We start from the raw sequence: 72,089 nt of genomic DNA on the forward strand, positions 1-72,089 counted from the left end.
ATCATTCATAAGAAACAAATAGGACAATGGCCAAAGTCGTTTATCATATAAATAAAGCTAGAGTCACTGTTGCCATTGCAGATAACTGAAATTTGGGCTGTGGTCTAACATTTAGAGCTTATTTTCCAGGAAAACTCATCAATAACATCATTTTTTCCATGGCCTGTTGTGTCTCTAGATCCAGATCAGATAGCTTTCCATTCTCAAGTTCTACCTTTCAAGTATTTGTTTTTGGCTCACCCTTTAAAACACAATTCTACCACTCCATTTTATTTTGTTTTGTCAAAAGAATTGACAGGACCTTCCCATCCTCTTTTTTCCATCATCAATAACCATCCATCAATGATATAAAGAATAACAGATACACAACAAATGTAGAAATTCCCATTGTAGATCAACAAATTATGCAATATACTAAAGCAAAATACAAGATCTACTTCTACAACAAACTTTACAGAAGCTTAATCGAATATGAGCAAGATCAATTAGAACACATATAACTGAGAATGAGAAATCAATCACACATAACACAGAAGAATAACCCAAGGAAAGCCTTAGCCTAAAACCCCAATCTCTGTATTATCATACAAGTGGAAATATGTCCGAGATTAGAAAAAGAATCAGCTCACAAGCTATCCTACTCTCTCTACAATCCCTTTGCTGCTCATAGGCAATCAAAGGCTTCTCAGAAACCTTTTCCTCTATCCTCCAAGCCTCCTATTTCCTTGCACAGTTTTTCCTGGGGTCCAGTGCTTCCACTTGTGTGAATTCCCACCTCACATTGCTCACTTGGCTCAGAAATAACTACACAAACCTGAAGGAGATAATTCCTTCTGCATGGATGAGTTTCCTATATAGGAAAAATCCTCCAACTGATAGTACATTGTCCCTTCCTCTGATCTCAACTGGCTCTTTGATTGAACTGACATGCATGCGTTATTTATGAGAGAATATTCAGTTATCTGGAGAGTAGCAGTTACATGCATGCAAGCATTAACTAACTGAACTCAATTATTTCTACAAACTGTTAGAATTAATCTAACTGGACTTAACTCAGATAAATGAGCTAACTAATTACAACTCAAATTACAACTCATCCTTATCTCTTTAAATAAGGGATAAATTCCTCAATTAATGGGATAACTGTAGCATGTCCTCACATAGACTTCATGTTTGATTTTCTACAACTAATTAACTCAAGATGGATTAATTAATTATTTTTCAAACAACTGCTAAGATCAAATTCAAATTTTACTTCTCTATTTTAGTTCAGGGACTAACTAAAATTGGAATCCATCTCAAAATGCTATTTATAGCAATGCTATTTTTTGCACTTCCATTTTTCATTCCTTGTTGCTATGTCCAACACTGGTACTCGAATTGCTATTTATAGCAGTGCTATTTTTAGCATTTCTTGTTGCCATTTTCAACAACAAAGGCCAAAGATGTGCTTGTTGTATACATATGTTCTAGGAATCATCTGACCTTACTGGTGCAAAGAGCTCCTTGAAAAAATAACATCCACCTGGAATTTACAAAACTTTTTTAAATCAAGCTCCAATTAAAGCAATCAAAATACGAACATCCTTTTAATCAATAAAATATCTGACTTAAAATAAAAGTGGCCTAGAATTGAATGTTATATCAACCATGTCAGGTAACTAACATCAGGGGAGAAATACAAGCCATGTATATTGGATTAGTGAATTAATTGATTTTATAAAGCTAAAAAACAAATGACTTACAGCTAAGAAATGCAAATAAATGACTTAGAACTAAGACATGGGGTTTCCCTTTCAACCTTGTCATTAAATAACTCTTCTTTATGTCACTTACCATTAAAAAAAATTTCTGATACTAGGTGGAAGTGGTATTGTAACATTAAACTCTGATAGTCTATGTCCATGACTACTTCCCAAGATTCGCTCCATTACCAACATTTGGGGCTAGATAAGATACATGCAAAAACCATCAACATGAAAATGAAATCTATATCCTTGTAAAAGAATGGGAGGAAAGAAATATCCATAAATTGAAACATACTGTAGGATACCTCATTCCCGCAACATGATTATCTTGTCATAAACAATAAAAAAATAAAACAGGAGAAACGTAATTTTTGCCACACTTTGACAATGAAATTTTTTGCATATTTTATGAACAATTGGTGAAAAAAGTCAGCTAAAGCTTGTCAACATCAGTATTATAGTAAAACATAAAGGAACCGCTCCAACACATATAATCCTAAACATAAGTATCTATACATATGACTATTTATTGAGGACATTGTATTTTGTGAAAATATGGAAGTCAAATCTTTGAAATAACACAATCTATGGTACCACTGCCTTACGAAGTCCATTAGTTCAAGTATTTACGAAGTTCATTAAGGAATTTATTTGAAGTTCAAACAATTAATATGTAGCCTAAAAAGATCAGATTTGAAAAGGAGATAACCCAAAGATGTAGAGTATATATCTCACATTTATATATCCTAATTTCCAGACATTGAAATGACACTTTTTAGCATAATATTGTGAATTCAGCCCAAAATGCTAGAATGTCTTTCAAACATCCAAACAAAGGTCTAGCAGAAAATAGTAAACCACCCCCAATGTCCAAGAACATCATGGAAGAGCATGGTCCAACCATACACCATGAACCCCACATCTTTCATTTCTTCTTTATATATGAAGTTTTCGGGTGAATGCTCCAAGAAACACTAGCACCTTAAGACAAAAACACATAAAGAAAAAAGAAGATTGAACAAGAGAGAGAGAGAGATAAAGTAGCATTGCTCCTACATCTCTAACCCAAGTATGAAAAGGAATATGCATAAATGCATGATCGACTATAATAACAATTGACTCCTTCCTCTATTTATATGAGAGGTAAAGGGGCTTTATAATAACAAGTGGACCTATTCCACTACAAGCAAACTTGCAAGACACAAGTAGGTCCACCCATGTGAAGCAATCTACTCTAAGTGACATGTGTGAGGCTCAAAGGTGAAATGATTAACAAGCAAGGCCTCCATGGCATGAGCACTACTCCCCAAGGTCTAATAATCCTCCAAATGTCCAAAGCTCCAAGGCATCTCCATGGTTGTGTGTCTCCTTAAGGAAAATGCATATCTAGGGTCATGTGTCTCCTTAAGGACTCCCACACCTATATATCCACTCCCTCAACCCAAGAATCCACGTGTCAAGTGTAAACCTCGATGCAAGCAACCAAGCAACCTTGTGCTATCTAGGGCTCAATAACCTCCTCTGAAATACCCAACTCTACTCCAAGCACATAAACTACCTTCATGCATCAACAACATAAAGTCACCAAGCTCCATACTTATCCAACACTTCGAGGAAGAATGTCTTTCAAACATCCAAACAAGGTCTAGCAGAAAATAGTAAACCACCTCGAATGTCGAAGTCCATCATGGAAGAGCATGGTCCAACCATACACCATGCACCCCACATATTTCATTTCTTCTTTATATATATGAAGTTTTCGAGTGAATGCTCCAAGAAACACTAGCACCTTAAGAAAAAAACACATAATGAACAAAGGAGATTGAAAAAGAGAGAGAGAGATATAAAGTAGCACTTATCTTACATCTCTAACCCAAGTATGAAAAGGAATATGCACAAGTGCATGACCGACTATAATAAAAACTCACTCCTTCCTCTATTTATATGAGAGGTAAAGGGGCTTTACAATAACAAGTGGACCTAGTCCACTACAAGCAAACTTGCAAGACACAAGTAGGTCCACCCATGTGAAGTACTCTACTCTAAGTGTCATGTGTGAGGCTCAAAGGTGCCAATGATTAACAAGCAAGGCCTCAATGGCATGAGCACTACTCCCCAAGGTCCAACAATCCTCCAAAGGTTCAAAGCTCCAATGCATCTCCATGGTCATGTGTCTCCTTAAGGACAATGCATATCCAAGGTCATGTGTCACCTTAAGGACTCCCACACCTACATATCCACTCCCTCAACCCAAGAATCCACATGTCAAGTGTAAACCTCCATGCAAGAAACCAAGAAACCCCGTGCTATCTAGGGCTCAATAACCTCCTCTGAAATACCCAACTCTACTCCAAGCACATAAACTGCCTTCATGCATCAACAACATGAAGTCACCAAGCTCCATACTTATGCAACACTTCCAGGAAGAATGTCTTTCAAACATCCAAACAAGGTCTAGCAATAAATAGTAAACCAGCTCCAATGTCTAAGTCCATCATGGAAGATCATGGTTCAACCATACACCATGCACCCCACATCTCACAATGCACCCCCAAGGCCCAAACATGGTGTAAACATTTTCAAAGTACCTCAAAAAGCTAAAAATTATGTCCCTCTCATCATAAAATCATTTATAATTCCATGCATATTCGGTTACAACTTTCACTCATAAGTGTCACTAATCAAAGTTTGCAACTCCTCTTTTCTACAAAAAGTGGGAAGACTAACTATAAAATTACCATTAGACATTGGAGTAGAGGATTTTTATGAAGGCGGTTTGAAAGAGACCATTTGGGGCAAGGGCAGTATCCATACTACCTTGGTCCTCAGTTGGCATCCATACCTTGATGAAGTTGTTTGTGAAGTGCGCTATTGAATGGATTTTTGAAGAGACTATTTGGGGTAGGCAACATCCATACTGTTGTTGATTTGACCTGAGTTGGCTTCCATACCTTCTCAAAAGAATTCCTGTGTATCATATAGGTTACTCAGCTACAAACTACTTCCTGCTAGCATTTACATTTTTTCTTCAAAGTTAGTATCCAGTTCTGGCTGAAACCACTAGTATTTTTGTCGTTGCTTGTCTTCATATCTTTGCTATTATTTTGTAATTATTCAAGTTTTTTCTATAGTTAGGGTCTTCTTAATTTCTGATTTTTGGTTTGCTTTATTTTTTAGATTTCAGATCTAGTTCTGGAATTTTTGGATTTCAAATTTCAGTTATAATAGAAGAATTTTGGGTTGGCTCAAATCATTGGTATTAGAACCCCAATTAATAGAAGATTCATATCAGATTTTTTGTTACAGTTCAAATTATTTACTTATGTTCACCAATTTATTTATCTTTCAAGGAATCCATGTAAGCAAGACAGGGAAAAGCACAACTCAAAGATATATTGTCACCAACATACACATCAACACAACAACACTCATAGATGCATTCATAAATGCTATATCATACATTCGTATATAGTTTTATCAGCAATCTAAGTGTCATCAAGATGTGATCATTCTTGCACCTTAATATCTGTCTCACGCAGTCATTTCCTCCCCCTATTTACATATTTTACAATATCCTCAATGTAGATTGTTTTGAAAAAGTATTAAATGATTATCTAATTTCTAACCTTTACAATTTGGCAAATCCAAAGTTTATTTCTCCTATCTTGGCTTGTCTTGTCTTCTGTATTTATGTTGAATTTTCTCTCATTAGTTACTGTCATAAGTTAATAATTGATGTGATTGCTAATGGATTGATGGAGTTAATTATGGGATAATGAAGTAACTGACCTAAGCAAAGAACATGTTAACTAAAAATTAACATGGAATCAAAGCTCAGGTGAGGAAAAGCCCAAGCTGGAGTAAAAGATAAAGCAATCACCAAGGGAAGTTCATTGACAAGTTCTCATGATTTTTATAATGGCATATGGGAAATTTCTTAAGTTTCATGTTTCTAGGCAAGGATGCTGAAATTGAAGATTTGGGATCAAGTTTTTTTTTTAATTTATTTCCTTATGGGTTCACGTTGGCCATTTATTGTCCTTTGCAAGTGACGAAATATTTTTTTTTGTGAATACTCCAAGTTATATCTGGCTGGTCATGATATTTAACAATTTTTTATCAGAAGCTAAAATTTTGAGTAGGAAGGAGTATTTCTAGGCTATAATTAGCATTACTGGGCACTCACACATGTCTAGAGTTATTGTTTTCTGTGGCTCGACCCTTTTGTTAGGGCACATGTAAATTGAGCAAGTTCAGCCTTATCTAAGGCATGTTTTAAGTTGCAGGCAACATGACTCCATTTGTGGATCGAACTACCTTCTACTTATGGTTTCTTCAATACCTGCAGCTTGAGATTATTACAATCATTTCCGTATACATCCAAGACTCCAATGGACAGTTCAAAAACTTTCATGTTACATTTCTGAAGTATTTTGATGATTGAAGCTGTTTTACTCCTTCCAAAGCGTATTAGAATTCTTGAACGTTTGAAGTTGTGTGAAAGGATATTGTTCCAGCATGATTCAGCCCCAACTTTAATAACTTCACTGTGTAATTCTCACAAAATGTATCTCCTTGCAAAGTAATTTGACTTTAAAAATTATTGACACTAAATTTTATTACAAACCTAAGACATCTTGTGGAGGCAATTTAGTCTTGTATCAGGACAAAGCTGTAGCAACATTTGAGGCATGTTTTAATATAGATCTGAGCATCAGTGACCAGTGCTGAGGCCTAAATAGACATATATAACAGTACTCAAATCAACAATATGAATACCATTCCATGGGAAAATCTGTGGTATTCCAACCATGATTTGTCAGTATACTCAACAACACTTTAAATCTTATAGCAGAATTGATGAAGGTCGAAGATTGACAATCTATCCTAAATTGAGGCAATAGGAATTGGATAATCCTTTTTCTATGAAGTGTCATCTTAAGGGTGAAATTCTTGAACTGATACTCCAGTAGTTACTACATCCACATCAATCCTTGAGATTGTATCAGTGTCACATTTTCTCCATGAAGATTTAGTTGCCAAATAAGCAAGGGTTGTAGAGGACAGATGTATTGCTGGCTAAAATAGTAATCAAACTTTGCTTGGAGTCAAAATGACCAAGTGTGGCAGAGTGTAAGAATTAAGAACATTTGGTTTTCAGTGTATTCTTATAGTGCCCATTTTAAATGACTCTTTGCGAGCCTAAACTTCTCATGATGAGCCTATTGGACAGTTCTGAGAAGTTCAGGCCTGGATTCTAACAAGCATTCCGTACACATCCAAGACTCCATTGGCAGAACGCATGGATCAACTAGAGGGAACTACAAAAAATAGAGTACCTGAACTATCAATACTCCCTATTTATTCTCAACTGCCTTCAGATCTTCAAGCCAAAATATTTTAGAAAGCAGAAAATGGTGCTCGCAAGTGTGTTGTAGCCACCAATATTGCTGAGACATCGCTTACTGTCAATGGCATCTTATATGTGATTCATACTGGATATGGAAAGTTGGAAGTTTACAATCCAAGAATGGGTATGGATGCTCTTCAGGTTTTTCCTACAAGCAAAGCTGCAACAAATCGACGTGCTAGTAGAGCAGGTAGGACAGGTCCTGGGACATGCTATCATTTGTACAATGAGACAACATATCAGAATGTAATGCTACCAAATATGGTTCCTGAAATCCAACGTACCAACCTTGGAAATGGTTTTTTACTACTCAAGTCATTGAACATTGAAAACCTTTTGGATTTTGATTTTATGGATCTTCCTCCACAAGACAATATTCTCAATTCAATGCATCAGCTTTGGGTACTTGGTGCACTTGATAATGTGGGCAGATTGAGTTTCCTCTTGATCCTCCCCTTTTAAAAATGCTATTAATTGGGGAACAACTTGGTTGTGTCAATGAAGTCTTGACAATTTTTTCTATGCTTTCTGTTCCTTTTGTTTTTTTTGTCCTAAAAACAGGGCTGAAGAAAGTGATGCAGCAAAGGAAAAGTTTTTGTGCTTGAGAGTGAGGAGTATCTATTCAACCAAAAATGCATTGGGCTTACACTTGTGAACATTCCATTAAGTTTATAAGTTCATGCCATACAAGTGGGGCATACATGTTAATGGTGGATGGCTCGCCAACAACGAAATCTGAGAGCATGAAGTCTGCTATCACAAGAGGTACTATGCTCTGAGGCGCAAATCCTCTAGGAGTCATTTGGCAGGTTCTGCCTTTTTATTATTGCAAATGAGGATGATAAAGTTTGCAAGCACAAAAAGTATGTTGTTGTCAAACTGTGGCTGCTTAGGAAGGACATATTAAATGGTAGTGGTTCCAACCATGCGAGGCAGCCCGGGATAGACATATTAAACCCCAGTGGCTCTAACCTGGATCCCCAAGCTGGTAGATTTATGATCATTGTATTGGCAAGAGGACGGCCTAGCAAAAAAATACCAAAATAGAAGAAAAAGTGAGAAAGAAAAATAGAAACGAAATGGAATTATATTAATGACATTCATGGCCAAAACATGTCAATGTAATGAGTAGATTCAGGGGTGAAGATTTTTCACCAAGAATTCTCCAAAGTATCACCCCCCGTTTCAGTCAATGTATGCTTGTGATGTGGATTTCAATACTCCTCAATCTTCTGAAGACAAGATTGAGAATGTTTTGGTATTTTCTTATCATGTCATGACTGCATTTAGGAAATCAATGAATCTTCTAGAAATACAAGTGTGTAAAATTTGTTCTAAATCTGCTCTACTTCATATGGATGCTAGAAATGGTGAACCAAAATAAATGTTGGAAATGTCTCCCACACTTGTAATATTTTCTTACTGTCTCTCTCTCCCACTCCCACTCATTTCCCAGAAAATATTTTCTCACTCTCTTCCCCTCACCCCACCCTCATTTCCTAGATAATATTTGATTTACACTCTCCCCCCACCAACACCCTTAATAAGATTTCCTCACTCTCTCCATCCATGAGGGTGGGGAATAGAGATGAGGGTTGGGCAGCCAGGGGAGACGACACAAAAAATATGATAAATAATATCTGCTCACTCTCTCTCTCTCCATCAGATTGACCAATTAGACAGGATTGTCTAGCAATGCCATTTCCTAGAGATTGAGATTGAGGAGCACTTCATCTTCCATTACCTGGTTTAATATGAGGTCTGAGGATGCTTCTGTGATACTTTTAGAGAGATACAAATGCTTGGTAGTTTCTTTAAGTACCCTAAACAGATATGCTTGCCCTTATACATGTAGGAGGCCCTTTATCTCTGCTCATCTAACCTCCAGCCACATCAACATCCTTGACCAGCTGCCACCCAACGGATCACTTCCTTTATTATGGTGCTCCTGACTAGGGGCACTGAGTGGCAGATGGATAGAGATGACCCCTTATCATTGAGGACTTGGGGTACTATTTTTAGTATTTATTTTATAAGTCTGAGCAAGAATCTAAGATAAAGGTTGGCAACAATATCGCAAATAGTGATGGCATGATGACAGTAATATGGAAAAGGCAGATATATCAGTGAGCAGTGACTACATTCTTGACATAAATACAATGACTTTGGGGCATAGCAAGGTAGTGACACGTTAACCTTTTGACTATGTTCACTAAGGTATAGTGACCAGTATGACAATAGGGCTTTGACAATATTATGTGGTAGAATAACCTTCAGAAAGGAAATCACCTTGTTTGGAATAATTTCCTTGACCTTGATAGCAACAATGAGATAGCATGGCAACAATCTACAGAACTTGGTTATATTGTGGCTGAGAAATACTTTGATTTTCATTGCTTGGATTTTCTCTAGTTTATCTAAAGTATAACAAAAGATATTCGGAACAATGTCAATAAGGACTATGAATCAGTATTAAGATACCCGTGGCTCAGTCATATTTTTAGTTGTAAGTTCAAAAGGAACAGAGAAGCCCTCTCCAAGTTAAAATCCAAATCAAGTCTCTTTATATCTTCATTTAGTTAGAAATATTTGTGATATAAAGGTATGATTCTACAAAGTTGAATTTATTATTGAATGGTTAGCGCATGTGAAAAAGATTGTCCGGGCATGTTTGCTGATGGAGTTGCAGCAAGATGAGGGCAGATTGATGAAGACTGAACTGAAGTAAGACTTCAGAGGGAGCTATAGACTCTCTAGCAAAATAACTTGATGATAAAGACAAGTCATGTCCACTGATTATGATGACTCTGATGATGCCTTTTGCTGCATTGATGAACTTTGCATATGGGCCTAAGGGTCTATAGTAGAAAAAGGACAGGTTGCAGGTGGCTCATTGATTATGTTTAGAGGAAATTATGAACTAGCCACGTTGATTGAATTATAAAGACACCATTAACGATGATGCCTAATTAATGACCCTCTCATTTATTAATATAAAAGGGAGTTGACTTTTAAAGTCAAGTTAGAAATACCTAGCCTTGTTTTTTTTCTACACTTAAGGTCCGATGAGAAGGAGAAGCGACAGGTCTAAACATGTATATCTTGTGGAATCCCTGGTGTTCTTGATAAACACCTTATCAGCCATATGTTCTTGGTATTCCAGTTCTATAAAGGGGCATGATCTTTTCAGCTTTGTTCTTGTTTCTTTAGTTCTCTCATTTCCGGTGGTGCAATGTACCATTATTTTCTCCAACTACATCATGAGCTAGTGTAAAAAATTAGATATCCTTTGCATTATCAATTATATCCTTAAGAAATTGGTAGCTGTAAACCTAGCGTGTAGAGACTGTTTGTGGAATATTAGTGTTGTGGATAATTTTGATCCCATTTTGAAAAGGATTTCCCAACATGGAATATATTACTATGGATGTTGTTTCAAGAAGTAATGCTTGAAGGAAGCCACTAAACCATTGATGGAAGTTATAGGTTCAGTTTGTGGGAAAGAACGAAATGGTGTAATTAATATCAAGTCATAATTGGAAATTATTCTGAGGCAACTACCATTCTATATGCTAAAAGTCATCTTATAGAACAGATCTTTTTAAAATGTCTCAGTTTGGATGAAGAATGCTCTGCTTGTGGTGGTTTATTGCATTGAACTACAAAAAACTGGGAATTTTTTGTGAATATGGGAGAAGTTCAACAATGCAGGTTCATCCATCAATCATCTAGCATGATAACTATGAGAACATCTACCAACAATAGGCTCCTAGACTATATGAAGGTCAAGATTGTTGTTCATAATATTTCTTATTGGACTATCTTCAAATACAATGGTGCATATATCTATATAATTTCCATCTTCTGTGGATCCAGATATCAAGGGATTAGGAAGCAACTTTAGAACAAGGCAACAGTGATTGTGGTAGGGAGACTTTGAAGTAATACTCAAAGAAACTTACAACCACAATTTTGACAAAATTCCATATTTCTACAATTTGGATATTCAGATTCATTTAGGAAGCCAAATAATAAACGTGCAATGGGTGAGGATTCCCTCCCAAATGGGGATGAATTCACCCCTTAATAAACACACGATACAAAGAGGCCTATGATGAGCTACACTTCAAGAGTGCTAGCTACTATTCATATCTACTAGTCATGTTATATTCTTTCCCAAATACATTACTTACGAATGGCCAGTCTTCTCAGAACTTTTTTTATTGGTGCAAGGCAAAAGCAGAAAAGTATGTTATTAGTTGCTTGATTCAAGAGATGGATACAAAAAGGGAGGGTTTGGCATGATTCATACACATTACATAATACAAATCTTAGCACGTGGTTGGTTAGAAATAGAGTTTCAATGAATCTGGAAATTGGAAAAGACCTCTAAGAGATAGAATTTCACAAGCTATGAGAGAAGGGACCAATACATGCTCCATATTAGGTTATAAAAAATATCTCATTCCTAGGGAAAAATATATTAAAGGCTTGTTTTCAATGGTCCAATTTGAAAAAAATCTCAAAACGATACCAAAAAAATGTCCAAGTGGAAAAATCTACCATGGTTGTTCGTTCTCAAATTCGTTTTTTTTATGGTACCCACAATGTCATGCATAATGAAAAGTGTTTTGGTAGTATTAATAAGTCTATGTTGTCTAGGCTAGCAACGAAACACATCAGAAAGCTACATTAGCTTTAACCTTACCAAACTTGAAGTAGGAAAACAACTCTGTCATCAAATATCAAATTAAAATAGGATGGAACAAGCTAGGCATCAACAAAGCATCAAGGGACACTTTAATTTGCGTGACATCATACTTCATAGTAATGTCAATGTAGAAATATTGCTTGTAGAAAGATGTTGAGTACTATATGGATCATGACAACTCTCTTTATTTAAATAATTTCTAAATATCAAGCTAGTTACAGTAGCAATTCTTCTGTAGAATCCCAAGATCTTGCAGGTTTCTATACATGTCAACTAGAAACTAGTAAAGGGCAGAAACAATGTGCCAATTGAGAATCCAACAATGTTGAACTAAATCCCTTGAGGAATTTCCTTCCAGGTAAGGTAAAATGTTAGACTTTTTAGTGCTAAATGTTACAACCTAGGCTCTATTTTAGTTTATTGGAAACAATGATTAAATTTTGAAGAGTGCAGATGACATTGGAAAACTTAGTTGCATGGTTGAAGAAATATAATGAAAAAACAAAATATGAGTAGGGTTATCAAAGAACAGAGTGTGCATCTTAAATCTGTGACATAACATTCTAGGAAGTGAGCTAAGAACAACATGTTTAGAATTACAACATTCCTATAAGCCCAATTCGACCTCTGATTCAATAATGCACACCAAGGCTCTTCTTTGACATGCGAATTACAATAGTTGTAGTGGAGATATAACCTTGAGTTGGCCCATATTCTTAGTATATTGATTCGATGATAAATTGATAATACATTTTCTATATTTGATGGCAAGTTTAAATAAGACTGAAATGTAATATGATCTATTTGCTACCTTGATTGATGGACAAGAAAGGATCCAATCTAGGACTACTAGATGGAAAATCAATGGAAGAAGATTAAAAATCAATATTTTTCCACAATGCTTAGTGTTCATGCATGTATTTTGTTTACGGAAGATCATGTCATACTAGAGGGATGCCTTGATTTATAAGAAAGTTCAATGGTTTTTTGGATTTGTTCAAAGAAGGGGAAATGTGGCTCTATATTGCAAGGATAGACTTCAAATGACCATGGTAAATAAATCTCTTTTAAATGAGACTATCCAGTGAGAGAATATCATGTCCATTGGCACTCTACTAAAACCAAGCTCAAATTATTGAAGGTGTTCAAAGCTCAAGGACAAGAGAGATATTTCTTTTTGCAGCTTTAGAGAGTAATCTAATGCTGTCAATATTTGGATAGGCTCCAAACACCAGGTATGTAATTTAACCTAAAACCAACCAACCCTAATAACTTGAGTTTGATATTTCTTCTAAGCTTTGTATTCTACTCTCCAAATCTTGATAATACTCCTAGGGGTTGTCCTCTACTTTGATAAGAAATTAATATAACAAGCTCTATGGTATAACGTGGCAAGGATAAATGGAATTCACATGATCTATAAGTAGAGTTTGAGGATTTCATATCTTATATTATGAGATAAGTGTAATATACCCTATAGAAACAAAGATAAATGCAAATAACATCCATATATTTAGCATAAAGTAATAGCAATACTCAATGTAATTGTAATGGTAACCAAAATAAGATACCTTGATTATTGGGAGCACAATGTTCACTTGACTCTTCTAGGAGGGAACCTATAGTAGAGTAAATCTTAGGTACAATAGTAAAGCAAGGCATCTTTTATAATGTTTTTACCTCTATATATACTAGTTTCTAACCTTCTAGAACATTCTAGAGGAGGAAAACCTTCTAGCAAGTCCTCTCATAATAGTTGCAGTCACACTACTACCATCATTGTCTAATAATGGTGGCCATTCTTACATAACCATATATTAATCTATTTGGTAAGGGTTAGGGAGGCTAGGACCCTAACATGTCCTCCCCCTTAGAGAACAACCTTATCCTCAAGAGTTGAGATGTGGAAATTGGTGTAGAATGTTAGTAGGCTAGAAGGTGCCACCTCAAGTGGTCTTTCCTTCCATTGTATTAAAACTTATTGAATGGTGTGGTGGTAGAGATGTCTCTCATAGTGCTTGAGGACTACTTCTAGCTGCAACCAAATGGAGCCTTATACATCCAATTCTGATAGACTAGTTCTAACAATGCAATTGGATCCAAACACTTTCTATTTGGGGCTTGTTTCACTTGACTACTGTACGTGTGGCTTGAACAATGCATAATTTATGTGTTTTGGATTGGTTAATGGTAGAGAACTGTGTTTTACATCTCCATTGGTTAGATTAGTAGAATTTCCTTAAAATATTAGTTAAACATCTCTTTATAAATAGAGATGCATTTCCTAATTGGTACTCATGGTTAGAGTGTGGGAGAAATACCTAAGCATTCTGATATTTTGGAGATTTATATATTTAGAAAAAAAATAGACCCCATTCTTTTAATTGCACCTAGGGAGTCAGGTCAACCTAATAACCACCTCCTTTGGGTCAGGATGTAAGGGGGTGTGTTACAATATTTTGGCTATTATTAATTGTTGGGCAGTGTATCCAAGCTCTAGTTTGTTTGGTCAATGGAAGATAGGGAAGAAGAAGTCATCCTTGAGGTTACAAACCCTAACCAAGATAGCAAGGCACTTAATCATTAATAAGAATTTGGTTTGTGAATCTTCTAAGGTTTGTTTGAGAACAACAAAGGTACAATTGAGGCTCATTCCAAGCACAATAAGCAGACAACAAAGGACTGAAGTTAGTTTGTGTTAAAATTGGCAACTAGGGCCAAATTCCACTTTGGACATCTAATTTGATGAATATGATTATTGCATTAAATTCCTCTTTTTGAGAGGACCAAATTCGACATAAATATCATCAAATTTGGACAAGGAAAAATATGTTTTTGAATTTAATCCCTCACATATGCAAATTGTTAAGGTCGGCTTGGGGTAAATTATTCAAGTGGAACCCTTCTCCAAATCCTATAAATAGAAGTGTCCTCCAAACATATTGGACACATCCAATCACCTATTTTCTCTCTCTGAAATGACCGCAGAAGGAAGGATAGCTCTAGAGAAGAAGGAAGGGATAGATTGATGTCTTGGTTGGGCTGTCTAAAGGACCAAGTTCCTCAGGAAGGAGGCCAAGCCTGTTAAAGGCTTGTTTGAATTTGTTTGGACTATTTTGTGGGTGGTTCTGCATCTACAACAGGTCAGAATTGCAGCAGAAAGGAAGCCGCATTCATGAGGGACATTTGTATGTTGTTTGGGCTTATCTTTGGTTGGGCTTTCTCTCCTATAGCATGCCGCAGCACTAGTTGTGTGCTTCAGGTGGGCCACATGCCTAGATCACCTTGGACAAGGGACTAAAGGAATGATAGGAGGCCGTATGACTTGGAGTTCTTGAACAAGAGGTTGTGTCACTTGTTTTGGGGCTGGTTACTAGCCCATATCAACAACGAATTGGAGAAAAAGTGTTTGGAAGGAGGTTGCAGTCAAGGAAGAGGTTTTGGATGGTGAGGAAAGGGTGTTGTAGCAACTTGCCAACAAACCTTACCAGTGACCAGACTTGTACGAGCATGTGAGGCTAATGGTATGTAGGTAGATCAACTAGAAGGAAGACAATCTAGGAGGAGTGAAAGACGGTTGTAGTAGCTTTCCATCAAACCCTAACCAGAACACCAGAATAAAAAATCTTTTATAGCTATATGACTTAAGCCTAAGAGGGCACAAATTGTCTTCTCCAGAATTGCATTGCTGAGTTAGCTATGTATCTAAGGATAGTGATATTGAATCTCTGAATTGGAAAGTCAATCTTTCCCTTAAATTATTGTACTCTCTATGCTGAACATTTGATATTAATAGTAAGAAGAATTGATCAAGGGTTTTCCCCATCTTGGGGTTTTTCCCTAGCTTGAACCATATCCTTGTGTTCTCTTGTATTTCTTGTCTTCTGGATCTATTGTTTATGTTCTTTCTTCAGTTACTATCAATAATGATTCATATGATTGCTAATGGAAATGATATGGCCTGATAAATGGTCTAACATTGAATATTGAAGAAACTGACCTAAGTAAAGAACATGCTAACCTACAAATTAACATGGTATCAGAGCTCAGGTGAGGACAAGCCTGAGAAAGATAGAAATAAATGACTAAGAACTTCGTTTCAGACCCTAGTAGGGAAGGATAATCTATAAAGATTAAGGCCTCATTCTGGGCATGATTTCTAGTCATAGTATCTATGACTAGGCTTAAATCTTATCTAAAGAAAACAAATATTTTCAAGGGCATATATTCCTTGATCTCGAGGACTGAGGGTCTAATCTAATAGCCCACACCAAGCCAAGTTATCTTTCAAACATATCACAATTTTGGGGGATTAAATTAACAGTGTTTTCTCAGAGGCTCGAATTTCTGTTTGGAAATATTTTTGAAGTTGTCCTTTGATTCGTACAGAAAGAAACTATTCAACAATTAATCTTGTGATTATTCTCTAAGCTCTCGGCCCAAGTGAAGAAAGTATAATACTTAAGGATTTCTACGTCTTCATCCTTGATTGAGAAGGAATCCTTACCTCTGTAAATTGAAGGACAGACAAGAAGCCAACAAAAAAAGGGTTTCCTCAGACCAAGTATCAATTTTTGAAGTCCTAAAACTTCAACATTATTTGATCTATTTAATTAGTTTGAACAAAGGTCTTAATCCGTGAAGAAGGATGTTCCGAGCTTGGTCAGTCTGATCATATACCAGACATCATCCATCCTCAATATTTGGCATTTAAGTATTGTTTTCTGAACTATGGAATCTAAGCACACTTATTGATGCTTTGTAAAAGTCCGGTACATCTTGTAACCCTTCATATTTTGGAAGGCATCTTGAAAATCTACAGACTTCAAGTAGTATATCGCAGACAACATCTTTGGTATGACTGAATCATATGTAAGACATGGAAATCAGGTTCATATTTTTGTATTATCATCATCTCAAACGAGTAAGTTGATGCACATTGTATAGTTATAAGAAGCCTTCAGTATGTGTGACTTCTTGTCCCTCTACAATAAAGAACACTATTTTGGCATCTCACTTGCAGGAAGGTTAACATTGGCATCATCACACATACATACTTACAGTCAACATTAGGAGAAGTATTGGTATGGCATACTTGCAGTCCGAGACAGTTATGATATTTTGATAAATTATTGATGACAATATCATATTGAAATTCTGATGTCAAGGCTTCACAATTAAAATTGGGAACAAGTCATGGGCATAGGTAGTTTGAACTTCTCTTTCCTCATCATTCAAATAAAGACTAGAAAAGAAGGAGCAATGTTCCATTATTCTAATCACAATGACATTCAAACCTGTATCATAAAGAAAAGGGAGCTGAGTCTCCTATACGAAAAGAAGACCTACGACGATGGATATCCAGTTAAAACTCATCACCTTTCTCTATAGTTTTGGACAGTAGCATAAAATTATAATTTGAGAACGAGAGGATAGTCATGGTGAAAGGAAGAACACCTTGTATCTGTGCATTAATCTGCAACAAATCTATAATCTGATCAAATCCTGTAGCCTAGAGGTGATTTACGTCCAGCATAAAGCTTCTAAGCATTTTATTTAAATTTTGTTACAGGGCATCATGGTTGTGAATATGTTGTTTCGATCATACTCAAGACAGAACGAAGTCTGATATGACCTCTTCTGTCAGAATTTTATTCTTCAACAAGTATAGCCATAAGTCCCCACAGATTGTTGATGTTGTACAAAGAGGTGTGTTACAGGCACATATGCTACCAAAATAATGCCTTAAGGAGTCAAAGATCAGAAATGATATTTGTAGCCATACTCCTCTTTGGGACTTGCCAGTGCTCGAAAGGTCAGATGCATACACATAAGGTGCCTTGCAACGAATGAAGGAGTGTAAATCCTCTGGAGTAAAGGAACAGATCTGAGGGTGCTCTATGATTGTGTCATCTTCCACAATTTTGTTTCTAATCAGTCCGGTTCTCTTGAACTATTGTAATTGAGATAGAAGAAATGAAAACTGTTGAAGGATAATACAATGAGTACCTCTAGAAACGATCTTTCTCAGTGAATTCTACAGCTCTAATCTAAGTTTTCTTCAGATCAAAGTCTGAGGTTCTAATCAAATATAAAAGACCAAAGACTGTTAAAAGGGATAGTATGAAGAAGACTAGCACCTGATGAAACCGTGTTGGTAGTAGTCATCTTGGCACCTTTGGGTACCCTTGGAAGTCTAGCCGTTAAGAGAAGAAGTGCATAGCACTTTGAAGCAGTTTCTTGTAATGACCCTTATGTGCAAGGAAACAAAGGTACCTTGAAGAGAGATATGGATGCTTGAATAAGAAATCATGAATTAAGTAATTTGATGATTCAAGGCTAGGCAAACAACTGAAGCAAGGCTTTAAAGGGAGCGAAAAAATCCCTGATGACTTTTCCTACCCAATAAATTTTGATAAATGTAAGTTATGTCAGTTGGGTATGATGACTCCGATGATCTCTGTCACCTTAGAAGGATAGGTTGCAGATATCTTGATGTTTATGTATGGACGAGATATGTTGATTAGAGTATAAATATATAGTAACTAATGATGATGATCCTCATGTTTATCAATATAAGAAGAAGTTGACTCTTAAAGTCAAGGTGGAAGACCTTACCATGTTGCATTGTTCCCTGCCCTTAAAAGCTGTTGGTCTGCATTCATATATCTTGTGGATCCCTGTTTATTTCTATGGATAAGCCTCATATATTAGACAACTGCTTACTGAGGTATGCCTGTGACTCTATTATCTATGATTTGAAGTGCACTATCGAACATTTCTATATTGATAGTATGTGATGTATCTCCTGAGATCCACCTTTATTGCATGTATGAATTAAAGATTGAAGTTTGTGGCTCTAGGAACTCCATTGGCGCTGAATGAATAAAGTAGCAAGCATGTCTTATTATGAAGACTTTTGAGAAAGCTCTTCAGTAAGTCATTTGAGCACATATTTGAAACCACCGCTTGGCATCAGGTACCACTTTATTTGAGATATGATCAAGCTCTAACAATATAGGATGGATGTACGAGATTACCACCATCCCTCTCAAAGCCTCCTAGAAATATTCTTTCAAAGAGAGGCGGGAAGTCATGGGTAAACCTTACTATGAGGGTCTCGGTTGAACATTAAGCTTTGGGAGCTCCTAGGGGATTGGGGTACTTCTTTAGCTATAAGAAACCATAGTGTGAGTGGTTAACCTTCTCCTAAAGGTGTGCTATGTATAGGGTGAGTGGTTCACCTTCCCCTGTGATACTCCATGATGATTGACATGTGTGTAGGGTGAGTGGTTCACCTTCCCCTACGATTGATGACACATGTGTGTAGGGTCAATGGTTGACCTTGCCATATGATTGATGAGATATGCATAGGATGAGTGGTTCACCTTATCTTATGGCATATAAGCAGGATGAGTGGTTCACCTTCTTGTGCAGACACCCCAATGAAATATGCATATAGGCATCTGCTGGTTGTCACATGTGGACATGTCGGTGGGATGTGGTTCATCCCTTGCCCACATGTAGGATGCTCATTCCCTATGATCGATTGTTGACATGTCAGTGGGATGTGGTTCATCCTTTCCCCACGTGTAGGATCCTTCCAACCATTGATGATTGGCATGCATGTAGGATGAAATTCATCCTTTCCCTACTCTCAGTGTTTTGCGTGTGCGTAGGATGTGGTTTACCATTTCCCTACAATGGTTGTGACATGTGACTGTAGGATGTGGTTTATCCTTTCCCTATGTGTGGTTGTGACATATGTTTGTAGGATGTGGTTTCTCCTTTCCATACGTGTGGTTGTGAGCAGGATGTGATATATTCTTTCCCAGTTGGTGTTCCAGCATCATCCTACCCATGTAGTCTTGAACGCATGGGAAGTACCTCTCATTTGGCCAAGGAGTTGGGAAAAGTGGTTAGGGAAGGTAGCACTACCGATGGATGCATCATGTACTACCATACTCCCTATGAGTAAGATGCATGATGTTCAACAACTTGATCACTTGCGATCAAGTCCAATTAGGGTTCAGGCCAGGATCGGGAATACATACTCATTCTTCCTTGATAAAGCCACCCTAAAATGTCAAGGTCATTTGATCTAATAAATTTCCTATATTATAACCAAAACAATGTGTATCATTAAGATTTATTAAAACTCCATTTAGTCTAGCTTCGAGCTAGCTAGATCTGAACTTCATGTAGAAGACTCTAGCTAATTGGCAAGATACCAGTAATACAAAAAAATGGAATTTAAATAAAGGAATAACACATTTATCCTAGGTCCCAAAATTCTTCGAATCTAGGATGTCTAGAACTATAAAAGAGAAGAGGGTCAAACTAATAATTGTATTGACATCAAATCCCAAGAAAAAATTACAAGTAGAAAGGAGAATGAAGCCTCGTGATCAAACCTATTTATCCATCTCTAAAGACTAATTAAATAGATGTACCGTCCTTTTAAGTAATGTCCTGTCACCACTCAAATACTCACTACATTGAAAATTCTAAAGATGCCATAATCATATGATCCTCGAGGCAACTACTAGGCAAGCCACTTGCTTTGATCTTAGAAGCCTCACCTAGAATTTTCCTCTATGCTCTTACATTTATGGTTTAGACTTCTAAACATGGTGAGAGTTTGAGCAATAACAAAGCCCCACTCTTCACCAACAATAGGCATGCATGCTCACTCTAACTGAACCTTGAACATAATTTCTTAAGCAAGACATAATAATCTATGTGTAAGTGGATAACACTATATGCAAGGCACACTTAATTGTAACTAGATAGATAAGATTAAGTTTGAAATAAACTACATGTATCCACCTTGACCAGTGTACTATCTTGGGCATGAGAATTCCTTTACCATAAATAATTTCCAACCAACTATAACCCTACAAGTATGATGCCATGTAACACCTATTTTATTTATAACTTATTGTACATTTAGATTTTGCACCAATAAATGTAAATTCCAAGTTTCTCATGAGCAATTTTGTTCCCACAAGGAGGTTGGACTTGGTACAATTGAACATTGTTAAAATTGGCAACTAGGGCCAAACTCCATGTGGGTCATATTATTTATGGCAGCTGACATTTTTCTTGGATTCCTCTCATCGAGAGGTGTAGGATTGATCTAAAGATCATTTGATTCTGATAAGTATTCACTGAGATATGAATTTATTTGTCTTATGGGACAATTTGTCAAGGTCAGCCAACAACTAAACTACCCCTACTTGTGCTCCACATTTTAGTATAAATACAAGTGCCTTGCAAGTCATTTGTACACACAATTCTCTTGAGATTTATTCTTCTCCACCTCTTTTGGGTTTTATTGGAAAGAAGAATCTCTAAGGGAAAAACGCAGATCTAGAAGGAGACCCTATACGCAACAAAAGAAGGATGCCCTAGCCATTGTCATAATGAAGCCTAGACACAGGTCTTGTGAAGGTTTGGCCACACTTGAAAGGGAGATCTATGTTGGGTTGTGTTATATTATTTCCATGACTATCCCACATAGTTAACCGGGGCGTTAGTCCACCCCCCCTTCGTTGTGTCGATTGCGTAGCGGGGGGGGGGGTCACAGGGGGTTTGAGGGGTGCAGGTAACCACCCTCTATGGGGTCAATTTTGTTTTTTGGACCCTATATTAGGTTGGGCGGACCTACTTATGGTTTTGTGCATGATTTTAGCACATGGTTTTGGACACGATGGTTTTCGGTCCATGGTATTGGATGCTTCTACATGTATACATATGTATTGTAACATTGAAAGGAACATAATGAAAAATCAATCTGGTAGTCCCACGTTTTGGATCCAGGGGAAAATCTTTGTGCATATGTGTTTTATGTGTTATGCTCTCGCATTGTTTATTTTCTGTGTTTTAGAATTCGTATGCAAGTAATTTATGTACGTGGTTAAAACCTACATTTGGTATCAGACCTGTTTTGGCTTCAAGGGGATGCCTTTGTTGCTAAGGGGTTTCACTCAGGCCTGTGGTAGATCCTTTTCAGTGGGAGATCTCCGGGATCGATTCTGGTGGTGTAATAAGATGGCGAGAAGTGGAAAGAGAGAGATCAAGAAATTTAATGGTTAGAGTTTTGAGTTGTGGAAACTCAAGATGGAGGATCTATTGGTGGATAAAGATCAGTGGATCGTGGTAGATCCAGGTACTAAACCAACGGGAGTGTCCGATGAAGAATGGAAGAAGTTGGATTGGAAGGCAAAGAACACAATACAATTGTGTGTCTTAGATTCATTATTGTTGAATGTATCAAGGGAAGCTACGGTGAAGGCTTTGTGGGACAAGTTAGGGACTTTATACCAATCTAAGTCTCTGGTGAATAAACTGTTCCTACGAAAAATGCTGTATAAGCTGAGGATGAAAGATGGAGACTCGGTGACAGAGCATCTGAATGCATTTAATATTGTGGTAAGTTAGTTATTATCTATTGATATTAAAACTTTAGATGAAGATAAGTGCATCAGTTTGTTGTGTACTCTACCAGATTCGTGGGATAGTCTGGTTATTGTAATAGGTAGCAATGAAACTGCCTTGCAGTTTGATGAAATAGTCTCATCCTTGCTGATGGAGGAGATGGGATGGAAAAATATGGAGAGCTAGAATGGTGATGCCTTGTCTATACGAGGACGATCCCAGAATAGAAACAAAAATAAGTCATCGAGTGGGATATCTAAATCTCTAGGAAAACCTGTAAAGGTGGGTTGCTGGAAATGTAGAAAGGAAGGTCACTAAAAAAGGGACTGTAAATCTAAAGTTCATGAAAAAGGAAAGGGATCTGATGATGGTCCTTCTACGGAGGTGAAAACCACCTCAGATGAAGGTGGGGATGTGTAATTGGCTTCTTCAAGTACACATGTAGATCATGAGGCATGGTTGATTGACTCAGGTGCATCCTTTCACTTCACTCCCCATAGAGAGTGGTTCTGCGAGTATGAGAAATATGATGGTGGTGATGTCTTCTTGGGGGATGAAAGGAAGGCTAGAATTGTTGGTCGCGGAAAAATAAAGTTGAATTTGCAAGGTGGAAGGGTTAGAACACTTTCGGGTGTTTTGCATATTCCTGCATTGTTTAGAAATATGATTTCCGTAAGCAAGCTAGATGATGTAAGTGTAAAAACAATGTTCAAGAAGGATAACTGCAAGATGGTTTAGGGAGCACTGGTATTGATGCAGGGAGTTCAGATTGGAACTCTGTACAAGATGCAAGGTAGCACTATTGTTGATGGGTGCAACAATTCTGTGGTTCTTGAAAGAGGAGTAGAAAATCTAGTGGTCTCTGGAGAGAAGACCATGCTATGGCATGAAAGGCTTGGACATATTGGAGAGAAGGGCCTTCGAATACTTCATGGTAAAGGTATGGTAGAAGGTATGAGCAATAGCTCTCTGGATTTTGATTTCTATAAAAATTGTGTATATGGGAAGCAAAATCGGGTGAGTTTCCCCTCTAGTGGTAAGAGGGCGAAACATATATTAGAGATTGTGCACAGTGATGTGTTTGGACCTATGAAAGTTCCATCACTGGGTAATTCTATGTACTATGTATCATTTGTAGATGAATTCTCAAGGAATACAAGGATATATTTCCTTAAGAAGAAATCTGAAGTCTTTGACAGGTTTAAAGAATTTAGGGCTCTAGTTGAAAACTAGACAGAGAAGAAGATAAAGGTGTTGAGGACAGATAACGGTGGAGAGTTTTGCAGTAAGGAATTTGAAGAATTATGTAAGAAGTGTGGTATAGCATGGCAGAAGACTACTCCATACACACCTGAGCAAAGTGGAGTTGCAGAAAGAATGAACAAGATGTTGATGGAATGGGCAAGAAGCATGCTTAGTGGTTTCGGGTTAGGACATAAATTCTGGGTAGAGGTGGTGGAGACAGCATGTTACCTGGTCAATAGATCACCTTCGTCAGCGTTGGAGGATAAGACTCCACAAGCGGTATGGACTGGTAAGAAACCCTCTCTTTCACATCTGAGGGTATTTGGATGTGATGCATATGTACATGTTCCAAAGGAGAAATGAACCAAGTTGGATAGTAAATTTGAAAAGTGCATCTTTATTAGGTATAAGGATGGTTTATAGGGTTATAAGCTTTGGAACCCAGTAACAAGGAAGGTTACGTACAACCGAGATGTGGTGTTCAGAGTGGTGAAAGATGTTATTAAACATGAAGTCCAACCAAAGGAACCTGAGAAGATAGAGTTTGAGCTTAAGGAGGAAGAATCAGACTCTACAGTAGAGGAGGAATCAGAAGACAAAGAGCCAAAAACTCTGGGTGTGAGAAGATCAGTTCGAGAAAGAAGGCAACCAGGAAGGTATAGTCCATATAATTTCTGTTCAAAATTTTCTTTATTTGCTACTACTGATGATCCCAGAACCGTGAAGGAAGCAGTAGATTTAGAGGATGGAAAACCTTGGAAAGAGGCCATGGTTGATGAAATGGCATCTTTGCGCAAAAATGAGGCTTGGGATCTGGTGGAGTTGCTGGCTAGAAGGAAACCCATTGGCAACGAATGGGTGTTCAAGAAGAAGACAAATCTAGAAGGAAAGGTGGAGAAATACAAAGCTCGGTTGGTAGAAAAAGGTTATTCCCCAGTGCTAGGAATTGATTTTGGTGATATTTTTTCACCTATTGCCAAGGTAGATTCTATTAGATTACTTTTATCTATTGTTGCTGCTTTTGATTTTGAGGTAGAACAGATGGATGTGAAGACAACGTTTCTTCATGGGGATTTGGAAGGGGAGATCTACATGAAGCAACCTGATGGTTTTGTGGTGAAGGGTAAGAAAGAAATGGTATGAAAGTTAAAGAAGTCTCTGTATGGGTTACAACAATCACTAAGGATGTGGTATCAGAAATTTGATACATTTATACGAGGACTTGGCTTCACCAGAAACAAAGCAGATCATTATGTGTATTTAAAATTAATTGGTGACCATCTTATTTATCTGGTCTTGTATGTGGATGATATGTTTCTGGCTGGAAATGACAAAGAAATTATCTAGGATTTGAAGACCCAATTTTCCTCCAAATTCGACATGAAAGATCTTGGTGTTGCAAACTATATTTTGGGCATGGAAATTAAAAGAGTCTGGGAAAAGAGGAAGCTCTGGTTAAACTAGAGGAAGTATGTCGAGACAATACTGTAGAGGTTTAATATGCAGGATAGTAAACCAATGAAGGTTCCTATTCTTGTAGGTGTGAGGTTATCTGCTGAACAGTGTCCCAAGACACAAGAAGAGGAAGAGGACATGTCCCGTGTTCCATGTGCAAGTGCAGTCGGTAGCCTGATGTATGCAATGGTCTGTACTATACTAGACATTGCACATGGAGTGGGATTATTAAGTAGGTTTATGTCAGAACCAGGGAAGAAGAACTGGACAACAGTGAAGTGGGTCTTCAGGGATTTGCATGGCACTAGTGATTATGGTTTGTGCTACCAAGGAAGACCAGGATTGGAAAGAGTGTTGGATATTTGTGGCTTTGTTGATGCAAACTGGGTTGGACATCTGGATCAAAGAAGATCTACAAGTGGGTATGTGTTTAACCTATTTGGAGGTGCAATCAGTTGGATGAGTAAGAAACAATCTGTAGTGGCACTATCAACTATAGAGGTAGAATACATGGAAACCACTAATGCAAGAAAGGAAGCAGTTTGGTTGTATAGATTGTGTTCAAGTATTGGGTTAGTATAGGGAGCTATAAGGATAGAATGTGATAGCCAAAGTGCAATTTTGTTGGCTAAGAACCTTGCATATCATTCAAAGACAAAGCACGTTGATGTTCAATATCACTTTGTGAGGGTTATGATAGAAGACAAAAAGGTGTTGCTGGTAAAGGTGGACACTTTGAAGAATACTGTAGATGTATTGACAAAATATGTGAGCTTTGAGAAGTTCTCTTGGTGTAGAGAAACAATGGGCATTGTAGGGCTGGATAAATGACTAATCTCTCTTGTGCCCCCCTGTGGAAAGAAAACAACAAGTGGGAGAATGTTGGGTTGTGTTATATTATTTCCACGACTAGCCCACGTACTTAATTGGGGGGTTAGAGGGGGGGGGGGTGGACCACCCCCTCCGTTGCATTGATTGCGTAGCAGGGGGGTCACATGGGGTTTGAGGGGTGTAGATAACCCCCCTCTATGGGGTCCAGGGCAGCACCCAAGAAAATTTTGTTTTTTGGACCCTATATTAGGTTGGGCAGACCTACCTATGGTTTTGTGCATGATTTTCACACATGGTTTTGGACGTGATGGTTTTCGGTCCATGGTTTTGGACACAATGACTTTCAGTCCATGGTATTGGATGCTTCGGCATGTTTAAATATGTATTGCAACATTGAAAGGAACATAATGAAAAATCAATCTGGTAGTCCCAGTTTTGGGATCGAGGGGAAATCTTTGTGCATATGTGTTTTATGTGTTATGCTCTCGCATTGTTTATTTTCTGTGTTTTAGAATTCATATGCAAGTAATTTCTGTACAAGGTTAAAACCTACAATCTAGCATGGTGAAGGAGGCCTAACAACTAATCCTAAACGTAGTCTTATCATACCCTAGATGCCCTAATCTATACGTTGTTTTGGAAGGGTTTGAGACAGCCCTTAGACGCAACAAAAGGGATACCCTAACCATAGTAAAGAGGCTCCCATACGCTGCCCTAACATGGCTATCTAAAGGATGCCTAACCGTAGTTATGGAGATGCCCTAAATACGCAGCCATGGAAATGAAGGCAGGAACCCTAGCCGCAGGACTAAGGGAGAGGAGATGCCCTAAACTTAGTTGCTACGTTTCCTAATGGAGATGCCACCTAAACATTGTCTTAGAAGAGTGTTCTAGACAAGGTATAGCCTCATTGTCATGGAAGGAATTCTCTCACACTTAAAAACTGAATAAAGAAGCCACACCTTCAACTATCCTTAACATTGTTCTAAATAAGGATGTGCTAACTGTTGTTTCGATTGAAACACAATCATGAATGATAGATTCAATCGTTGTCTTAACAAAAGCCTATTGATGTCACTCTAACATTGTCATAGAGGAGAAGGCATTGACATTGCTATGTGCTAGGCCATAGGCCATAGCACTATAGCTAGCCATCTTGGTCTTATGATGAATGTTGTAACATTATAGACATCATAGTATATGACAGTAGGATGCATAGTGCATCATAGTGCACACAATAGCATCGATGGGTACAAGATGCATAGTGCACATAGTAGTAGTGATGGGTACAAGACGCATAGTGTAGCATAGTGCACACAGTAGCAACGATGGGTATAGGATGCATAGTGAACATAGTAGCAATGATGGGTACAGGATGTGTGATGCAGCATGGTGTAACTCAGTGATGTTGGGCATAGTGATGGTGCAACATGGTGTAGCTCAGTGATGTTGGAGATAATGATGGTGCAGCATGGTGTAGCTCGGTGATGCTGGGCATAGTGATGGTGCAGCATGGTGTAGGTTAGTGATGCTGGACATAGTGATGGTGCAGCATGGTGTAACTCAGTGATGCTGAACATAGTGATGGTGCAACATGGTGTAGCTTAGTGATGCTGGACATGGTATGATGGTGCAACATAGTGATAGGCTCAACATGGTGATGGAGTCACCTTGGAGAATCAGTTGAAGCAACATGTCTTCAACTGAGTCCAACTACCTCATGTATCATCTTCTTAGAGATGATCTCTGCTCTTATTTAGATAAGTCAAAGTGTTGAATTTTGTTGAGGCAACTAAGACTTTTACTGTTGAGGCTCCTAACCAAAATGCCTATTGGCAAGGGCACTCTTAGGTGTTTGTATTCACTCTTGATGTGCTTCTGTTTCATATATTAATGTTATTTCTCCTTACCATAAAAAATTGTCTATTTTACTACTACAATCCTTTTTGTGTTCTATTTATTTTATGTATTTTATGTTGACTATCTTAAACTAATGACATCTACAATCATCAAATATTGTACTCTAACCCTAATTCATAATGAAAATCATAGAAACAAAGACATGAACTAAAAGTTAGTTGACATGGACAAAATGTCACATTGTCATGTATCCTGTGGAAAGATACCAAGAATTTACATTAGGAAACCCTAACCACCAACGACACATTATCTTTATGGAAAAAAGGTCATCAAAGAAGATGGGTCTAGGAAGATTTCACGCATTCAAGTTTAGGTGAAGGAAGAGGTCCAAGCTAGCTCAACACCCTAAACTAAAGACTCTGAAAACTCATTGGAAGAAAGGACCATTGTCAGACGAGTGAAACTCCTCTTGGGTTTAATTATTCATGTGAACATAAAATATTGATTTGTGAGCTGCTAAGAATGCAAACTAGAGTATTTTTCACCCCAAGAAAATTTGTGTCCAATTTTAAAACATCTATGTCTAATTTATAGTGTGAATTTATTATTAGTTGTTTCATTCACTGCACAGGGGTTGTATACTGTAACTATTAGATGCTTGTTGTAGCAGAGTATTTTGCATAAAACAGAGGGGTAGAAGCAATTTAACTATTTTTCTTGATTATTTTAAGTTGTTTCTCATTCTATTCTTTGTTTATTTTAATTTCTCCCAAAAACCTCTGTTGAATCCAACAAGGGTGAGCTTTGAAAGCAGAGCCATATTGCAACAATTCAGGAGTGATTTAGTCACTGTGTTTTTCAAAAGTCTTTTTTTTCTCAAGAATTTCAAATCAAACCCAGAGATGTGAAAAACAAACCTTGAAAACAACCAAATAACCAGAAACAAACAAACAAAATAGTTAAAAAAATAGTTAATGAAATGTATGTGTTTTTATTATGGAAACAAGGGCATTTTGATCATGCCCTGATTTGCAAAGCATATAGAGGTGTGGACAGAAGAAGTATCTAAAATTTTATTAAAATATTTAATCATAGATGTATAAATCTTATTAATAGGCAGGGAATTGAATACCTAAATTTTAGAATGATAACTCTCGAGAAACAATTATCTATCCATCTCTTCACAATGATGTTTCTCATATTGAGAAAATTGGCTAACGTGCAGATTTCCTTCAAATTGAAACTCTAGGAATGCATACGATTCATCAAACAGTTGATCATGCAAGGAAGGAAGTATTGAATTTATGAAATGAGTGGTCATAGAGTATTTTGTAAAGGAAAAAGATCCGATGTAGTATCGATTCCTAGAAATCATCAGATCAGTTTCCATTAATCTCAGCAAACTACTCTGAAAAAATAGTTAAACAAGGGCACAAAGGGATGTTTCTCCCCAAAATTGGTCAATTGCAAAGGAGGGTAAAAAAAAAAAAAAACACTAAGATCAGTAGGTGACTACTTCGTTTAGTTTAGGACATATAACATTGATTTGGTTCTCCCTGAATAGTAAAGCTCAAAATCTTGATTTAATATGACATTAGTTAAGATTCATTTTTGAATAGTAGCAAAGAGAAATCATTGCAATTTCATATACCCTAAAAACTCGAATTACATTTTCATTGTGGAGGATTTAGAGAAAGTGTGTACATACTTGGTCGAAATTTAAGGTAACAAGAGTGATGTATAAGGATGGGCCAAAAGTAAAAGCAATGGAGGACCCAGATCCATGGAAGAAGGAAGAATCCCCTATAGAAAAAATTGTGAACCCTCTTCATACAGTCGTCTAGCTGGGTGACTTTGAGGGCACCATCAACAGTCGGCCTCTATCTCATGACCATGTAATGACTCTACTTGCCAACTGATTCATCATACATGCAATTTATGCTTCTTTCCATTTGATGTTCTGGTGTTAAGTTTGTGCAGACAAGGAACTTAATATAATGAAGCTCGTTCAATGAACTTGCACAACTGATATCATTGAGATCAAAACCCCGACATGAAAGCACGGTGATAAAACTAAAAATGGAGTGGATTAAGCTTGGGCAGATGAAGAGCATAATATAATGAAGCTTGTTCAACGAACTTTCACAACTGATATCATTGAGATCAAAACACCGACATGAAAGCATGCAGAAAAAACTGAAAATGGAGTGGTTTACAGAGTAAGTTTTATGGATAAAATTATTGATTTCTTTCTAGCGGGAATCATAGCATGGGACATGATGATGAAAAACAATGACTATTCTATGGAATCAGGTGGGATGAATTTTGACCAAGAGAAATAAGGGTATACTAAGATACGATGCATACTACTTACTCAAATCTTCAAACCATCAATATCAAACATTTATGTGAATAAAATTATGAAACATTATGGAACCACTCACTTTAGAATTTATAGCCAAAGAATTTAAGAGTTACAATAGATTTTTTAAGTGATCATAATAAAAATAATACATATTAGAGATATTATATACATATGGATTATAGATATCAAGCTAAATGTGGCCGCTAAAGAAACATTTTCCTACACCTAGTGTCTTAGATGGCCAAGGCAAGGTGTCATCAAACCAGTTATACATCCATCTATATACCTCAGTTGGAAAATGATTAATTTCACAAGAATCACAGGGGTTGAGATGTCAATCAAAATTTAAAACTATCCTCTAAAAATCTTATAGAAAATGGGGTAATAAGTCCTATGACATCCAACTTGCAATTTTCAATGGGAAATCCTCAAAAGTCTCTTTGAAGAAAGAATGTCCCATTGAGGGGTTCAAGAAGATATATGAGGCGCCACCAATTTGATAGTTGAAGAAGTTTGAATATGGGTTTGTAAATTTTGACCCTAAGTAGGCAACGCAACATGGAAGGAGGTGACTCCCTTAGAAGAGTTCAAATGGGAAGGCCACATAAGGTCTTATATAAAGATCTAAATCCAAGGACCTCCCTCATAGAAAGAGTTAGACATGTATTCAAAGAAAGTAGACAACGACCCATCTAAATCTTGATAATAAAAAATTAGAACATCCCTTGAATCCCATAATAAATGAAGCATCTACAAATTAGGTGATACTCTAACTAAATCTCGTGTATATGGAAAAGCTGGAAGATGCTATTGAGAAGAGGAATGTCATGATGATTAGTTTCAACTAGATGTTAATGTAAACCCACTTTAAACTCGCCAAGGGGGATCTAAAGGGAAACATATAGTGTTCTTGTGTGTATGAGTGAAATAATAAGGCCCCCTCTCATTTGCATGAAGCGTTCCTAGTACAAATCTGTCTTAGAGTCAAGGCCATGAAAAGATGAAGTCCAAGTACACTTAATTTGTTGTCTATAAATAAACTCTTTAACAACTTGACCCAAACATATAATGATGTCATTTATGTTGGAGTTGTATGTCACCTAAATTGTGTTACAACTTTAATCGCTCCCCCAAAAAAATGTGCTAGTCTCCCTTGTGATGATGCATCAACCCTAACAGAGAATAATCTCATTGTGTAAAAGGAATTTAAACACGATGTAACTTTAATAGTGCCCTACTCACCCCTTGCTCACCACTCATGGAAAATGTGAGGCTATTTCAAGCATTGATGTGCATAATATCATTTTATTTTATCTTATGTGTAGTATTCTACATTGACACAATTCAGATTTTTAGCAAACAAAATATCTATATCAAGGGTTAACTCATTGTGCATTAGGTCTGAAGAGGTCGAGTCATTATGAGTGATCTATTCATTTCCAACTCCTCATGTGGGAGAACACTACAAGCTCCATGTCAACATGAAGTGTAGATATTGTGAGCAATTATGATTGAGGTTTTGTAGATTATCCAGTTGTTCTACATTAGGTATACATGGTAATAAGGGCATTACACACAAACACACACCCTTGAGACCAATACCTAGTTCTCTAAAAATCAAATGGTCCCAATATTCTTAGTTAGAGGTGAAGGATTCTCCTAAGAGGTTAGTTTGTTGGTTTGAGGCATTGTTTTTGGCCTTGGATACTAAGTGGTTAAGGGCTTTAGGAGTTAAGAGTTAAGAGCCAATGGCTTGGGGGCCATGGGATTTAGGGTCGAAGGGCTTAAGAGTTAGGGGATTTAGGTGTTTGGGGTTAAGGGGTTAGGTTTTAAGGTGTTTAGGGGTTAGGGGTTAAGGTTTAAGGGTCATGGGTTAAGAGAATAAGGGGTTATTGCTTAGGGGTTCATGGATTCTAGGTTAGCAGTTAATGGCTTAAGGTTTAATGGGCCAAGGGGTTGATGGGTTATGAGTTATGAGTGTAGTGGTTAAGGGATTATGGCTTGGGGGTTTAGGGGATAGGGAGTTTCATGGTTATGGGTTAATGTCTTATGGGTTGTGATAATGGGGCCCCTAATCCCCTTATCACCACTATTGAGGGTTCCCCTTTCAATTTCTCTTGTTGCCTTCCCTCTAGGCCCCCTAATCCCCTTATCACCACTATCGAGGGTTCCCCTTTCAATTTCTCTTGTTGTCTTCCCTCTAGGCCCCCTAACCCCTGTGACATTAGGTCCTAAGCCCCCTTATCATTCACTAATGCTAGGATTATAGATCTTAATAAACCATGCTTGGAAATCCCACTTTTGCCCATCCATGCTACCCTTGTGTCCCCTAGTCCCGTTCAATACACCACAAAATACTCCTCCCACCTTTTTAGTCATATCATTCAACTCATCCTAACATTATGAACCCAAAATTTGGCCCCAATGTCCCTACAACTACACCCTTGGGCCACCGTGACTAAGGGCTTAAATGCAGTAGGGCTAATGAGTTGTGATAAGGGGGCCCATAATCCCCTTATCACAACTATTGGGGGTTCCCCTGTCAACTACAGTTGCTTCATAAAGAAGAGAAATGGAGAGAAAAAGACAAGTGCTAAGGCATGTTAAGATGTGTTAGGTGCCAGCGTGTGGAGCCAATGCATGCTGGGAGTGTTAGGGCCAAATTCCAGGGAAACATAAGGGAGAACTAGTTTCAAATGCATGGAAATGAATGAATATGAGTGCGTAATAGGGAGTGTCAATGATGTCCATGTGTGCTAAGGAGGGAGTGACAAGGCATGCTAGGCAGTGTCAAGGCATGTTAGAGTGTTAGGGAAACATGCCACGATGTGCCAAGTATCAAGGTGTGTCAATGCTTGATAAGGAGTGTTAGTGAGTGCTAGTGAAACACAAGGGAGCACTAGGTCAAAATGCATGGACAGTGTCAATGCATACTGAAGAGTGTTAGGGAGTGCTAGGGCTATTGAGAAATCTAGGGCACAATAATTAGGTGATTTCTCTTCTTATGCTAATTTCTTGTGAATGCTTTTTACTTCTTAAGATGAGGATCTTCTCTTTACTTAGATTATTATAGTGTTCTTCTTCATCAAACAACTACCAATGCATAAACAATGAGGATACAAAAGACAAATAGAATAGGTGATCAGTAAGGGCCAAACCTCTCCAACATGAGAGGAAATCTCAAGTGAATTATTCTTCTTATAGAGACTTCAATTGACGAATACCAAGACCATGACCTAGACCCTTGACTCAATGACCTCTCCAAGAACAAGTCATAAGCCTCCTTGATTAAACTTCCTTATTTTTCCTTGAGTGAACAATGATCAAGCTTCTTCCTTCAATACCTCGACTATCCTTCAAATTTCGGTTCCCTGGATCAGATCTGTAGTTCTTGGCCCTCTTGCAGAAACCCTACCATGTGTGGTTGACCAACCTTTTGAACCTTGATCTTCTTCTCTTGGATGGTATGACCTCTTATTATAATTTGACTTATAACCTTGCTTATCTTCTTCCTTGATTCGACTTCTTGGACAATAGCAAGACCATTTACCTTTTCTATAGTAAATAGTTCTTCCCTCCTTCACATGTGTGGAGGTATTAGCCCTAAATCAAATCCATAAACAACACCAAAATCTTCACTCCTCATTTCTTCTCTTCTCTAGTTATCTTCACACTTCTTATTGCAAACTTACTTAACTGGATTTTCTTGTCCACAAACTGAGGTTGATTTTCCCTATATATAGTGTTTCATCCATAAAAATAAGCTGACTTGTGATATAGGTAAGCCAAATTGACATTCTGGAAGCATCCTTAGGCCGACATGAATAAGAGTTTGTGACAAGGTCTTGGAGGGCTAATAAATTTTCTTTTACAATGGATTACATGCCCAAGATGGGTCTTTAATATTCGACATTGACTCTATGAATTTTATGGCTTGATGACCAAACCTAATAGCTCATAATGGGAGCTTTAACTAAAAATAAAATTCCTTGATCATGAAACCCATGATTCAAGCATTACAAAAATAATTTTATTTTATTCTTTACATCAATTACATAAAATCGCAATTACACATGTCATTATGAAGACCAAACCTAGTTACACTTTTCAATGAGGGAATCACAAGGGGAAACTAGGTCAAAATGCATGGAAATAAATGAATAAGAGTGTGTGCCAAGGAGTGTCAGCAAATTCTAGGTGTCCCAAGGACAAAGTGTGCAAGGAGAAGTTCATAATAGGACTTGCAAGAAAAAAGCCTTTGGTTGCGATAAGGGGCTAGAAAAATAATTTTCAAACAAAGGGAGACTTTGGGTTGGGCACAACATTGTTTTTCCAATGCCTTGGTTGGGTTCCCAAGCCGCAAAAAAGGTAAGGTTATCTATGAGGGCATGACAACTATGGAGTGCCAAGGTGTGCTAGGGAATGTTAGGAAGTACTAACACATGCTAGATAGTTCCAAGGCATGTTATGCATGACCAGAAATGCCAAGTTCTAAGGCCTTCCAAGATGTACAAAGTGCTAGGGTGTGGGGTGAACACATGCTAGGGAATTATAGGGCTAGGTGTCAAGGAAACACAAGGGAGTACTAGTTTCAAATTGATGGAAATGAAGTTTTAATAAGTTCCAGGTGTGCCAAGGAGGGAGTGACAAGATATTATAGATAGTTCCAAGGCATGCTAGAGTGTTAGGGAAGCATAACAAAGTGTGCCAAGTGCCAATGTGTGTCAATGTGTGCAGAGTGTTGGGGAGTGACAAGGAAACACAAGGGAGCACTACGTCAAAATGCATGGAAATGAATGAAAAAGAGTTTGTGATAAGGAGAGTCAGCGAGTTCCAGGTGTGTTATGGAGGGAGTGGCATGGTATGCTTGGTAGCACTAGTTTATAGAACTCGACTCATCAAAATTTTCCCTCTAGCTACCTCCTTTTTACTTCAAGGTATGCAACACTTAGGGTATTCGATCAGTTGTCCATAACTCCATTTATGAAAAAGTCTTTGGTCTGCCTATTCTTGCCATACCGCTGCTCCAAGATGACAAGTCTACGACTATGGAGGTCATCCTTCTTATCACTGAATCAATCCTGTACAATACAATTAACTAGGGCTAGTTGGCTAGCCCACTTGATTGCTACTTTAGTCCTTAAAAGTTTGCACATCCTTAGGCCCAATATACCTACCCTTCTACCAGTCTTGTTTTCCTTCACAAGTACATGACTTAGGGCTCTTCTTTGATAGTCACCTAACAACCCTCCAACTGTACTAAGACTACCATCAGTTTTCCCAACCACAGCCAATTATTTTACTGATCTAAGGCCCACAACATGTCCCTCATCTATGACTCTTCAAATCTACCACCTAATAGTGATTTAAGTCCTGTCAAAATCACTATTCTTGTGTACCAAATTCTTTATTGTCCAATCTATGAACAAATATGAACTACTCCTTTTATCATCCTTCTAACAATTTGTAGATGACTGAACTAGGGTCACAAATCATCCACTAATAGTCCATTGACTAATTGTTTATAGGATGCTTCAAATCTTTGTCCAAAACTCTATGGAAAGTCCACCAAAATAAACTCCTCTTCATGTCAATCCATTCCTCATATGTCACATTTCTTCTATTCCATCTTCTACTCAAGTTCCACCCTCCTTTGGATCTATTATCTCCACACATACTTCTACAAACCATGTTCCAGATGTTGGAAATACTAGGGGGGGTGAATCAATATTTCTTTTCAATTGTTATTTTTACTAGTTAGATCACTTATATTTAGAACACAAAATGAACAATGATAGAATGAATACTTTTATTAATTTCTTCTTTACAATAAATCAAGTACAATAATATGTGTAGGGCTCTAACCCTAGATGAAGACATCAATCTTCAATCTCCTAGGCTCCAACCTGTAATTTGCAAGCACTGACTTGGACTTCCAAGGCTCCAACCTTGTCAATTTTGAGGCACCAACCTCAAGGGCTCCAACCCTATATTTGGTTCAGTCTCCAACCTGGTTTCTTGAGGACTCTGATCTTCTAGGGCTCCAATCCTATCCTTCAAGGCATCAACCTTGTCTTTTCGAGGCTCCAACCTCTTTGGATTCAACCCTCAATTTCACTTTGTCAAGATGTATTTGGTTATACTTCAAGGCTCCCAATGTCTTCTTCAATGAGCCCTTTCAATCTTCGCTTAGTTTTCACTTTAGTCTCCACGTCACATCATCAATGACAACCTTTATCTCTTAGAAGGTGTCACCACTGCTCTTCATCATACCCAAGAAATTTCTCCAAGTCACCTCATGATGGTTTATGCATCATGGTCTTCAAGGGTGTCTCCAAGACTTCTTCAAAGTTCCTGTTATCACCCCAAGAAACTCTCCTAGGTTGTATCTTAGAGATGCTCGGGAACATTACAAACTCAACAAAACTGTTGGAAATAGGTGGATGAATGGAAGGATTGATGCATATTCAAACCAGATAACCACTTCTACTATGCTTAACCTCATACATGGGTGAACACCCCCAGACTACAAGGCTTTAGACCACCAATTACTCACAGTTTCAGGATTAAGTGAACATGGAGAATACTGACCACACTAGCATCTGCACAAGACCATGTGATGGTTGGCTGCAACCAGTAAAGAGGTCTACAAATCTATTTCCTAATGCACAGATAAGATGACAGCTCTCTGGCACTAAGTAAACAGAATCCTGCATAGCATATTCAATGATACATACTAGATTCTAACATAGAGGTGGGATGACAGCCCCTCTGATGCTAAACATCAAGAGCACATGAAAAATACATAACAGGCACAACCTAGAATAGAGCAGAAATGGAAAGTGAGCAATTAACAGCAAAAGAAGCTTGTATTAGCTGAAAATGAAGACCAGACGCTGCAAGTATCACAGTAGTTACAGTCTCCAGAAGCTGAACCTTACATCAAAACTACAACCATCAACCCTGATTACATGTGTGTTTTGGGTATATATAGAGTTTTTTTACAAAGATATTCTGTTGTTCCAGGTGTGGAGGGGTCATAATGGACCACCAACCACCTTAACTCTCTGATAGAGTCTCTGCTACATTCTGCTTGCTTTAATGAATGGATTTTATCTTTCTGCTACTCGGTCGTCCTTCCTGAACAAGTGGAGTGAAATATGAATGAAACTCCATAACCATTGAATGCATTTATCTACTCGAGGCTGGTCCTTTCCTTCTTGGCCACGCTGTTTGTTGATGGTTGTAGTTTTGATGTAAGGTTCAACTTTTGGAGACTGTAACTACTGTGATACTTGCAGCGTCTGGTCTTCATTTTCAGCTAATACAAGGTTCTTTTGCTGTTAATTGCTCACTTTCCATTTCTGCTCTATTCTAGGCTGTGCCTGTTATGTATTTTTCATGTGCTCTTGATGTTTAGCATCAGAGGGGCTGTCATCCCACCTCTGTGTTAGAATCTAGTATGTATCATTGAATATGCTATGCAGGTTTCTGTTTACTTAGTGCCAGAGAGCTGTCATCCTATCTGTGCATTAGGAAATAGATTTGCAGACCTCTTTACTGGTTGCAGTCGGCCATCACATGGTCTTGTGCATCTGCTGGTGTTGTCAGTATTCTCCATGTTCACTTAATCCTCAAACTATGAGTAATTAGTGGTCTAAAGCCTTGTAGTCTGGGGGTGTTCACCCATGTCTGGAGTTAAGCATAGTAGAAGTGATTATCTAGCTTGAATATGCATCATACCTTCCATTCATCCACTTCCAACATTTTGTTGAGTTTGTAATGTTCTCGAGCATCTCTGAGATACAACCTAGGAGAGTTTCTTGGGGTGATAACAGTTCCTTAAATACGTTGCACTAGACTTGCTCTAGAAAATGATCCAAGGATTTGCATGATCCTCAAGGCTCCAAAATAGTCTGTTAAGATTCTTCTCCCACACACAAGATTTGTCCACTTCAAGTCTAGTATTTTACTTCAATATGCTCACAAATTGCTCCAAGATCTATTTTGGCAAATGCTTCACTTATCCAATCTACCAATTGATTCATTGTCATAGGTTCAAGATAAGGGATTGAGTTTCACAAATTGTTGTCCTCACACTGAGCTTTAATGGTAATTGTTTTGAGGTATTATTTTCTCCACAGGTCCGAAGCTAAATAAGAGACCATTTTCTAAGTATAAACATTACATGCCATAGATACTTAGCTCTATGAGGTGTGCTTGTAGTTTCCTCAAAAATATCTTGTCTGGCTCCTCAAGAATGCTTGAAATTCACTTGTCACAGGCCTTTTACTCTAGCATAGTTAAAAGGTAGACCTCCTCCACTGTTCTACAATCACAGGTGGTTTCCATAGTTCTCTATGGTTGTCTTCTACAAAAGCAACACCACATATCCAAGTTCTTCATATATGAGCAATGCCATAGAAAATGATATTTCTTGAAATTCAATCTCCTTCATAGATTTTTGATAAAGGTTTTACCTTATATTTCCTTCGATTGCCTAAAGAATGAGAATTCACACTTCAGATTAGTGAGCTCCTTGCTTCAGGAAGAAGATCCGATTTTTTTTGTCCTTGTTCTACGATTCTTATCTTTTGTATTTTTTGAATTTTATCATCAAGGTAATGAGTCTGAGTTTGGTATTTATAGTAGTTTCAATCTATGAAAGAAAATATGTCATTTGGGCAACGAGGGAGTCGACTTTTGCTGGGGAAGTCGACCACACACATTTTAATGGCAGCCTTGCACATGGCACACATTATTTTCGAGTAGTCTAAGTGTGAGTTTAGCTTTGAATATCCCTAGCCTCATTTGATAAAACCTCAGCTCTTGGAGCATCTAATTCGGCCATTTGTCTAGTTTTAAGGGGAGCCTTTATTTCTCATTTTGATAGCCTTTGAGACCATTTTAAAAAATCACGCATGTTGTGGAGTAGTTTTATATAATGTATAAATTTGTTATAATCTAAATTTTAATTAAATTATTTTAAGACTTAAATTATTTTAAATTTATTATAAAATTTAGGGTTATGGTTTAGCTCTTTAAATTCTTAGGATTAGGGTATCATTATGAGAGATATTTTAGCATTAGGGTTTCATAGTCCAGGGTTAGGGTTAATTTGGGAAAGGGTTTGCTCATGTATTTAGGATCTATGGTTTTCACAACATCTAGGGTTAGGGTTTTATTCTAGGGTAGGTTTCATCAACAAGCAATGCTCGATTAGGCTATGGCTTCCATTCATGTATCTTAAGGGCATCATAAGTATTAGGACTTGAATCAATTTGTTAGAGCTATATCATAAAAGGGCTTAAGGCATGTATCACAAGAATAATTTCCATCTTGAACAATGCCATATTGGCATCAATGACAACCTTGACCAACACCAGATATGTGGTCAATATTGCCGAGATAAACCTTGCTCTAAGGGTCATGACCCCTCTTCTTCTACGCAGATTTGTCACAGTCTTAAGGGAATACCTTATGGAATTAACATGCTAGGAAACCACTCTAACTAGGGCATTATACTTATATTATAATTACTTTAGAACAAAGCATATCCACCCATAGCAAAAACAGTAACTCTTTCCTCCATAAGAGACTTTACCTAGCTCATGTGGATCTATAGATTCTTGGCATTTCTTTTACTGAATCTTAACCTAAACTTTAGATATCTATAACCCTCAAACTACGGTTACCTCAGTCAATATTACACCTGCAGCTACTTATGTTCTGGCCCTCAATTCTAGTGTAGGCCCTCCTCCATTTGTGTTGGTATTTATCATAGACCTTGCAACCTACTAACCACCATAATATAGGGTCTCAACCCTCTCTACTATTTTAGAATTTGATGTGGCCTTCACACAAAAACACCACTGAAATCACATGCCCAAATTCTCATGAGTCGCCTCTCTTGAGCTTGATCTACCATAAGAGAACCAACAATATGCCATCCTACTTCCTAGCTCGAACCCATTAAGGTATGTGACATTGTTGTGAACCCTCAGACGATGATATCGCTCTTGGTGGATGACCATGGCATCCCTTTAATAACCCTTAATCAACCCTCTAACTCGGCCTACTTTAGGACTACATCTCTCCTAGATTTCTTGATCAAATGAGCTCCTTCTTACTCGATGTTCTAGCCTTCATACTAATGCCTCCTTAAATATATTTTCCTAGCTAGGCCTCTTATGAGCCCTCTAGAACTTACGAGTTTTATCCACTTAGACCTTATGAAATATTAATTTTACTTTTTAATTTTATTTTAGATTTTAAACCCCATCTTGGGTCCAAAGCCCCTTCACTTTGGTTCTTTTCCCACAAAGCCTTTTGTGACCGAACTCACACAAACCCAACTCACTAGGCTTGTGAGTACCTCCCTAGATTCAAAATTCAACAACATAGTCTAGTTGTAGTAATCATAATTTGTTCATGCTCTTGTAGTCAAGTCAAGACTTGGATGGGTTCCCAAGTTGAAAATTAAGTAAGGGTAGTTGTGAGGGCATGATAGCTAGGGAGGGTTAGGGCATGACAAGGAATGAAAAGGTGCGCTAACACATGTCAGACAATATCAATACATGTTGAGGAGTGTTAGGGAGTGTCAAGGCATCACAAGGGAGAACTAAGTCAAAATGCATGGAAATGAAAAAATAAATGTGTGTGCCAGGGAGTGTTAGTGAATTCAAGTGTGCCAAGGATGAAGTGTGTTAGGAGAAGTTCATAATATGGTTTTCAAGAGGCAAGCCTACGCTTGCGATAAGGGGCTCTACAGAGCAGTTTTAGACAAAGGGAGACTTTATGCTAGGCACAACACTGTTTTTCCTTTAGCTATTATTTTTATATGACACGTGGCACATTTTGGTAAAATTCTCATGTTTTAAACTATTTTAGACATTTTCATATTGTACATTGTTGTTTATAAGTTTTGGGGCACTCGACTTGTGTCATATTATATCATGTGTGTCTTTTGCATCTTGCGGTTATTGCAAACTCTTAGTTAATGCTCTATTATTTATATGAACTAGATATACATGTGAAATATTGTCTATGTAAGCTATGTTGGTTATTTTCTTTATGGCCATGGCTAGATGTGATCCTTGTCTTGGTAAGTTCTTAAGTGGGACAATTTTAGCTTGGACATGAGTGGCCTAAGATGAGTTATAGGAAGTTATTAGGTGAACAAGGCACAATCTACTTGTAATAGGTGAAATTGGTCAAGTTATTGTGGCTGAAGCAGGTTAATGTCACATGAACTGCAGTAGTTAAGGACTTGATTGGGTTCCCAAGTCATGAAAAAATGTACGGCTAGTTTTGCAGGTGTTAGTACCAAGGCATGCTAAGGAATGCTAACATGTGCCAGATAGTGTGAAGGCATGTCAAATATGCTAAGATATGCCAAGTGCTAAGGCACGCCAAGATGTTCAAGGGTGTCACAATACATGTCAGGGATTGTCAAGGCAACAAAAAGGAGAAACAAGTTAAACTACAAGGAAATGAACACATAAGAGGGTTAATAAGTCATAAATTTACCTTTTCCAAGAGGTTCATGCTAGGCACACCAACACTAGGTACCAATATGTGCCAAGTGTTAGTGCATTCTAAGTGCCAAATACTCCTCTGTTACTTCTCATCTACTTTCCAATAGTTGATATCAAATAACTTTAATATTAAACCATGCCAAAGCATACCAAGGCATCTCAATGAAAAATAAACATGATAAGACTTTCCAAGCACCAAAATGTGCCAAGTGCCAATGTGTGTTAGGGAGTGATACACATGTTATGAAGTGGCAGGGCATGTCGAAGAGTGCTAAGGTGCAACAAAGAGTGATAATGCATGCTAAGGAGTGTTAGGGAGTACTAGGGAAACACAAGGGAGAACTAGGTCAAAATACATGGATGTGAATGAATATGAGGGTGTTCTAGGGAGTGTCAATGAGTGTTAGCTGGCATGCTAAGGAGGGAGTGACAAGGTATGCTAAGCATTGGTAAGACATGCTACAAAATATTAGGGCATGTTAAGAAGCTCCAGAGTGTGCTAAGGAGGTCTAGTGTGTGTTAACATGTGCCAAAGAGTGCCAAGGCATGCCAAGACATGACAAATGCTCCATAAACCCACTTCCACAAACCCTGTTGGTGGATGCCCCGTAAAAAATAAAAATAAAAAATAAAAAATAAAAAAATAAAGTATGAACATAGCTCCATGAGTCGAAAATGTCTTCTAGGCTGTTCCTCCTTCATTAGACATATCTCCATACAATATGCAAAGATCTTTAAATAGGCATCTCTAGTATCTGGTTCTGTTTGTTCAAAAATCTTCTCATTCCTGCTTCTCCATATGCCCCACAAAATATAGAAAGGAAAGGAACGATATGTCTTGAAACCTTCAAACCATTGAGTGAGACATCTCTAAATGGTAACCATGTTCCAGATTACATGTATTTTAAGTGTTTGAAGAACCCCACTCCATACCGAGATCGCAAAAGGACATGTTAGAAATAGATGTTCCACGTCTTCTAAATCTTCTTTGCATAAAGAGCATCTTCCAAGATCCTAAAAGCCCCTTTTATGGATATTATCCCAAGTTAAAATATTATTGTGGACCACCAGCCACATAAAACATTTTAATTTGAGAGGTATATCCGATCTCCATGTGTTATGAAACAAAAAAGCATTATCATTCAAGCCACCTCCATGAGAAATATGTTTATAAATCTCCTTAACCGAGATCTGCTCATTATACATAACACCTTCCCATTTTAGCTTTTCTTTCTTCTTAGTGAGTTTTAAACCTGTTAGACTTAATTGTGCTATGACATGTGCCCATTCCACAAATAGATCCTCTAGAAATCCAAGTTCAAATGCATTAAGCCAATAAATTGTAACAGAAGAAGATCCTCAATCACAAGAGATTTAGTTCATAAAGTAAAGACTTTTCTTATGTAAATGCTCAAGGATGCGAATAGAAAGAGCATGTATTCCCTCCACTCCTTTGATATCATCTAGTCATATTTCTATCCTATTCCCCCTTCCAACCTCCCATCTCAGATTTTGTAGTAGCCAGTATTTGTTTCTCATCATGATTCTCCATATATAAGATGCCACTTTCTTCTTTGGAGCTGCCACTTTAATCCATTCCTTACATTGTCTATTTTTTAGATATTTCTCTTTAATAACCTATTACCAAATACCTTTGCCCTGGAAAGTTTTCCATAATTTATTGAGTACAATTAAAGCCTTACTAAAACATTATGTGTCCTTTATACCCCACCCTCAATCCTTCTCATGTCTCACAAGATCCTATAAATAGACCAAAAGTATCTTATTTGTGGATTTAGGTCTAGCCCAAAGGTGCCTAGCTATAATAGCATCAATTATTTTGGTGTAAAGATACTGAGGTTTGAGCCCTCTAATTGCAATGAAATCACCTCCTCCCCATTTTTCATGAAATGCTTTGAAGATGCCAATTGTTTAGGGTTTTGTCAAAGAGTGCAGGAAGTAGGTTACCATGAGCATCTCACGGATATATTTTCCCTCACCTTGAAGGAATACAAGATCACCATTGTAGGGACTGATTTCATGTTTTTAGTGGATGCCATCTCTCAAGCTATAGGCATACCAAACCATGGTGAAAACTGGTTCAAAGGCATGAACCTAGACCTAGAAGAGTAAAAACCCTACTTGAAATCACAATACAAAGGGGCTCACTCGCATGTTTTCCCATTCAGATACTTGTTGGAGAGATATGCACCACTGATGAAGTTTGTCATGAAGTTCTTCACATGTGAGGGTAGATTTTCTAGGCTATATCAATACCACATAAGACTACTCATGCACTTTAAAACTGCCAAGTCTCTAAATTTGTCCAACTACTTGTGTAGGAGCCTAACCAAAATGTGTGAAAGGGTGCAATTGAAAGGAAAAGTGCATTATCCCAACCTCTTTCACCGTATCCTGATAAAGGTTATAGTACTCCATGAGTTGAAAGAAAATAACATGACATGGGACACCTTCATTGAGGTAGCCTTGAAAATGCATATAATCACTTCACAAAGCCGACACCAAACCATGTTAGTAAAACCCATGGAGGTGGGGTCACCAAGCAAACATGATGAGCCTAAATTTTCCAAAACCCACCTAAGCCTAGCTATCTAGCCTAAAATCCTTTACATTCCAGTCATCTCTTAGCTGTGATTTCTTAGGGAGATCCCTCTCTAGTTCGGTAGGGCTAGCTACCAAACTAAAAGCTTGGTCTATGGTTACCTCCATTGGTCTCCTCATCAGCCTGGGACATTGTGGAGGATAATAGAGGACATGAAAACTAGGGAGTGCCAAGGTGTTCTAGTGAATGTAAGGTTCCCAAGTCATGGAAAAATGTAATGCTAGTTGTGAGGTCATGACTGCCAAGGTGTGCTAGGGAATGCTAGGGCATGCTAACATGTGCCAGATAGTACGAAGACATGTCAAAAAAGCTAAGATGTGCCAAGTACTAAGGCATGCCAAGATGTACAAGGGTGTGACAATGCATGCCAGGGACTATCAAGGTAACAAAATGGAGGAACACGTTAAACTATAAGGAAATGAGCACATAATAGGGTTAATAAGTCATCAATTTACCTTTTACATGAGGGGCATGCTAGGCACACCAACACTAGGTGCCAATAGGTGCCAAGTGCCAAGTGTCAATGCATTCTAAGTGCCAAATCTTCCTCTGTTTCTTCTCATCTAGTTTCCACTAATTGATCTCAAATAACTTTAATATTAAACCATGCCAAAGCATACCAAGTCATCTCAACGCATGCCAAACATGCTAAGGCTTGCCAAATGACAACACGTGCCAAGTGCCAATGTGCATTAGGGAGTGTGATGCATGCTATGAAGTGGCACAACATATTGAAGAGTCCTAAGGTGTGCTAGAGAGTGACAATGCATGCTTATGAGTGTTAGGGAGTACTAGGACAACATAAGGGAGCACTAGGTAAAAATGCATGGAAGTGAATGAATATGATGGTGTGTCGGGGAGTGTCAATGAGTGCTAGTTGTCATGCCAATAAGGGAGTGACAAGGTATGCTAAGCATGGGTAAGGCATGATAGGGAATATCAGGGAATGTCAAGAAGTGCTAGAGTGTGCTAGGTAGTTCTCAGGTGTACTAACATGTGCCAAATAGTGCCAAGTCATGCCAGGTGCTAAGCCATGCTAGGATGTGCAGGGTGCCAGAGTATGCCAATATGCGTCAAGGATTTTCAAGGCAACAAAAGGAATAACCAAGCTAAAATGAAAGGAAATGAACACATAAGTGGGTTAATAAGTCGAGACTTTATCTTTTTTAAAAGGGGCATGCTAGGCACACTAATAATATGTTCTAATACATGCCAAGTGCCAATGTGTGCCAAGTGCTAATGTTTGTCAATGCAATATTATGCCAAGGTGTTCCAGGGCATGCCAACACGTGATAGGGGAGTGCTATGCTATGCTAGGGCATGCCAACATGTTCTTGGCCATCCTACTCATGGAAAGATGTTGTAGGTACAAAGATGTTCCAAGACATGCGAGGTGCCAAGGAATCTTAGTGTATTGTTCCAAAGCATATTAAGGTGTGTCATGAGTGTTGAGGAGTGCTAGGTCTCTCTCATTAATAATTAATAGAGCTTGATTATGTATTAGATAATATAGTTGCTACACACACTAGTGGAACTTTATTTAAAGGAAATTTGCTAGATAATAAACCTAATAGAGGTGAATCATGTGTTAACTCATAGGAAAAATATATTCTTATGACTTGAGGGAAATGATACACACTAATTACTTCTTAAAAAATTGACTGACTATTATAACCACTATGACCTTGGACACATAATGAAAAAGAATCCACATCAATTGTCTTAAATCATTATCTTTTGACAAAAAATATAGTAACAGGTACATAACGTCATGAAAAGCTCATTGGAATGATCAATGATGACGAAATTTTTTTTACCATCACCAAAAGTAACCAAAAAGAGCATTGGTGAGGGTCAATAAAAGATCGTCACTAGAAGTGTCACCAAAGAGAGAATTAGTGATGGGCCTTTAACGACCCTCACCAAAACTGTCACCAAAGAGAGAATTAGTGATAGGCTTTTAACGACCATCACCAAAAGTGTAATTGAAAATGGCTTTGGTGACAAACCTTAAAGGATCATCACTATATACACTTACAACAACGATTTTTTAAAGACCATCACCATATGCGACATTGGTGACGAACCTTAAAGGTCCGTCACAGACATGAAACATCATCAAAAACTCATTGAAATGATCAATGATGACAAATGTTTATTGAGTGTCACCAAAAGTAACCAAAAAGATCATTGGTGACAGTCAATAAAAGATTGTCACTGGAAGTGTCACCAAAGAGAGAATTATTGTTGGGCCTTTAATGACCCTCGCCAAAAGTGTCACCAAAGAGAGAATTAGTGATGGGCCTTTAACGACCCTCAAAAAAAGTGTCATTGAAAATGGCTTTGGTGACAAACCTTAAAGGACCATCACTATATACACTTACAACAACGCTTTTTTAAATACCGTCATCATATGCAACATTGCAGGCATGACCCTCACCAACGACCTTTTTTCTTGTAGTGTGGCAAGTTCTATCCTGATGGAATTACTCAATGTTATAGTCTCTAGATCTATGCGTGAGACAATCCAACTGATAATGCTTGCACATGGGAAGGCAGGGTACCTACATGAAAACTTGTAAAAGCTTGACCTCTGGATACTGATATAAACCTACTGGTCCTCTAAGTCTTCCTTGAAGTCCTCCATAAAAATATCCTTGATTTTCTACCATGTCAACTTGGTGCCCTTCTCAATGAACAACTCAGTGTTTGCATAAACTGGCAAGTTAATTGACACCTACTCAACTGCTTCCTTAGTAATAATCTCAACAGTTTCCTTTGATGCATCTCCCTTGGAAGCCATGTTAACTCTAACTACTAGAGAGATGCTCAACAACTGTTGTACTTGGAGATAGAGAGGACACTCATGGCATGCAAATGTTAACTTAAAAATAAAATCACTTCAAGATAAGATCAAGCAACAAATTATGAAAATGCTGGGAGGGGTTGTGTAATCTTGGTTCATAGAGGTGATTGGATGCTTGCTAGAACTACACATTGCATAGTCCCAACAGTCAGTGAGGAAGGCTTGTTGACTGGAACTGCACAATGCACAGTTCATTCTGGGCACATTCCAGGAGAGACAACACTTTGCATAGTCTCAGTGGCCATAACTGGGAGGCTAGCTCCTGGAACTACATAGTGCGCAGTTGGGGCCAGGCCAAGGCAACCTATGTGAAATTCCATAAGCCAAGACTGAGGCCTTAGGCTCCAAGAATTCACAGTGCATGCAAGGGAAAGCAAGGGGAAAGGGAAGCCCAAATCTTCCCAAAAGGAGTGTGAAAATGAGTAGATCAGAAGGATGGTGAGATGTTGAGTACGGTTATGACTGAGTGGTAATACATGCAAATAAAACAAGTGCAAGAATTAATGAAACTAAAGGAAAATGAAATATGTGGAAAGAGTCACCACAACAACGACCGTTAGTGAAAAACTGGGTAATTCATGCGACACTTGGGGAAGGCAATGAAAAACTTAAAAAAAACACTTCTACAATCTAAAACAAATTGAAATTCTAGTAGTTGTTCAAAAAAATAGGTGGAACAACACTCTCACAAGCTAAACAAACAAAAGTGACAGAAGAAGCCACAAAAGACTAGAAAATAAAGACTTACCTAGAAAAGCAACAATGATCACAATGAAGGTTCCTTGGTCTCCCTGGGAATGCCAGTGCTCTAATATTGAATGTGAAAATGAGCTCTAGCTGTGCTAATTAAATAGATTTCGCCAATTTATGGTTTACGACTTGAAGGCCAAAAATCAAGGAAATAACGACACTTGGCGGAAGTTTCCAAAATAACTCAAGTGTCTCCTCTACACTGCTAAAAATAGATCCCTATTTTCTAGGAATTATTTTTCACTTTTTTCTTTTTCGGGAAAAGCTGCCATGCACTTTTCGGAGAGATTGCAGAGTTCTGGGAAGGACTCAACAACTCACTTGATCATGCATTGAGAAGCTTATGAGTAGGAGGCTTGTACGTAGTTTCCCAGTTGAAGGTTGACTGTTAATTGGCTCTGCACAATTTTTTAGTTGAAGTCTCACTATCAGCTTGGATTGCACAAGTCCTGAGAGCAAGGTTGGCTTCCCTCAAGGATTGTGCAATTCTCTAAGGCTAGCCTGAAACTAGGTGGAAACCAAGTCAAGAGATCAACTTATGGGTTATCCATCAAATGCAGTAAGAAAACAAAAGCCATGATGTAAAGATGAGGCTCCATTAAATCACAAGTACCTGGTTCATTGTAAGATGAGTTGTTGTAATATAGAAGGGATGCTCCAAAACGAAGCATAGGAAAAATTTTGGAGGGTGGTTGTAGCTGCTACAACATGTCAACAATCTCTCAACTTGTGAGGTTCTCCACACCCCCAACACTTTAAAGTTTCTCTTTATTTAACCCCAATTATCTTTTTATTATTAAGCTCCTTTTGGTTTTGACTTGGTTTGAGATTGGGGAGGCTGGAGTGGATTATTTCTGCTAATTTTTTTTCGATGGTGATCCCTTCCAAAATTCTTCGAATATGCAAGTTTTTGTCTATTCATCCCCCCTACTGATTTATTTTTGTCTTTATTTTGCCAAGATTTGGAGCCTTCTCCTCTATTTTTAAACTATTGATAACATATTCTTACTTTCCTCATTGCTTCATCCATTATTTTAGGATTGTCAAAATCAATCCTTTCTTTATAAGGGACAGGTAAGCAGTTTAAAAATCTCTGCACTTTAGCTTTCTATTTGTTGATATAGGGAACATAAAGTAGTAGATTGGTGAATTCAGCAATGAACTCACCCATAGTTAGTTGTCCCAACCTTAATTCATGTAATTTCTTGGCTTGGTCATCATAGGACTGTTCATTTAGATATTTAGACTTGAATTGTTTCTATAACTCTTCCCAAGAAATTTTATTCTCTTCTAGATTATGCACTATTTTATCCTCCTCCCACCAAAGAGAAAATTTCCCCTACAACTGATAAATTTCCAGTCTGGCCTTTAAATTGGGATCATATTCATAAACTTGGAAGTACTTTTACATGTTTAGAATTAATGCTTCTGCATCCTCCTCCTTTTCATCAGCAAATGTAGGAGGTTTCATTTTCTTATATTCCCCTTACAAATCCATTTTTGTTGTTCTTTTCCTTTGGAAAGGTTTTATCAGATTCATTCTCACTTCCATATTTTTATGTTTTTGTCTCAGTACTTTTCCTCTCCAAGGGATCCACCTTCTCTACATTTCCCTCTGCTTTTATGGGTTTGTGATTTGATTTTTCAGTCAAGTCCCTTATCACCTTTTCTTGTTCCTCATTGGCCTTTAGCAACCATTCATAACTGGTTCTGATATTTCCCAATTCATGTTTTAGACTTCTCATAATCTCCAGGAATTGAGATACTAGAGGGGTATTTTCTCCTCCCAATTCCACTTAAATCCTTCCTTATTCTACAACATGTGGATTTGAATTTTTTTCCATCTGATCTTGTAATGTTGATTTTACCTTGGTACCTCATTGCCAATAGCAACATAAGTTAGCTTGCATTCAGTCATATAATAGGATATAAATCATAAACAAGTTATTCTCCTATGATGGTTTCCCATAGGCCTAGTTTTGAACCTACAACTTTGATACCATATGTAACACACCTCAATCTCATATTTTTTTTCCTATAATTGTTACTCAGTGACATCTTACAATTATATTTGGCAGTCCCAATCATCCATGTTTTAATATTTTGTACCCATTGTATGTCAACGTTACTTATATTCTCATATGTGTGTAGTTGTAGGTTAGAAAGACTAATAGGTTCACATACATAGTGTTAATACAATATTTTCTTGTGTAACTTGTTCTGTCATTACTTAGTGTTGAAAATAGCAACAAGAAATGCTAAAAATAGAATTGCTATAAATAGAATTTCAGGTACCAACGTTGAAAATAGCAACAAGGAATGATAAAATAGAAATGCTAAAAATATCATTGCTATAAATAGAATTTCAGGATAGATTCCAATTTTAATTAGTCCCTGAATTAAAATTCTAATTTAGTCTCACTAGTTGTTTGACAAATAATTAATTAATTCATCTTGAGTTAATTAGTTGGAGAAATTCAAACATGAAGTCAATATGAAGACTCGCAACAATTATCCCTTTGATTGAGGAAGTTATCCCTTAATTAAGGAGATAAGGATGAGTTGTATTTGAGTTGTAATTAGTTAGCTCAGTTAACTGAGTTAAGTCCAGTTAAATTAGTTCCAACCAGTTTGTGGAACTAACTGTGAGTTCAGTTAGTTAATGCATGTATGCATGCAACTAGTGTTCTCCAGATAACTGAGGATTCTCTCATAAATAACTCATGCATGTCAATTCAGAGAAAGACCCAGTTGAGATTAAAGCCATGGACATTGTACTATCAGTTGGAGTATTTTTCCTATAAAGGAAACTCATCCATGCAGAAGGAATTCACTCCTTCAGGATTGCACAGTTATTTAAGAGGTCAGTGCAGTGTGTGAGGTGAGAATCACATAGGTTACAGCTGGAGGACCCAGGAGAAACTGCATAAGGAAATAGGAGGCTTGGAGGACTGAAGGAAGGCATATGTGTTTCCTATTATGTCTATGAGCAACATTGAGGGATTGTACTGAGAGTTGGATAGCTTGTGAGCTAAAGCTTTGTGTAATCTGGAGATATTTCCACTTGTATGATAATACAAAGATCGGGGTTTTTAGCTGAGGCTTTTGCCAGAGTATTCTTCTGTGTTTCATGTTCATTGATTCTTCTTCCTATGGTTATATGTGTTCAGATCTGATTCAACTCAATCTTTAAGCTTCTGCAAGCTTGATAGTAGAAGTAGATTATAGTATTTTTCTTTGGTATATTGCATTATCAAGTTAATCTACAATCAAATTTTCTACATAGATCTTAGAGGTAGATTTGTAAAGAATTTGTATAATTTCTACACTTAGACCATGGAAAGCTCATGAATTTGATTTATGTACTATTAATTATTCACTTTCATATGATTGTATTTGAATATCAATGTTCATGGGTCCAACCCTTTGTGATCCATTGTATTGGTCATTTATGTATATAATTAAATATGAGGTTTGTGTCATTGAACTATTAAATAAAGCATGACACCTATGGTACTCTATTTACATTGGGAAAGTTGGGGATTTGGAACAATTATGGGACCGTGGTAATCACCTATTCCTTGATACACATTTGGCACCATGAGATGGTGCCACACCAGTGACATCCATGTGAATATCACATGGTGTCCTCACTGTGCACTCGCAACGGTCTTGATTTGTTAGATGCATCTAACAGTGGAAATAATTACAGTTTTGGGTTGACTAATCCTATCCCTCATTTGTCTCTTCTCTATCATTGTATCACTCAGCCACCAGAACCCTGCATTGTTGGGTGTCACTATGGAGAACTTGTTGGGGTCATTTTGGTAGTGTAACTCCTTCCACTTGCCATGTAGAGGCAATCCTAGGTAACAAACTTCTCTTTTTAATTCTTTGCTCTCCAAATAAATTGGGATTTCGTTTCATTTTCATCTAAAAATCGACACTAGTGGTTTTTTCCTTTTATAGGTTTTAACCCTGTACAAAAATTACCTGCAAACGAATTCTAAAAAAAGAAAAATACACAATGGTGAGAACATAAAACAAATATACACTGAGGTTTTCCACTGGATCCCAAAACTGGGTTTACCAGATTGATTTTTCATTATATTACTTTTAATGTTACAATACATATAGATACATGCCTAAGCATTCATAAACCCCAATCCACTAACCCTGGATTAGAAAATAACCCATAGTTCCTTTGACCAAATATTAAAAATACTATCGGCAGAAAACCATTATGCCCAAAACCATGTGAAAAACCCATGCACAAAACCATGGGTAGGTCCACCCACCACCTTTGGGTCCACCCCCCATCCTTGGGTCAGCCTAACTATTATTGGTGCTTTCTTCTAGTCGTGGAAATAATATAACACATACCTAACACCTCTTCTCGCTAACATTGTGTCACTTATTTGTCATTTCATTTATTGAATTTCATTGTAGGGTTGCCTGGTCATCTGCCAAGAGTTTGTTATTTATATTTGAAACATGTGATGATATTCGTGTCTTTTTTAGGTACATGTAAACTTATAGGTTATTGATGGATTTGGGTTTGTTAGCATGAGAGGTGGTTCCTTTTTGCATTTCATTCCCTTTTTTTGTCTACCTTTCTTTGTTCCACACCCTTATTGGTGTAGAGGCACATAATGAAAATTTGTTGGGTTAATTGTTTTCCCCAATCAACATCTATCCCCGTGATGTTCAGGTATGCAGTTTATGTTGCCCGAACCCTTTGTTAGGGTGTGAAATTTTATTTCAAGCTAGGTAGAGTATGAGGGGAGTGCATTAAGAATGGGACCTTTAAGGAAGGAGATAAAATTATTATCATTTATTTTTTAATTGGGTGTCTCTTGGGTGCTTAATGGAAAAGTTCCATTATTTTCCAAACCCTCATTTTGTTCATGTTTAGATAACTCTATTGTATTTTATAATAGTCACAAAATTTCGAATTTGGTGGTTATTCTTCTGTTTAAAGTTATTCCTATGAATTTGGGGTTTTTGGTCTAATACCATCACTGACACCTTTTCTTCTCTTGGTTGGAACAACAAAATATTATAGTCATATCCTATTTTCTTACTTGTTTAAATAAAATTTTTCTTCAAGCAATTACTCTATTTGGGTTTGGGCACTTTAGTAAATTTGGTTATGAACCTAATTGTTTTGACTTGTCTCCTTTGGTTTCAACAAGTCTCTAGAGAAGATAAGGGTCATGTTAATGCTAGGTAATGGAGCTACCATGAGATACTACATTATCTCCCCACTGTTGAGTCTCACTCTCTTCTTTAAATTAAACACATACATTTATTTATTATATTTTCCCCTTAACTCTAATAGTCTATGTGACCTAGGTTGCTACAGGTATGAAAATCAAGTTTAGGCGAAGGGTTTGTGCATGGTGTTAAGGTTTTCTTTATTTTTTTTAGTGTTGTAGTAATTTTTCTCTTAGATGTACTTCTACTCCAGGTTAGTATTTTTGCAATTCATTTACCTTTGCTTACAATTGATGTAACATATCATTTCTAGTCAATTGCACAATTGAACCCATTATAGCGGTTTTATTTATTTTTTGAATTGTAACCTAACTCATTTAATATATAAATAGTCCACAGATTTCACTATTTATAATTATTAGGCTTTCCAAATTTCCATTTTGGTTAATAAACCATGAGAAGTTTTACTCATTTAATATACAAAGAATTATGTGACCTAGTAGACTTTGTTTTCTAATTTCTTCCTCAAGTGGATGATTATTCCAGTTCAATTATTTTTCTTCTGAGAAAAATTCCATGGAATTTATTTTAAGGTAGTAATAGAAAAATATTGATTATGATTCACACTTACTCACGGAAAATTCTTTTTCATTTGTTAAACACAACCATGGTGAAGATGAAAATATGAAAGATAAGCATTGAATGCATATATTATTCACATGATATACATTTATAATACATTGGAGTGACTCTTGGATTCATCTTCCAAGGTCTCTTGGACTCCCTTTGATTGTTCAACTTCCTCACCATAACCCTTAGTGGATTAGGTGTCCAACATTCCCCCCTTAATCCGAAGGGGTATGTGTGAGTCCAAGAAGAGAGTTGTAATACAAAATGTGAAAAAATGCATGGCAACACTAGGTTGAATGTGCTCTCTAAAATTTTGGTATAAGGTGGTGGTTTAAGGATGACCACTAACACTAGAACGCTTAGTGCAGTTCCCAAAACTCTTCCAAATATGGAAAGAAGATGAAATATTCTGCTAGAGGAAGTGTCCCTAATGCTTTGGAGAGGGAGACCTTCAACCTAGAACAGGGAAGTCTACAACCTGCTGTGGTTTAAGGATGACCACCAACTTTGGAATGCTTGATGCAATTACTGGAACTCTTCCAAAACCGCAAGAAGATGAAGACTTATGCTAGAGGAAGTGTCCCAAATTCTTTGAAGAGGGAGAATATCAACCTTAAGAGGGAGGTATCAACCCTGCATAGATGGTTTAAAGCCAACCACCAATCAAATTCATGCTCAAGGGCATCTTTGTCTTTGGCTACAAATTTAAATCTGTTATGACAAGTTTTGGCTTAGGCTCTCTTCAAATTTTGTGTCTTTGAAGCTTGTAGATGACCATCACTTCCCCCCTGTCAGATACAAGGTGAGATAGTGGAGAAAAATCAACTGCAAGACTTTTCAATACTCTAGAAGAAATTCTGACATATGACTGAAATATCCTCTTGCAAGTTGAAACCCATTGCCAAGAAGTGATCCATCCAAGGTGAATCTTTGTTCTTGCAGGAGGTTTTTTTGTGAAGCATCTGTTTGAAAAATGAGTGGTTTTATGATAGTGATCACATGGATGAATATAAAAAAAATGATATTTCACATGGCCAACTCAGTCACAATTTTAGCATTTAACAATCTGTAGTGGTTGTTGTGGAAGAGGAACAAAATATGGAACAGCTGAAGGTGATATGTCAGGAAGAAATCTAACACTATGGAACTGCATGGGCTTTGAGTATTTAGGAATATGAAAGGACACATCCTTGTCATATCCAAGACCAGTTTTTTGCTTGTTATGGAGAAGCTCTTCCCAAGGTCTGATGATGGGCTTGGGAAGTGTGTGGTGAATTTCTACTTCTTTCTAAAAATCTTCTCCTTCATTAGGTACTAGATCAACATTATTAATTTGATGCTGATGGGACCTGTCTTAATGTTCTGAACAAAAACATGTTCAGAATGATGACTCTAGTATTGTAATTCTACTTGCTGAAGCTAAGATTCAAGCTCCAAAAAATATACCTTCTCTTGTGTATATTGCAGACAAGTTTTAATGTCATAGAGAGTGTTCTTACTAATGTTTATCATCCCATGAACATTGGCATGTATTGAAGTATTCAATAATTCTAATATATTATCCATTTGATCTAATTAACAAAAAATGCAACAACATCAGTGAATGTGCAATAATTATTAAAGGAATCAATACAAAAGTATTTTCTTCACAGAGGACTTCTTTTATATAAAGTGCGGAGAATTTGGGTGATATTGAGTCTCTAGCTAGAAGTTCCATGGCATACTCTGTATCTCATCAATCCTGGAAACCTGCACCATGTCCAAAACCAAAATCCCTGTTGGAAATACAAATGGAAGAATAGAAATAGAGAATGTTGCTTTTGAATTTGCTATTTTGTTGATGCCAACTAATCTACCAAGTACGACCCTAGAAAAGAAGCAGCTATAAAAGTTGAGGTTGAAAAGTTGCTTAAGGCAGGTTTCATATACCCCATTCCTTTAATTGAGTGGGTCTCAAATCTAGTCCCTGTAGACAAGAAGCAAGGAACGATTCATGTATGCATTGACTTTAGGGACCTAAATAAGGCTTGTCCTAAGGATATTTACCCCACGCCCTTTATTGATCAGATTATTGATGAATGTGTGGGTAATGAAATTTCCTCATTTATGGATGGATTTTCCAGTTATAATCAAATCACTATCCATCTAGAAGATCAATGTAAGATAGCTTTCATTTTCCCCTAGGGTATATTTTCGTATAAAAAGATGCCTTTTGGCCTTAAACATGTTGGAGCTACTTTTCAGCGGGTCATGTCATATGATTTTCACGATATCAAGCATGTTATCGAAGCTTATTTGGGCGATTTAGCTGCTTGTTCTCGAAAGAGAATGGATCATCCTAAATATCTTCGATTGATTTTTGAAAGATGTCATTTTTATAAAATTCGGTTGAACCCGAATAAGTGTGTTTTTTATTGTCACATCTGGTTGGTTGTTGGGATTCATTTTGTCGACTAAAGGGATATGGGTAGATCCCTTCAAGGTCGAGGCAATACTTTAGTTCCTCCCCCATCTTTTGTTCGTTAACTTTAGAGTCTTCAAGGAAAAGCCAACTTCTTAATGAGATTTATAGCTTATTATGCTGAGATTACTAAAGGATTTATGAGATTGCTTAAGAAAGGGGTCCCACTTCAATGTGATGATTTCGTGCAACGCTCCTTTGATGCTTTGAAAAAATCATTAACCTCTGCTCCTTTGTTGAGTCCACCTGATTATAGTAGAGACTTCCTTTTATATCTCGCTGCAGTAGAATCGAATATTAGTATGGTTCTGGTTCAGGAGGATGATGCTTTCTTTGAGCACGTAATCTATTATCTAAGCTGAGGCTTAGTGGGTCCTGAACTTCATTATTCTCCCATTGAGAAATTATCTTTGGTAGTTTTTCATGCTATCTAGCGACTTAGACATTATATTATGCTTTCAAAAACTTTTGTCTTAGCAGCCGTCAATCCATTACAATTTTTTCTTCGCAGGCAAGTGATTGGGGGAAAATACAATATATGGATTGTCATTTTACAAGAATTTGATCTCGAATTCATGTCGGCTAAGTCTAAGAAATCTTTAGTATTTCCAGAGTTGATCTCAAAGTTGCCTTGTGAGGAAGAAATAGTTTATGAGGAAATGTTTCCTGATGAAAATATTTTTATTATTTCCTCGTAAGATCCTTGGTATGGAGATATTATTATATATCTCCAGACTTCGAATTTTCTTCTCACTTTTTCGAAGGATGAACGTAGAAAATTACGTCACCTTGCTAAAAGCTATATTATTATAGGTGACACTCTATATCATGGCGGGGTTGATTCAATCCTTATGTTAGAGCCTAGATTTGTCTCAGGCTGAAAAGACAAGGTTCTAGGTCCACATCAAACCACGCTTAGCCTCGTAGCTAGCCCTACGAGGACAGGAGAGGGCTCTCTCCGGGTAGATCTCAGAAAAAGATAATCTATGGGGCTCAAGATGACTGTAATAAAGTCTAATCTTAGGCTAGGTATTAAGTACAAAGGTTTGTTGTGAGTTTTTGGGGGTTTTGTATTGGAAACAATGAAAGGCAAATTGGGCTCGGGGATGAGGCATAGCTTCTGCAGAGTTCTGATTGGGGAAAGGAAGGCAATCGTTTTGATGCTTTAAAGTGAGTGAGATGGATAGATCAGACTGGTGAGGAGCTAAGGAGAGCAAGAAAGTCTCAAGAATTCTCCTTAAACAGATGAAAACATGGAAATTTAAACAAATTCAAAGGCAGAGCATAACAGTTAATGGATTCCACCTTAATCACTCATTTGTTCAAATTCAGCAGAAAAGAGAGGAAAATGATACACATAACAATAATGAACTTACAATTACTCAGAGAAGAACACCATCAAAAAATAAAGCCACATGGATCCCAAACAGTGCTGCAAAACCCTGGTCTTTCCTTAGCCAAAAATGCAGAGATAAAATGTATAATGATATGCCAAAGCAATCCCAAGTGTCCAACCCTGAAAATGACTTAGAAATTACATGATATAGACTAGCCCAACCCATTCCCTTGCCTCTAGGGGTCGAGCTCATCATTCTGGGAGCTGTTTCAACCAATTCTAAACAAAGCACTAAAATCTAGGCAATCAAAACAACTTGCCTCTATAAGGTAGGAAACTGATTCATTCATTAAATTTTCACTTTTTGGTGAATGAATCCTCTAGAACAAGTAAATAAGTGCCAAAATTACATCATGGTTATCCAATTACATCAAGATAGATAAAAAATTACATCACAAAGCAAAACTAGTCAAACTGGCCGAATTTCTGAGCTGGAAGGTGAAAAACTTAGCAAAATCCTTTGTGCGTTGCGCCAAATTCTCTGTGCGTTGCGCCACTTTAAGGTTGATTTTGAGACACTTCCTGAAGTCCAAATTGAGCCCAAGTGTGCTTGTTGGAAATCCCCACCTATCTACTTTCCAACCCAAGTGGAATTTCTGAATTTGGTGCCCATTTTCCCCTCCAAAACTTCAATCTCCCAAGACTGCTTCCTGTGTGTGAAATTAGGGGCAAAGAGGTCATTTTTTGAGAGTTTTTGACCTCCTGAGGACTCAAAACTTGCCCAAACTTCTTGGCCATGCACCAGTAGTCATGATTTTTCATGAAAAATAAAAAACATAAAGTTTTTTCCATTTGGAGCTCCCTATCATAAGCGCGCGCCACGTGGCGCGATGCAAAGGGAGAAAAACCCTGTTTTTTGTACAAAAATTTGCCAAAATGTCAAAAATGCCCCAAATTTCTTGAAATTTGGGCTGGAGCTTCTTCATTAAATTTATGTTGGGCTAAAGAGGCTTTGACCAGTATCTGAAGACGATCAAGCTCCCTTTGCCTCTTTTGCTTCCTTATTTCCTTCCTCAATTTTACCTTTAAATTCTTGATTCGGGCCTTGCAGACCTTGTTTCTTGCCATGTAGTGGAAAGCCATGTGTCTTAGAAATCCATGGTCTTTGTCAACCTTGTCCAATAGCCTCTCTAAGTGCATGTTAAATCTCTCGAGATTCGCCTCCCGATCCTCATTAATCTCTTGCTCCAATGACGTGAGCTCAATTCTTCTCCTTTATGCAGCTTGGCGATGGTCACGAATGTTTTGTAGCTCCATGATTGCTTGCTGATCCTCAAGGTGTTTGTTCCTCTGCTCCAAGTACTTCATGGTCCACTTAGATCTCTCCAAGTCAAGGTATAAGGATTGGATCTCCGTTTGCTGCTCCTGGATTATCTCCCTAAGCTTGGCACTTTGTGGGCCCGTATCTGTATCATCATCATGAATGAAAATGAAGTCGGTCTCTCTTTCACCTGAAGGCCCCTCATCCTGCATTGGCCTCTTGCCTTTGTCCTGTACCTGTGGTGCTGATGGAGGAAGCGAGGCCCCTTCCACCCTGGGTGGATATAACACTCGCTTTGTCGCTGCAAACAAATGTCTGGTGCCTCTCTGATATGTGATGAATACTGGCACACTAGCGGTCTCATGGTGCTCATACTGATGAGAATTTCCACCTTCATGCTTAACCTTTGATAATCCTCGTGAAGCTCTAAAGAAGTCACGAGAGATGAAATCATCCCAAGTGATGCCCTATACTCCAAGCTGATGAACCACCAAAATCTTAATAAGAGAAAAATGATAGACACTGTTAAGTTGTTGCTGAGGAGTTTTGTGCTGCACAAGTGTGGTCATCCTCTCTATGTTCTGGCAAAAGAAATATGGAATGTTCATCATCCGTACCCTGGTAAAATGCATGAGCAACCTGATGTGCTAAGCATATAGATGAGAGAATTGTCCCTCATAGCTGAAATATTTCATGATCAACTTCATTAGTGGAGCATATTCATCTTTCAGATATCGGAATGGGAACACTCTCTTGAGCTGCCTCAAGAAACTAGTTTTAATGTATGGCTCATAATGCTGCCGGTCAATCTTCTGCTTCTTGTGCCATGGTTCTCCAATGTTCGGTATACCGGTTGCTAATGAGACAGATTCTGGTGTAAGCGTGAAGGTGACACCGGCTAAGGTAGCTTGATCTCCATGTAAGTGCAGCACAAAAAGACAAGCCAGCTCATGATGAAATTGAACACTAGCCACCTTTTGACAAAACTCATAGCATGACTGATGCTGAAAACAAAACATGGCAAGAGGGCAGGCCTACAATTCTGTAAGGGTGGTTGGTTCTTCTCTAACATGTCTGCCACCTTTATGAGGCCTCCGGGGTGCCTGTTCTTCCAAGGGTGAGTCACTTTGGGTTTCCACTTCATAGTCCGATGAATGCTCAGATGCCATGACTGCTGTTTTTCAACTGCCTTAGAGAAAAAGATGCTAGTGTAGGAAGACTGTGCTGAACTGCTCTTTTTAGTGATGTATTCAAATTCTGCCACCAAGGGGAAAAATGCAACAAGGGATTGTTAGGAAGGGGAGGGAAAAGATGAAGAGTTTAGGGAATATTAGGATACATTTTGTTTAGGGAAATGTAGGAGGGTTTTGGGAAGTTTATCTAAGGTAGGGTTTGGGGTTTTTGCATTTGTAAAGGTGTGGAAGGGAATTGGGAATAGGAGTTTAGTAATTTTTAGGGATAGGGAAGAATAAAATTCAGGAGAAATGGAATAAGGGAGAAGGGAATGATGGAAAGAAGGGAAAAATTGGATGGAGGTGGAACCTTGGTAACAAAACAATGAATTTGCAACCCTAATAGCAATTAGCTTGAGGAATTTTAGAGGTAGGGTTTGAGAGTTTTTATTTCAACCAACAACAGCTATAAACCACCATCACATTGGCACAAAAATGAATGAAACATTACGATGGCGGTCCTACCTGGCAAATCCAAACGATTAAATGGCAATTTGACGAAGTTTTGAATGAGTTTCGGGCTTTTAGGTGTATGCACCGCACCGCATACCCAGCACGCCGCGCTCTGCCAGTGCGCTGTGCCCATTCAGATTTGAACTGGACAATTTCTCCCAGTGCGTCGCACCTTTCCAGTGCACCGCGCCACCTGTTCTATGCACCGTGCCCACCAAGTTTCCTCCAAATTCACCCAAAACGCGCACTTTCTCACCCAATTGCTTTGAATTGTTACCTCTTCACTCTTGGCATTCAAAATGACCTTGACCCTCATGGAGAAATCTTTATAAAGACATGGAGACATGGTTTTGATTTTTGATTCTACAAAACCCATTTTTATAATGTTTGACATTGGCACTTTTTCACACTTTAATGCAACTCTGTTTTTCACACTTCCTTTTGATTTTTCACTGAAATGATGAAATTTTTGGCAATTTTTGCAGGGACAGCTGACATGGAATTTGGCAAAGGAGACTAGGGTTGCACCTGAAGATTTGAAAAACTGAAAACTTTGAAAATTATTACAAAAGGACAAAATGTTTGACTTTTCTTCAAAACAGAGTTTTGAAGATCAGTCATAATCCATCCATATAATGATGAAAATATTTGAATGACAACTTTGTAAGAACCTCCCTCTGGCCTACTGACTTTATTGGACATTGTGAAGACACATTTTGTGAAACCCTAGACCTAGTGACTGAAAATAACTCTTGCTGATCAAAAGACATGAAAACTTGATTTTGATGAACAGACCTGAGCCAGCAGTGCAAAGCATGAGGGGGATGAATGACAAAGCCCTTCCATCAGATTAATGCATGCCCCTAGTGTAATGCAACTGAGTGACACGAGCGAGACACCTAAAAATGAAATGCAAAAAGAGTTTTGATCTCTGACGGAGGGATGACCAGATCAACTCTAACATTTGCTCCAATGGGGATGGTAGCTCCTTGGAGGTGCCAAGAACGACAGATCTCTGAGAGAGATAGATAGTGACTTCATCCATTGGGCTATGGAGTCATTATTTCGACAAAAAATACAAGACTCTGACTCAATTTATTTGACTGAAACTTGACTCAAAACGACTCGATGATGTAACTGAAATGACTGAAAAACTGACTTGACAAACTGAACTCAAAACTGAAATCTTTCTTCAGAATTATAACCTTCACCTCGGACCCCAGACTGAAGAAACAATCACAGCACACACTTGCAACGAAACTGAGATAAAATGGTATTTACAATGACAATGATAACAGCAGAAATAACTCAGAAAAGGTACTGTTTGAGCAGCCGACCATTGACCGGCCCTCTAGGACAATCTTCCCCATTCATCTCCTTCAGAAGAAAGTAATTCTAACCCCAATATGCTGCAATCTTAAAAGGACCTTTCCAGAGATTTTCAAACTTACCGTGCTTTCCCTTTTCCTCATTCCTTGCATCCCACTTTAACACCACATCATCCAACTGAAATATGTCCGCCTTTGCTTTTCTGTCATAAATCTTTTTAATTCTCTCCTGCAACTTGAATGTGTTTTGAAAAACATCTTCCCGTGTCTGCTGCAAGTGAATCATTTGATTTAGTCTTCTCCGCATTGGGTCATCTTCACTACCAGCCTCCTGAAGAAGTTTGACTACCGAAGCTGCAAGAGAGGTAGGGAACACTGTATCAACTCCATAAAATAGATCAAAGGGGGACATACCAATGGATTTCTTCTGACTCACTCGATCTGCCCAAAGTGCATGGACCAAATTCTTATGCCAACTCTTCTTTTTGATTTCCAGCATCTTCTTAATGATATTAACCAAATATTTATTGGAAGACTTCGCCAATCCATTGCCTTGTGGATGATAGGCGGTTGAGTGCCCCAAAGTAATGTGATATTTATTACAAAACTCAACCATCCTTTTTGACTTAAAAGCTGCTGCGTTATCAGTAATTAGCTTATTCAGGAAACCAAAACGAGACAAAATATTATTCCCAAGGAATGAAATTATTACCGCATCTGTAGCTTGCCTAGTGGGAATTGCTTCGATCCACTTCGTGAAATAATCTATCGCTGTGAGGATCCATCTATGCTGACCTGAAGAAGAAGGATGAATTTCACCAATGAAATCCAACCCCCACTGCTGAAAATGAGCACTCACCTCAATGGGCTTAAGCGGCAAAGGTTGTAATTTCTGCTTTCCTTCAAAAATTTGACAATTATGACAGCTCTTGACAGTCTTGAACACATCAGCAAACAATGTCGACCAATAGTATCCAGCTCTCAGAATCTTATTTTTCGTTGTTTTCCAAAAAAGGTGACCGCCACAATCTCCTTTATGGAAATCCTCCATGACCTGCTTCGCTTCTTCTTCCACCAAACAATTTAACAAAACGCCACCGGGATCTTTCCAATAAAGTGCAGAATTCAAAATACAAAACTTAGCAGCCTTTAACTTAAGAGTTCTAGCTTTGTTTCTAGCCATACCAGGCGGCGTGGACAAATTTTGAAGTACATATATGATATCTGAATACCATGGAGAAAGAACAAAGATTTCAGCTACTTGAATGGACGAACTTTCCTCATTTTCATCGGACATAGCAGCAATCAGATTTATGTCTAAGACGTGCAGATTTGATTCAGCCATTAACTTTGCCAATCCCTATCCTTTAACAAGCTTCGTGGGCCTTATCTCTACATCATACTCCAGCAAAGCTGCAATCCACTTGCCACATCTTCCTTCAGGATCTGTTTGGACCAAAACATCTTTGACAGCAGTGTTAGGAACGTAAGCTAAAATATGGGAATGCAGAATATAGACGCAAAAATATTTCAGTGTTTTTACAAGTGCAAGAGCTTGCTTCTCAATAATGTTGGATTTCAAAGCAGCATCTCTTATAGTCCAGCTGAAGAAAGCAATGGGTCTTTCATGCTCATATTTTTTCTGCATTAATACAGCTACCATAGTATGCTCCGAAGCAAATGAAAACAATATAAAATCCTGAGTATAATTCGGGCTGATTAGAATTGGGGCTGAAGAAAGAGCCAATTTTACTAAATTGAAAGATTTTACAACCTCTTCCGTCCATGTCACTTGGCTGTCCTTCTTAAGCATGTTTGTAATCTCCCTTAGATGTTCAACAAGATTAGGAACAAAGCGGCGCAGAAAATTCATCTTACCATTAAACGATTGAATCTCCTTCTTATTCCGGGGCAGGTCAATTTGCTGAATTTCTTCCACACATGCTGGATCAATATGGATGCCATCCTTTGAGATAATGTGCCCAAATAGTTTGCCTTCATCCATTGCAAACAAGCTCTTCTTAGGATTCAGCAACACACCATATTTTCTGCACTTTTGAAAGACAATTTTCAAATGATACAAGTGTTCTTCATCTGATTTGGAAAACACGGTCAAATCATCAAGGTACACAACCAAGAATACATCCTTCTCATTTGCGTAAGCCAAGTCCATTGCCTGCTGAAAAGTGGCACCCGCGTTCTTCAAATCGAAAGGCATTTTGGCATAATGAAAGGTTCCCCATGGAGTGGTGAACGCTATTTTGTCTCGGTCATCTTCATGGAATAAAATTTGGTTATATCCGGAATAACCATCGAGTAGTGACATGCAAGATGCTCCAACTACTCGCTAAAGTATGTGATCCATTTTTGGCAGCGGATAATTATCCTTCAATGAAACTTTGTTGAGATTTCGAAAATCAATGCACAAATGAATCTCACCTGTCTTCTTTTGTACGGGCACCAAATTAGATATCCAATCAGAAAAACGGATGGGAACAATGATTCCTGATTTGTACAACCTATTTATCTCCTTCTCAATTGATGGCAACAATTTTGGATTAAGCCTTCTTAACTTCTGTCTGAAAGGTTTTTGATTAGGCTTAATAGGAATTGTGTGCTAAATTATATTGGTGTCATATGTTTTCAAATCAGAATAGTCCCAAGCAAACACATCAGCAAAAGATGACAACAAATTGATATATTTGGCTTTTACCTTTGGTGGCAATGTTTTGGACAGTTTTACCATCTTCGGATGTTCAGCTGTTCCAATGTTCACCTCTTCGACTCCCTTCTCTGTTGGCTGCAATGTTGGTTTGCGGGCTACATCATCATGGTCAAAGAGTTCTTCCAAAGGTATCAAGCCTTTAGGAATCACATTATCCTTGAGCCGCAACACTTCCATTTGATTGATCTGCACATCATATTTTCCGTCATCATGTTGTACATCAATTGAGGTATCTTTGAACTTACCTTTGTTTGCCGAAAATCATCAATCTCCTCATCATCTTGGAAAACTTGCCAATATCTCTGATTGTCCGGGACAGTCAGACGATGTTTCACATGGATTTCAAATTTATTACTTGAATTCATAGGAATCTTCAAATTACTCGCTGCCTTAGCAAGTGCATCAACAATACTATTTTGAATACGAGGCGCACACGTCAAAGTGTAATCTGAAAATAGCTTCAAAATGTCTAGAACGACATTTTGGTATGCTCGCATCTGAGGATGCTTTGCTTGATATTTTCCTTTAACTTGCTTAATCACCAATTCAGAGTTTCCATACACAACAATCCTCTTAGCATTCAGCTTTCTTAGGATCTTTAGGCCAGAAATCAAAGCCTCATACTTAGCTTCATTATTTGAGCAATCAAAAGCAAGTTTGTAAGAACATACCCGCACATTACTCGGCACTTTGTTTGGAGCAGAAAAAGGACTGTGTACCCAAATTCCAATTACAGAACCATCATTTCCCACTGCTCCATCGAAATCCATAGTCCACAGGCCATCTTCCTCTTCTTCTAAGTGTTGAAATTCTATTTGTTGTATTTTTTCTGCTTGCTGTCCATTATCCTTTTCCGATCACTGAATGGTATTGCCCTGTTCTTGACTTTCTTTCTTCAAAACTTCTCTGAAATTCTCTACTATTTATGGAATATCATCTGTTGTAACTAACTGACTATCAATCTCATTGAAACTATCTGAATACAAAACAAAAGACTCTAAATCTGTATGTACATAATTAATAAGATGATTAATTGGTTTCTCCTTGCTCCTAATCATGTATTTCATTTTCTGCTCTCGATAAAGTTTTCTCATTTGGCCAAACACATGAATCATTGCATAGGAGAAATCAAGTTGCATAGTTCCTTTGATCTTTGCTCCCCAAGATCTGGAAAGAAGCATTCCAAATCTAGGAGGTATATCCGCCACCACGACATCCATCAAAACGTTCTTTGCCGGAATCTGATCCAAATGACCACCAAGTCTTTAATAAGCCCAATACATCTCACCCTGCTGGAATCAAATGAATAGAGATCATGGTACTTCCTGGTGATGTCCAAACCCAACTTCTCCATGATAGCCTTTGGCATAAGATTGTGGGAGGCGCTGGAATCAAACATAGCATTATGCAACACAAACTCATGCACTCTCAAACTGATATAAAAAGGAGGCACATCACTGTCTAGAGACTCACCATTCAATGCTGGTCCAAAAATCAGTTCAGGTTGATCATCTTCTACACTCACCATATCAGACATTGGATCGAAGTTCAAAATTTTGGTGACCTGACCTCTATAACTGTTGTTCCTCATCAGCTTTGTCAAGGGAATGGATACCTTCAATTTAGAAATTTCATTTTCTAAACTAAAAGTGGAAGTCTTCTCTACCTCTTTGGCTGGAACCTCTTTCTTCTCAGCTTTATCTTTCGGTACAATGGGCTGATTGACTCGTTCATTTGCTGATGGAGATTTGTTAGGAGTTGGATCAACAACTTCTTTTCCTTTATTTGGTGCAACCGGTGGCTCATTCTTAGATGTTGGACCTTCCTTTCTCTTCTGGATTGGATTGATGGGGACATTTCTGTTTCTTAATGAATACTGACACTGCTGGGCGGACAAGGCATGCATATACCCTCTCTGATACTCATCCGACTCCTCTTCAAGAGTTGTGTCATTTTCTAAGATAAAATCTGCATCCTGCTGTACAGCTGAACTTTCTGCATACTCATCATCTTCAGTGATAAAAGTGGGCATATCATCAGGAGTAAAGAAGTGATTTTCTTCTCCTATTACATGGTCTTCATCATCAGATTTGGGACCAACAAAATTCTGCTGAAGAGGTGTCTTTACTTGCTGCTGTTGTGATGCCGGTTCTTGAGCTCGCTTCTCACACTGCTTGATCCTAAATTGAGGTTGCTACTGTCCATGGAAATTAGGATTCTAGATCTGTGGTTCAGGCTTATCAAGTGTTAACCTTTCAATCATCTTTTCTACCTTGCGTAGCACCTGATCTGAGGTAGAAGCTTCTTCCTTTATTGAGACTTTCTTTTCAGCTTTCATTCTAGCTCTCTTGTCATTCAAATTTGCCTCAACACTAACGGAAATTTTCTGCATTTCTTCTAAGGTAGCTGGATCTCTCTCTCTTAATTGATAAGCCATGTCCAGATCAAAACCATCCGGGAATTTTAGCAAAGCTGACCTTCTAGTTGGCTTTAAATCATCAGGAATTGCATTATAAACTGCATTGAATCTAGTGCAATAGTCTTGCACAGCCTCACCAGCATTCCACTTGATATTGGTATATTTAGAAGTGATATAAAAAGGATATTTCTTGACTTCCCAGTGATCCAAAAACTATTTTTGAAGCTCTTATAATGTGGGAATACTTCTGGCTGTTAAAGCTCTGAACCATTTTCTCACCTCACCTGCGAAAGTCTGCACAAATAATCTCATGGTCATGTTTTCAACATCAATCTCATGAAGCTCAAAGAAATCCGTCATCTTGTCCACATGTTGTTGAGCTATGGTACTTTGAGGAGTACCATCAAACAAAGGAATTTTACTCTGATAATCTGCAGGCATGTCACCCAAAACTTGAGGCAGCGCAAGTGGTGCAAACCGAGCAGCCATTGCTCTTGGTGGATTTGGTCTGGGGGATGTTGGGGGAGAGGGTGCAATTGATGTGTGAGGTGTATGAGGAGGTGAAGCAATTTTGGATGTAGAAGGAGTAGATGGAGGTGAATTTATAGCAGACTTTTGATCAGCAATATTAGGCTGCGGGGGAAGGGTGGGAATGAAGGGAGGTTCAGTAGGGATTTTCGAAGTGGATGTCGTTACGGAAGATTCGAGGGATGCAGATGCAACTTCTAGGAAATCAACGATATTTGAAGCGTGAATTTCACTTTGGAGGTGCTTCAAGATAAAATTCTTAATTGATTTATTATTTCTTTCAACTTCAAGAGCTGCAGCAAAGTTAGGATTTGGAACTATAGAACCAAGAGCACTTTCGGATTTGGTTTCAAACAATGAAAATTCAAAATTTTCATCAAAATCAAGCTCTTCAAGATACTTAAAAATTGTAGGACATGAACGAGATTTAAACACGGGAGTCACAGAGCTCTCTTGGCGAACAATTCTTGAAATCAGATTAGGATTTTCGTAGAAAGGGGGAGGATTTGGATCTGGATTAGCTCTGGTATATCTCTTTGAAGCCAATGTGTTATTTTCAAGAAATCAAAGGAGCATATACAACTTGTTCAGCCTTTCAAATTCTAAACTTATCATCCAAAAGCTTAGAATTCTCAAAGGTACTGGGGCGATTTACAAGTCAAGTGTCACGATTACAAGCTAGACCGGAGATTGACTGAAGCAGCATTTATCTACTTGCGCTAATGCAAAGCAAAAGCATTTCGAAGGCTACCTAGCATAACTTCAGGCTCCGTCTGTAGCTTAGAAAACCAATGACATCAACAAGCAAACCATTTTCGTCCCCAGTACGGTCGCCACTATGTTAGAGCCTAGATTTGTCTCAGGCTGAAAAGACAAGGTTCTAGGTCCACATCAAACCACGCTCAGCCTCATAGCTAGCCCTACGAGGACAGGAGAGGGCTCTCTCCAGGTCGATCTCGGCAAAAGATAATCGATGGGGCTTGAGATGACTGTAATAAAATCTAATCTTAGGCTAGGTATTAAGTACAAGGGTTTGTTGTGAGTTTTTGGGGGTTTTGTGTTGGAAATAGGGAAAGGCAAATTGGGCTCGGGGATGAGGCACAATTTATGCAGAGTTTTGATTGGGGCAAGGAAGGCAATCATTTTGATGATTTAAAGTGAGGGAGATGGATAGATCAGACTGGTGAGGAGCTAAGGAGAGCAAGAAAGTCTCAAGAATTCTCCTTAAACAGATGAAAACATGGAAATTTAAACAAATTCAAAGGCAGAGCATAACAGTTAATGGATTCCACCTTAATCAATCATTTGTTCAAATTTAGAAGAAAAGAGAGGAAAATGATACGCATAACAATAATGAACTTACAATTACTCATAGAATCACACCATAAAAACATAAAGCCACATGGATCCCAAACAGTGCTGCAAAACCCTGGTCTTTCCTTACGAAAAATGTAGAGATAGAATGTATAATGATATGCCAAAGCAATCCCAAGTGTCCAACCCTGAAAATGACTTCGAAATTATATGATATAGACTATCCCAACCAATTCCCTTGCCTCTAGGGGTCGAGCTCATCATTCTAGGAGTTGTTTCAACCAATTCTAAACAAAGCACTAAAATCTAGGCAATCAAAACAACTTGCCTCTATAAGGTAGGAAACTGATTCATTCATTAAATTTTCACTTTTTGGTGAATGAATCCTCTAGAAAAAGTAAATAAGTGCCAAAATTACATCATGTTTATCCAATTACATCAATATAGATCAAAAATTACATCACAAAGCAAAACTAGTCAAACTGGCTGAATTTCTGAGCTGGAAGGTGAAAAACTGAGCAAAAATCCTCTGTGCGTCGCGCCAATTTCTCTTTGCATCGTGCCACTTTAAGGCTGAGTTTGAGGCACTTCCTGAAGTCCAAATTGAGCCCAAGTGTGCTTGTTGGAAATACCTACCTATCTACTTTCCAACCCAAGTGGAATTTCTGAATTTGGTGCCCATTTTCCCCTCCAAAACTTCAATCTCCCAAGACCGCTTCCTGTGTGTGAAATTAGGGGTAGAGAGGTCATTTTTTGAGTGTTTTTGACCTCCTGAGGACTCAAACTTGCCCAAACTTCTTGGCCATGCACCAGAAGTCATGATTTTTCATGAAAAATCCAAAAACATAAAGTTTTTTCCATTTGGGATCCCTATCATAAGCGCGCGCCACGTGGCGCGATGCACAGGGGAAAAACCCTGTTTTTTGTACAAAAATTTGCCAAAATGTCAAAAATGCCCCAAATTTCTTGAAATTTGGGCTGGAGCTTCTTCATTAAATTTATGTTGGGCTAAAGAGGCTTTGACCAGTATCTAAGACGATCAAGCTCTTGCCTCTTTTGCTTCCTTATTGCCTTCCTCAATTTTGCCTTTAAATTCCTGATTCGGGCCTTGCAGACCTTGTTTCTTGCCATGTAGTGGAAAGCCATGTGTCTTAGAAATCCATGGTCTTTGTCAACCTTGTCCAACAGCCTCTCTAAGTGCATATTAACTCTCTCGAGATTCGCCTCCTGATCCTCATTAATCTCTTGCTCCAATGACGTGAGCTCAATTCTTTTCTTTGTGCAGCTTGGCGATGGTCACAATGTTTTGTAGCTCCATGATTGCTTGGTGATCCTCAAGGTGTTTGTTCCTCTGCTCCAAGTACTTCATGGTCCACTTAGCTCTCTCCAAGTCAAGGTATAAGGATTGGATCTCCATTTGCTGCTCCTGGATTATCTCCCTAAGCTTGGCACTTTGTGGGCCCGTATCTGTATCATCATCATGAATGAAAATGAAGTCGGTCTCTCTTTCACCTGAAGGCCCCTCATCCTGCATTGGCCTCTTTCCTTTGTCCTGTACCTGTGATGCTGATGGAGGAAGTGAGGCCCCTTCCACCCCAGGTGGAGATAACACTCGCTTTGCCACTGCAAACAAATGTCTGGTGCCTCTCTGATATGTGATGAATACTGGCACACTAGCAGTCTCATTGCACTCATACTGATGAGAAGGTCACCTTCATGCTTAACCTCTGATAATCCCCATGAAGCTCTAAAGAAGTCACGAGAGATGAAATCATCCCAAGTGATGCCCTATACTCCAAGCTGATGAACCACCAAAATCTTAATAAGAGAAAAATGATAGACACTGCTAAGTTTGTGATGTTTTTTTGTGCACAAGTGTCATCCTCTCTATGTTCCGGAAAAAGAAATATGGAATGTTCATCATCGTACCCTGGTGAAATGCATGAGCAACCTATGTGATAAGCATAGAGACGAGAGAACTGTCCCTCATAGCTGAAATATTTCATGATCAACTTCATTAGTGGAGCATATTCATCTTTCAGATATTCGAATCAATACATCTGTTTATGTTGCTACTCAAGAAACTTTTAATGGCTCATAATCTTCTATCTTTGGCCATGGTTCTCCAATGTTCTATACCGACAGATTTTGGTGTTTGGTGTAAGCGTGAAGGTGACACCGGCTAAGGTAGCTTGATCTCCATGTAAGTGCAACACAAAAAGATGAGCCAGCTCATGATGAAATTGAACACTAGCCACCTTTTGACAAAACTCATAGCATGACTGATGTTGAAAACAAAACATGGCCAGAGGGCAGGCCTGCAATTCTGTAAGGTGGTTGGTTCTTCTCTAACATGTCTGCCACCTTTATGAGGCCTTCAGGGTGCCTGTTCTTCCAAGGGTGAGTCACTTTGGGTTTCCACTTCATAGTCCGATGAATGCTCAGATTCCATGATTGTTGTTCAACTGCCTTAAAGAAAAAGATGCTGGTGTAGGAACACTGTGTTGAACTGCTCTTTTTAGTGATGTATTCAAATTCTTCCACCAAGGGGAAAAATGCAACAAGGGACTGTTAGGAAGGGGAGGGAAAAGATGAAGAGTTTAGGGAATATTAGGATACATTTTGTTTAGGGAAATGTAGGAGGGTTTTGGGAAGTTTATCTAAGGTAGGGTTTGGGGTTTTTTCATTTGTAAAGGTGTGGAAGGGAATTGGGAATAGGAGTTTAGTAATTTTTAGGGATAGGGAAGAATAAAATTCAGGAGAAATGGAATAAGGGAGAAGGGAATGATGGAAAGAAGGGAAAAATGGGATGGAGGGGGAACCTTGGTAACAAAACAATGAATTTGCAACCCTAACAGCAATTGGCTTGAGGAATTTTAGAGGTAGGGTTTGAGAGTTTTTATTTCAACCAATAGCAGCTATAAACCACCATCACATTGGCACAAAAATGAATGAAACATTACGATGGCGGTCCTACCTGGAAAATCCAAACGATTAAATGGCAATTTGGCGAAGTTTTGAACGAGTTTTGGGCTTTCAGGTGTATGCGCCGTGCCACATACCCAACACACTGCGCTCTGCCAGTGCGCCACGACCGTTCAGATTTGCACTGGACAATTTCTCCCAGTGCGCCGCGCCTTTCCAGTGCGTGATGCCACCTGTTCTATGTGCCGCGCCTGCCAAGTTTCCTCCAACTTCACCCAAAATGCGCACTTTCTCACCCAATTGCTTTGAACTGTTACCTCTTCACTCTTGGCATTCAAAATGACCTTGACCCTCATGGA

Source organism: Pinus tabuliformis, chromosome 9 (genome assembly GCF_031772625.1).
Source record: "Pinus tabuliformis cultivar Carrire ecotype Pingquan chromosome 9, CPIR1, whole genome shotgun sequence".
NCBI lineage: Eukaryota > Viridiplantae > Streptophyta > Pinopsida > Pinales > Pinaceae > Pinus > Pinus tabuliformis.